Genomic DNA, 72,089 nt, shown 5'->3' with positions numbered 1-72,089 from the left:
AGAACAAGGTCAAGCGCCCTGGTCTTCGGATCCGTGGTAAGCTCCTTTGTTACCGGGTCGTCCTTGTACCGGGCCCTGACAAAGTTCCTGGTCTGCTTGTCACGTAATTTCTCGAAGCGGGGCTGTAGGCCTTGCTCGGCAAGCTCCGCGTCCTCCTTGTCCCATATAGGCTCCGCCACTCTGTAACCGTCGGGACCGAGTTGGTGGACCCCTAAGTTCAACTCCCGCATTTCTTCCCCCCACTGACTTGATTCGGAGGTTGCGCTGCTCTCGCACTTGATCTTGAACTCCTTGTAGTCATCTTCGCTCATCAAAGGATATTTTGCCTTGATCTTCTCATAACTATCACCTTTTTCAATCATTGCCTTCACCGTGCTTCTCCATGTAGACAGGGCCGTGCTCATCCTCGTGAGGGCGGCACTGTTCACTTTATTCCCTGAGAGGCGTGTGTTTGCAAACTCAGCGGGGAACTTGTATCGTTCGTGCAGCTTCGTGAAGAGGAGGCTGCGCAAATTCCCTCGGTCCTTATGCCTTAGGTTCTCGGTGTTGATCGAGACGGTGCTCCGGAGAATGCACCCGAGCTGAACCGAGTACCCCTTGACTACATGTTTGGGCGCCGTTGGATGCCCGTCGGAGTTCACTTCAGTAAATTCCTCCTTGACGGTGCCGAGCACGTTCGGGCGCCGGTCCTTCCGTTGCCTCTTCGGTTGGCTGCCATCTGTGCGTGCGCCGCCATCATCAGTGGTGGCATCCTCGGCGGCACCATCAGTGGTGTCATCCCCGACGCCACTAGGGGTTGTGTAGTCAGGATCGGTGTCTTCCGCGGCGGCGTCCTCATAGCGGTGAGGTTCTTCCTCCATCTCCTGGGATAGCTCCCAGAATTGCTTGCCGCCCGAACCGCCGGCCTCATCGTTGTGGGCCATGTTTCGCTCTAAATAGGAAAAAAGTTTGGTCAAAAAGTTGGTTATTGTCAAGGAACAAGATCATGGTCTCATCATTTAGGGTTTGTCGACACCGAGGCATCCTAAAAGCTAAGCTTTTATCATTTAGGGTTTGTCGACGCCGAGGCACCCTAAAAGCCTAAGCGTACATCATTTAGGTTCTCATCGACACCGAGGCACCCTAAAAGCTAAGCTGGGAAGGAGAATTCTAAGTTGGGCCTAATCACTTGGCTCTATTGCCACCTATGGTTTAATGCAGCAAGAATAAAGGGGCAGTTGATCCTACTTAATTAAGTACTAAGATACCCCGGCCCATGCATTAGTCGCAAGTACCCCATATGTCCTATTTTTAGCAAAGTCATGCTAAAATTCACGGAAAATTTCAGCATGACCTTTGCTGAAAATAGGACATATGGAGTACCCGAATTTGCCGGAACGGAAGTTAATCGACATTCCGGCAAACTCAAGGGCCTCTCGGGGTACAGCAGCAGCATCACAAGTCCTAGATTATGATGATACAGCAGCAAGTTGAAAAAGCTGAAGTTCTCAGCATGAAGAATCACACAACACAGCACCTACATTATGATGATACATTTGGAGATTGCACATACAGTTTTCACATAAGCATAATTGTTCTGGAGATTGCACATACAGTTTTTGACAGCACAACACCTATGACAGCACATACAGTTTTTCACATTTGGAGATTGCACATACAGTTTTCACATAAGCATGAAGAATCACACAACACAGCACCTATGGCAGTTTTCACATACATGAAGTTCTCAGCATAAGCATAATTGTTCTGGAGATTGCACATACAGTTTTTGACAGCAAAAATTCACAAAATGCATTTTTGTCAGTAACACAAAAAACAAAAACGATCAAAAAATTTGGGTACATATTTGGATACCTCTATACAATTTGGGTACCTCTATACAAGGTGGTGTATACAAGGTGGTACATATTTGGGTACACAGAAAACAAATACAATTTGGGTCCATAAGTGTTATACATTTCTCTGAATAGTATACAAGGTGGTGTAGATCTCTAAGGAGCTGCATTAAAAGGGAAGGGCGTGCGGCAAGATGCCATCAAGCTCCCAGTAGCAATGGTCACAAGTGACAGGAGCTGTGCCTGCCACTAGAATGAGCACTTTTAATTTTTGCTTCTTCTTTTTTTGAGATAGAAGCACTTTCAGTATCAGAAACAAAGATCACACATCTTTATAAAATCAACTTTACAGGAAGTATTCATGTTAGGAAACATTAATAAGTATCTAAGTGTTTTCAGTTTGTTTTATACAAAAGACAAACAACAGCCCTTTTCTTTTGCACCGGAAGAAAATGCTAGTACTATGTGATAAGCTTTAGAAAATGGAGTACTTACAGCAACTGTGTAGGCAATCAATCCAGGCTTCTCTTGGTGATCCAAAGCAACAAAGAATAGAAGAAAAGCACCAATATACCAGGGAATTGCAGCCAAGAAGAAACCTAGTAAGAACCTTCAAAACAAAACCAACCTAAAGTCTTTAATATGGATTGATTGTGCTTTCATTTTAAATTTGCAGGTAAGAACAATGAACTTATAGAAACTCCTTAATATGAATATTATACCGATGATAAAAGAAGTGAGACAAGAAGTGTCTGCAGCCTTGAGTAGATTCCCGGGACCTGAAGGTTGTTCACCCTCCTCATATCAAATATTATGTTGTATTAGCAGCAAGTAGACAAGCCTCCATACATCAAGCCCTAGTTATCTTATGCCAGTAAATATAAAATAAACAAACTTAATAGGTGGTTTATTTTTACTCTGCTCTCACCCTTCCTATTGCGTAGTTACTGTGTTCCCAATGTCAGTGAATTTGCAGTCTTCAAAGATCAGAAAGTTGTGCTCTTCAGCAATCTTCAGAAAACAATTTAAGAATCATCAAATAAAAAACAAGCAATATAACAGTAGTTCTTGTGCTCATCCAGTAGCAACATCTTTCATACATGATCAGTAGTCATGTACCAAATTTTTATTTAAACTGAATTTGCAAATCACCAAGAGCTCTACTAGTTTCAGACTAGATTTACAGAAACTAGCTGCCTTAAGATTGATAACAACAGAACCCACTAGCTGCCTTAAGCATCTCATCAAAAAAATAATAGGAGGGATCCCTAACTACAAGTATGCTGATAACTAAAATCAAGCAGAAAACCTTGGATGGCTGCGGCGGCGGTTGCGGTCTGGCGGCAGGTGGGAGGAGACGGGGCGACAGCGGCGAGGCTTTCTGGGCTCTGGGGGAGAGGGCGAGGGGAAGCGAAGGCGAGGGAGGGGGTGGGTGGGTGCGGCGAAGGTGAGGGAGGGGTGGGTGGGGGCGGCGGAGCCCGGGAGCTAGGTCGGCGTCGGTGCAGCGTCGTGCTCGCCGGAGGTAGCCATGGTGGGAGGAGGCAAGAAAACCTAGGGGGAAGGGGGAGGGGAGGGAGAGGGGAGGAATCACCTGTGGGAGAACGGCAGGCTGCCGTAGGAGAACACCGACGTCGAGGAGGCTGCGGGCAGCGGCGCGTTGAGGAGGCAGGCGCGTCGAGGAGCGGCGCAGTGGGTCGGGGGATGGGGGAAGGGAGGGAGGGGACGTACGTGCTGGGGCGGGGCGGCGAAGGAGCGGCGGGGCGCGGGGGCGGCGGCGCGGGTGGATCTTGGCGAGGGAGAGGGACGAAGGGGAACTGGCGAGGGAGAGGGAGGAATTAGCTATAGGGGGGAAACATTCTAATGGCACACCACGAAGCGGTGCGCCATTAGAATGTTTTTTTTATATAGCAATGGCGCACCCACGATCGGTGCGCCATTAGTAAACTTTTTTTATGTAGCAATGGCGCACCAGCCAGAGATGCGCCATTAGTAAACTTTTATTATTATTATTTTTTGTTGCATGTAATAATTTTTAGAAAATGAATATGAATATGAAACAGTAATAATTTTTTATAAAAACAGTAATAATATTTATGAATATGAAAAAATCATCAAATTTATTATTTGAAAATATAATCAAATTTGTTTTTTTTGCAATTTTAGTTGCATTCATTTGTGACGGTGGAGCGGGCCGGGGAGGGTGCGGGGGGTCGGCGCGGGCGGGTGGAGCGGGGGAGGGTGGGGGGTGCTCGGCGGCGAGGGGGATCTGGCGAGGGGGGATAGCGATCGAGATGGAGGGGGATCGAGATCGAGTGTCGACCTCATGAATATTCAATATTTTTTCATATTGAATATGAAAAAATATCATCAAATTTAAAAAATATTCATGAATTCAAAAAGTGCCCATGAAATTTAAAAATATTCATGAGTTCAAAAAATATTAATAATAAACATAAATAAATATTCATGAGGACACTAGAACAGAAGAAATATCATTTCAATATGTCGAAATACAATCGAGAAATGGAGTTCTTAGCTAGCTATCTGTTCACAATCTTCTTGCCCTTATTTTTCGTAAATGGAGTTCTTCTCTTGAACGGACGTCCTTTAGGTAGGGTGGTCCTGCTTCTTCTTGTGGTGTATGCTGATACTTCATCGTCGTCGTCATGTTCCATCTTCGGGTCGCCGTACTTGTCGAAGTCTTGCTCATTGGCAACTCCATCCATTCCGATGATCTTCCTTTTGCCTCTCCTCACGACAACACGACTGGGCTTTGACGGGTCGGTAATGAAGAAGCATTGGTCCACTTGGGAAGCCAGTACCCATGGCTCATTTTTCGCGGTGACGTTCGCGCCTGCGGTCTTGGATTTGGCTTCGGGTATAACCATGGTGGTGACATACCGGTCTTCTTTTATGACGCTCTTGGCCCATCTGACACGGAACATCGGGACCTTCTCTCCAGCGTAGCTCAGCTCCCAGATCTCCTCGATCCTTCCGTAGTATCTGTCCTTGTCGTTACCGGTGTAGGATTCCATCGTTACCCCGGAGTTCTGATAACCATCGCTCTTCATGTCCTTGTCCTCGGTGTAGAATGTGTAGCCGTTGATATCGTACGCCTCATACGTCATCAGGTTGTGCTCGGCGCCCTGTGACAAGGCGAATATGAGTTGTTCTTCCGCGGAAGAATCCTCATGTAAAGGGTACGACAGAAGCTTCTGCTTGAACCAACGCGTGAAACATGAGTTGTGCTCTTTGATTATATCTCCGTCCGTCCTCTGTTGGCCTCGGTCATTGTACGTCTTCTCAATAAACGTTTTGTGCTGTACCACCCAAGGATCGACCATGTCTATGTGTTGTAGCGCGACTAGGTTTGCTCTTTCAAAGTCGGCGAGTCGACCATCGAAGTCGACATGCATTTCGCGGCGACCCTCACGGTGACCCCATCCAGCGAGCCTGCCGAGGTGCCTGTTGACGGGCAGACCAACGGGGTTCTCGATGCCTAGATAATTCGTGCAGTAGGAGATGCACTCTTCGGTCAGAAAGCCCCTGGCTATGCTTCCCTCTGGACGTGACATGTTGCGAACGTATCCTTTGATGACACCATTCATCCTTTCGAACGGCATCATGCTGTGCAGGAACGTCGGCCCGAGTTGGATGATATCCTCCACGATATGGACCAGCAGATGCACCATAACGTCGAAGAATGCGGGAGGGAAGTACATCTCAAGCTCGCATAGTATCACCACGATCTCTTCCTGTAGCCTTCTGAGTTGCCTCACGCCAACCGACTTCCGAGAGATGACGTCGAAAAAGTTGCATAGGCCAAATAGCGTTTCACGGACGTGCGCGTCCATGATCCCACGGATTGCAACTGGAAGTATCTGCGTCATCAGCACGTGACAGTCGTGAGACTTCATCCCGCTGAACTTCTGCTTCGCTAAGTCTAGGTATCTGCTTATCTTCCCCGCGTAACCGTAAGGAAGTTTTACTCCTACGAGGCAGGTGAAAAACTGATCGATCTCCTCCTGACTTAGAGTGAAGCACGCGGGAGGGAAGTCATTTCCGGTCTTCTTGGCCTTTTTGCCTTTGCGACGACTTTCCGTGTCCTGCTTCGCCTCATCATCATCATCATCATTAGCATGAAGCTCCTCCCTGATGCCCATTGATTTCAAGTCTGCCCTTGCTTTCGGCCCATCTTTGGTCCTCTCTGGCATGTTGAGCAGGGTACCAAGCAGACTCTCGCACACGTTCTTCGTGATATGCATGACATCAAGGCTGTGAGGCACACGGTGGATCTTCCAGTACGGCAAGTCCCAGAAAACAGACCTCGTTTTCCATACCTTCAGCAGTGGCTCTGGCGCCTTTCACTTCTTTCTCGGCTCTGGCGCCTTTTGCTTCTTTCCCGGCAGTGGGCAATCTTTCCAATTTTTCAACAGCTCGTCTATTTCCTCGCCGCTCCTCGTACGCGGGCGTCTTCGGGGTTCGGTTTCACCATCGAACAGATCCTTGCGTTTCCTCCACGGGTCATCGTCGCGAAGCCACCTTCGATGTCCCATGAACACGGTTTTCGAAGACCCGAGATCTCTATCTAGCTGGCGATACATTGTGTCATCCATGCACCTGACGCATCCAGAAAATCCGTGGACCACCTGCCCCGCGAGATATCCGTAACCGAGATAGTCGTGCACCGTCGTGAGCAGTGCGGCTCTCATAGGGAAATATTCTTTCTCTGCGGCGTCCCACGTATTGGCTGGCGTTTTCCACAGCGTGTCTAGCTCCTCTTTCAGCAGCCCCAGATACAGATTGATGTCGTTCCCTGGTTGTTTCGGCCCTTCAATTAGCATACTCATGTGAATGTACTTCCTCTTCATGCACAACCAGGGGGAAGGTTGTACATCCACACAAACACAGGCCAGGTGCTATGTGTGCTTCTCTGGCTGCCAAACGGATTGACTCCATCGGTGCTCGCGCCCAGCACGATGTTCCTTGGATCCTTCCCAAATTCTGGTTGTTCGAAGTTCAACGCTTGCCACTGGCTCCCATCCTTAGGGTGACTCAGCATCTTGTCTTTTTTATTTATCTCCGGATCATTTGCGTCATCTTCTCGCTTCTTCTCCTCCCTATCCGCGTGCCAACGCAGGAGCTTTGCTACCTTAGGGTCCGCGAAATACCGCTGCAGACGAGGAGTGATCGGAAAGTACCACACCACTTTTCGAGGAGCTTTCTTCCTCTTCTTGTATCGAGTGACGCCGCACACCGGACATATGGTAGACTCCGCGTGCTCGTCCCGATAAATGATGCAATTGTTCATGCACACATGGTATTTCACGTGCGGTAAATCCAGAGGACACACGATTTTCTTCGCCTCCTCGAAACTGGTCGGGCACTTGTTCCCCTTGGGAAGACGTTCGTGCCAGAATGACATGTTCTCGTCGAAGCATGCGTCGGTCATTTTGTGTTTTACCTTCATCTCCAGAGCCATGAGCGTTACTTTCAGGCGGGTATCCTCGGGCCTGCATCCTTCATACAATGGAGTAACCGCGTCTATCTCCAGTTGATCCAGCTTGGCTTTCTCTCGGGCGGCAGCTCTTGCGTTATCCGTCTGCTTGAGAAGCAGCTCTTGAATATGAGGGTCCTGCACCCAGCCCATCGATGGTCCATCGTCGTCTGCTCCGCCGGCATCTTCATCTTCATGATCATGCCCTTCGTCTGCTCCCGCATCTTCCTCATCATCATGTCCGGCATCTTCTACATGATGACTGTGTACAGCATCACCGTCGTGATCATGTCCTGGAGATTCTTCGTCTTCTCGCCCGCCCGAGCCGCGGTGGTTGTCTTGCTGCCCATCCTCATTTCTTGCCCGACCCCCATGGACGACTTCATAGTCATCTTCATCACCTTGCCACCGATAGCCATCCATGAAACCACGCAAGAGCAGGTGGTCCCGCACCTGCCCGGAATCCGGGTCCGCAATAAGGCTCTTCAGCTTGCATCTTCGACACGGACATCTTATCTCCGTCTCGTTCTTTTCAAGCATCTCGGCCTTCGCGGAGCTCAAAAACCTATTCACGATGCCTTCGGTCATCGTGCGGACCATGGTCGCCTGCGGGGTAGAGCAAAACGATATTTTAGAACCAAGAAAAAATTTGGCATGACTTTCCCTAAAAATAGGACCAAAAAGAATGCATAGTGCCAAAATTCTCGCCGAAACGGAAATGAATCAACATTCCGGCAAAATATTGGCAACTATCGCATTTCAAATACCGGTACCTGCAAACACAAACATATATGCAACACCACAAACATATGCAACACCACAAACATACATAGATCTAGCTAGGCCATAAAAAGTGCATGTGCACGTTGTTCGAGAGGGAGAACAACATAAAGATAGCTTCCCCCTTACTTACCTATCAGAAAAAGGTAATTTAACCACTTAATTTGGATGAATTTATGGTGCAAATGAGGTGAGGAGGAGGTAGCCGAGACAAGCTTGGAGTAGGAGGTGGAGAGAATGAAGTGGGGAAAGTGAGTGGGTAGGTGTGGCTGTCCAAAATATCTAGCTCGTCCCAGGTTACTAATGGCGCACCACCACTTAATGCGCCAGTAGTACTTTTGCAAAAAACACACTAATGGCGCACCAGGGAACAGTGCGCCATTACTAGTTTAAACTAGTAATGGCGCACTGTTCCCTGGTGCGCCATTAGTAGTTTTGCAAAAGAATAAAAAAAATTAGTAGTGGCGCACTATCTGGCTGGTGCGCCATTACTAGAACTAGTAATGGCGCACTGTGCCTTGGTGCGCCATTAGTATGTTTGGAAAAAAAATAAAAAAAATTGTTACTAATGGCGCACCGTGTGGCTGGTGCGCCATTAGTGTCTTTCACACTAATGGCGCACCAGCACATGGCGCGCCACTGCTATATAGCAATGGCGCACCACATGTCTGGTGCACCATTAGTGGTCATTCCATCTATAGCCCTTTTCCTAGTAGTGATACGAGGGAGAGTTCTTTCAAGAAGCAGACACTGACGAAGACGAAGATGATGCAAAGGAAGATGATGGCGTGAATCACAAACATGATGCTATGGAACATGAGGCCATGGATGACATGGAAGTAGATAATGCAGAGGACGAATACGAGGATGTTTCTGACCCTCGAGATTTGGCATTACTTATGCGATGGCACATGGGGCTAGATGAGGATGAGGGCCCCCTTGAAGACTTCGAGGATGAATGTATGAACGGGCGTGATAGCGATGATGAAAGCCCTGATCGAAATGTTGCACCTAATATTGACCCTTATTTCTAACAACTCCATGTAATCGTGTGAGAACTCTATGTATGTGTGTCACAACTCTATGTATTCGATCGTGTGTGTAACAACTATATGTATTCGTGTGTGCAACAACTCTATGTATTCGTGTGTGCAACAACTCTATGTATTTGTGTGTGTAACAACTATATGTATTATTGTGACAATTCCATTTATTCTTCATATGTGATATATTTATTGTATTTACATCAAGTTGTATCATATGTACTAACTGGTTTGTTCTTCTTCGTATCAGGTGATTGAAACATGACAGGTAGCAAGAAGATTCCAAAGGAAAGCTTTAAAAAAGTGAATGATCTGTACAATGATCAACCTGCTTGACCGGTGAAAGCGGTGGCCGCTCCTTCATCGGTTGCCACAACCGCCAAGAAGGCCAAAGGATTGGCGGGTCTAGACACCCGTCCGGCAAAACATGCGAAACAAGGTCGAGTACCACGCGGGGGAGGAGTAGGAGGCGGACAAGGAGGGGGAGTAGGTGAGGCAGGAGGAGGAGGCGGACGAGGAGGCGGACGAGGAGGGGGAGTAGGTGAGACAGGAGGAGGAGGAGGACGAGGAGGCGGACGAGGAGGGGGAGTAGGTGAGGCAGGAGGAGGAGGCGGACGAGGAGGCGGACGAGGAGGGTGAGTAGGTGAGGCAGGAGGAGGAGGCGGACGAGGAGGGGGAGTAGGTGAGGCAGGAGGAGGAGGCAGACGAGGAGGGGGAGTAGGTGAGGCAGGAGGAGGAGGCGGACGAGGAGGGGGAGTATGTGAGGCAGGAGGAGGAGTACGTAAAGCAGCCTGGAGTAGAGCACCTCTTTCTTCTCCTCGACCCTCTGATGCAGTGCTTCACCGTGCTTAGGAGGAGGAAACAGAGGATGGGGATGAGGCATGTGAGGAGGAGGACAAGGAGGATTTTGCGGAGGAGGTGGTGGAGGATGAGGAGGAGGAGGTGGTGGAGGACGACGCCGCCGAGAGGAGGCTGGTTGTTCGTCAGGTTTCTGAGGGTGGGGATGGACCCTCACGGTGACAGAGCACCACGAGGTGAGCGGTTCGCAACAGAGCGGTTCGACTATCAGCACTACTTCCGGAGGGAAAGTGTGGCTGCGTGGTCCTTCAAAGCTTCCAAGACGTCCATATGTGCATAGAGACGTGTTGATTAAACCAATGGGAGAGAAGTAAGTGGTTATCTCGACTCATCCCATATAAATTGTACCTTTTGTCATTTCCTCACATATAATATGACTTCACTCTTCGAAATGCATAAGCTTAGTAAAAGGTGGTGAGAGGCGTCTGCCACGGTCGCCGAGTGGCATCGTTGGGGGTCTTTGTAGGTTAAGTTATCCTGGACTGGTCACTTTGCCAAACGGTATCATTGAGCCAGCTTGGTCATGGGATCACTACAAACTTGCACCGGATTTCCTGGATATGCGTCAGAGGGTTTATGATAACAGATCCATGCGAGTGGTCAACGATTTCTGGGTAAGTCCTTTCAAACACCTAAATGTCAATTCCAAAAGGTTTAAATTTTCCATAGTCATGATTTAACCCTTCTCACATGTATGCATGTTTGTAGGATTTTTATACATGCGTTGAGGGTCAGAAGATTCGTGCAAATGTGGTGGTCGAGAATATTGCCAAGAAACTAGTCCACGACATGCACTATGAGGAGCGCGTCCGGTTAGTGGTCAAGTATCACGCGGACTATCTCAACCATAAGATTTCCAAACAGGAGGCTCGAGGGACGCATCTTTCACGGGACAATTACTTCAAGGCAAGTGACGATGGATGCTTTCTATTCCCTACATTACCGCAAAATTAGAATCCTTACTAAGATGTATTTGTTTAATTTACAGGTGATTCCTCGGTGCTGCGCCGACAAACGTCCGTGCTGGGAGAAGATCGTCGAATGGTGGATAGATCCAGGGTGGCAGGATGAACACAAAGTAATATCTGAACGGCGTAAGTTTATGGGGGGTCGAGGACACTGTCAAGGCAACCTCACCATCCCAGGTGTCGTCTCAAAACATGTAGGCAACCACATCCTTTTCATAATGTTCTCTTTCATTTGTGAGCATTCCCTTGATTGTTTGGATCGCTTTCTTTTGCAGAAAGAGGACACTGGCAAGGATATCACTTACTTCGAGGCATGGACCATCAAACGTACCAAAGACGACAAGGACAAGGACCCTCTCCACCCGGAGAGGGACTGGATTAGCTCTAAAGCCCGGTCAGATGGAGAGAACTACACCAAAAAATTGAAGGAGACGTACGGGCCTGATGCTGATCCTCACGTGCTACCGTTTGACCCTCTTATGGCCATTGCCGCGGCAGGCGGTAGACCGAATGGCCGGATGGCGGTTCACCACAATTCTGTCATAACCTCCTCCCTTCCGAGAGTCAACACGCTCCGTGCTATGAGTACTGGCTCTACTCCTACCGTAGAGCGTCACGTACCACATTCCGTGAGCATTATTGAGGATATTCAGGTCAGTGCTTCTTCATTGATCCTTCATGGTCCTGCATATTTGCATTTCAACATGAATGACATTTGCATTGCCATATTGTAGACTCGACTGATTGAAACAGAGAAAGAACAAGATGAAAACCGGGCCAAGCTGAAGGCACAAGATGATCTAGTGAAGTCTTTACAACATATGGTGGCCAATCTTTATTCCATGCAAGGCCAACCAGTGCCAGAGATGCCACCGACGCCAGAGTGGAACATTGTGAGTTTCGTTCAAACTATTTCTATCACCATTTTCGGCATTACCATGTGCATTCATCTCACTATTGGGTCAATCCATCACAGCTCAACCCATCACAAGGGTCGAACAATGTTCCGGTAGTTCCACCTCAAGTTGGTGGAGTTGGGGCAGCAAAGGGAATGATGCCTTCTAATGTTGATGTTATCACTCCGATTGATGGAGTTGGGGCAGCAAACGGAATGATGCCTTCTAATGTTGATGTTATCACTCCGATCTCCAAAATCGCGTGAACTTCATGTTATGTTATGTTTGAAACTGTTCCTTGTATGTTGAGAACTCTTGCATCTTGAGACTTGTAAACTTGTGGTAGTCGAGTGTCTTCACTACTATTTCACCTTTTATGCACTATTGCTTTTATGTGGAATGTTTTTCAGAATCATTGCTTCTTTTGTTCAATGATGCCTATATGTGACATTTCTATGTGTGATGAACTATATGCTGCTGCTGTATATGTTTCGCTGCAGGAAAGAAACAGAAACAGGAAAAAGGCTCCTGGGCACACCATTACTGAGGGTGGCTCTCGGTAATGACTGTGAAACTGGACCAGAATGCACCCTTTACCGAGAGGCCTCTCGGTAAACATGTACCAACCAGTAGAACCCGACACCTTTACCGAGAGGCCTCTCGGTCTGACAACTTTACCGAGAGGCCTCTCGGTAAAGGGAAAAGGATTGCCGAGGGTGGCTCTCGGCAAAGTTGGCCCTCGGCCTACTCTCGTGGTCCCACATGTCAGGAGCTGACACGTGTCAGCCACCTACTGGGTGGCTTTGCCGAGAGTGGCTCTCGGCAAAGATGGCCCTCGGCCTATTCGCCTGGTCCCACATGTCAGGAGCTGACACGTGTCAGCCACCTACTGGGTGGCTTTACCGAGAATGGCTCTCGGCAAAGTTGGCCCTCGGCCTGTTCGCCTGGTCCCACATGTCAGGAGCTGACACATGTCAGCCACCTACTGGGTGGCTTTGCCGAGAGTGGCTCTCGGCAAAGAAGGCCCTCGGCCTGTTCGCCTGGTCCCACATGTCAGGAGCTGACACATGTCAGCCACCTACTGGGTGGCTTTGCCAAGAGTGGCTCTCGGCAAAGTTTGCCCTCGGCCTGTTCGCCTGGTCCCACATGTCAGGAGCTGACACATGTCAGCCACCTACTAGGTGGCTTTACGGAGAGTGGCTCTCGGCAAAGTTGGCCCTCGGCCTGTTCGCCTGGTCCCACATGTCAGGAGCTGACACGTGTCAGCCACCTACTGGCTCTCTTTGCCGAGAGTGGCACTCGGCAAAGAAGGCCCTCGGCCTGTTCCTCTGGTCCCACGTGTCAGGAACCGCTGGCACCGTCTGCTATCCGTTAGCTACTTTATTTTGCCGAGTGATACTGTTTGGCTCTCGGCAAAGACTTTGCCGAGTGCCCGTGTTCTGGCTCTCGGCAAACTCCTGTTTGCCGAAGAGGTGTACGCCGGGTGGCTTTCGCCGAGGGTGAAACTCGGCAAAGGCTTTGCCGGCGGTTTTCGGCCCTTTGCCGAGTGTCCGTGGCACTCGGCGTAGCCCAGAATTCCAGTTGTGTTTCTTTTGCCCAGTTTATGCAAACTGCTCCACTTTTTACCCGTAAAAAATGTTTTTTTCCTGCGTTCTGATTAGCCCGCTTCTCGGCTCGACGCAAGTTCATCCAACGTGAGTCAGCCATACTTCCACGCTAGCTTTCTTCCACGCTAGCGGTTAGCTCCTTCCTGGTCACTCGCTCGTCTCAGCTCGCATGCGGTATTGGAGGAAAAAAAACGGGCACAAGGCATGGTCCAGCCCTCTCGCTCACGATCTCATTTGGACCATCCCATGGAGTCTTGATCGGGAGCACGAGAGCCACGCATCAAAGCCATCGAGGATGCGCACGGCAAGGTGGACCACGCTGTTGCAGGGGCCGCCATGCAATGGTGGCAGCGCGCGTAGCAACTAGCTGAGCTTTGGGAGCGCCTGACGGGCAGAGGTTGTCGAAGACGTGCCACCGACGAGCCGCACGGAGCCCGACTGCGGCCGAGAGCAGCACCACACGCACGTCGCCACGGCGCCCTCCAGGTACCTCGCGCCGATGGGCACTACGAGGCGCGTGACGCCGCCGTCCACCCACAACCATAACTGCGCAAGTTGTCGCCCGCGTCGGGCGACGACGGTGCTGCATCGGCTGGAGAACGACGACAACGCCACTCAGCATGCAACCTATGCGGCAAGAAGGACGGCAGAGCTGCTGCTCCCATGTCTACCGACAACTTGATCGAAAAAAAAAACATTCTAGCCAGAGCCTCGGTAACAGCACTCCAAAGACTCACCGGATTACTATCGCTGATCCACGACCACCACATGTTTCCACCACAGAAACAACTCTCTAATCCCATCAACTCTTATGGAGCCAAGTGGTTCGTAATTTAGAAGGTAAGTTCAACTGATTACATCATCGATTGTCCACTATTGCATTTTCTTCATTACTAAAAAAAATCATTGCATTTTCTTGAGTGATCCGACCAAGAGACTATCTTTCCTTCTATTAACTGTACAAATATCACTTTGAATGCCCTCACATTAATTATTTATAGTATGTTGTTAGCAGCTCAAGTGGCACATTCGCTTCCATTCAGATCTTGTACTCATTATATTATATAGGAAGTACATACGAAATTTGTTGCATGTGTTTTACATCTTGCTCATTATATTTGTTATTTTTAGCCAGGGTATGCAATGCTCTAAGTAATGATATTATTTTAACCTTCATGTGGAATCTATGATACCTACATTATGTTATCCTTTGGAAAAAGTACAATCTATAGTCTTGTTTTGGAGAAATAAAATACATTCTATTGTCTCTTGCACTTGGGAAAACACTACATGTTTGAAGGGTCACAAGGCACGAATTTGTCATTATCCTTCATATTTTGTTAATTTAATTTAAATATCATTGGTCTTATGTTCTTCTTTTCAGCAGTTTCCTGTAAAAAAGATTGTTCACATTCATCCATCCTTTGTATTTGTGCATTTGTGAAGTGATTTTGAACTTTTGTTTACTATGTTTTGCCATCCATAGTTTGGCCACCTTCAAATCAGAATCATCTCATTTGCATAATTTGACGGTAAATGTTAACGAAAACCAATGATGTTTTTACTTTGCGTCCATCCTTCCTTTCTGACAATAATTAATACAAGAATGCTTCATATGAAACACATAGGGTTTTCCCTTCAAGCTATCTAAATATAAGAACAAAATCTCGCATTGTACATTTCCACATGGTGTCCCGTGGTTGCTCATCACTTGCTCTTACCCCAACCTATATTGCATTTGATAAGGAACCTTTTGGTGCCATTTATATTACCTTATTTTGTTTCCTATTGCAATGAACTAATGACCAAGTAACCAGATGGAGTTTATTTGTTTTGTTTGACGATTTTACATTGGAGCAAACAAGTCTTTTTTTGCTAAATGCTTATTAACATGGAGCCATATAATGCGGATCAACACGTCCTCTAGACTATACCCGCCGAATCAACTGAAACTCTCATGGTATACCGTAGCAATGCGTGGGGAATTCTCTAGTTTTTAAAAGTTGATGAACCCCGAAAAGGTACACATTGGCTAGATATAAGTTTATCATAAAATGAAAAGAGAAATAAGAAAGGAAAAAGGAAACAAATAAATAAAAAATAAAAACAAAACAAATTAAAATATACCTTTACCGATCTTGGTTGTAATGAGTTCGTGAAAACCTATGCAGAATGTATAAAACTGATCATGATTAGCCGTGTCCTCGGTTACGAACAACTTTTGAGAAACTCTACTGAGAATTGTCAACTTGATCTCATCACCTCTTCTTAATTAAATTTTGACAGGTTGAACCAAGGGAGCAATTAACCAACCCAGGTGCCAGGTGTAAGATCGGGGGAATTACCTATGGAGATCGGTCATGGCAGTCGTGTGACACGGTGTCCCATTTATTCATATGTATTATGGTTAATCATGTGAAACGATTGTGCAGGCTTACTGTGTGAGACGGTATGTCCATTTATTAGAGTAGACCACCAATTAAAAGATGGATAAAACTATTTTCTACAAAGAGCCTTGAACACCACATACCCAAATGCATAACCGAGTTTGGCCTACTACCTCGTGAAGCTTGCTAATACATTCCATGTATGACCCTCATAGCTACAATGTATCTTGTTGCATGATTTCCATATCGCAGGAGAGATACAAAGTAGGTTTATGACGGTATAGTCAACTCTTGCCTATTGGTGGACGGACGACACAAGACTAGGATATTTGTCGGAGTAATGAGCCACGGGTAGGCTAACCCGAGATCCAGAACCTTTCAAGACATCGGGGCTGGCTGCGCCCCTCAAGGCACCAAGATGAAGTGCCGCCTTCTGGTGGCCGGCTGGAGGAATAGTCGGCTGCCCCTAGACGGCCGAGTCTCACAGACCGACTTGAAGACAAGCCTACTCCTAGTTGGCGGCTTCTAGAGAAGCCGACCCCTAGCAGTCGGCCCGTGGCGCCAACGAAGCCCGCGCCCTCATCAAGAAAGACAAGGCAGGGAGTGGCTACAGCGTAGCCCATCCCCCCCTCCCCCGACCCAGGGACAGGGGTGGCCACAGTGCACAGTACCGGCGGACATCTCCGCCCGGCGCGGCACTGTTGCCAGTCCGCCCCTGGCGTCAGCACAAGTAGGCGGGGCCCTGCTCCCACGACGGCCTGTCGGTACGGCCTGGGGACGACGGGTCCCACCAATCAGCGAGAGCCCGGAAGACGGCTGGAGCCCCACCAGTCGGATCTGAGGGATGTCGGCCTCCAGCAGTCGGCCGGCCCCTTCCTCGGACCCCACGCGCCATTAATCAGACGAGACGCAGAGTGGCTACAGTAATCGCCCGCCAGGTGGCAGGGGTTGTTGCCACGCTCTCCTGACCAAGCCTGCGTCATTAAATTCACGGCTACAGTGATCAGCAGCCGCCAAGACCCGAGAGCGGCGGAGACGGCCTGTCGACCCCGTACCGGACCAGTCGGCGGGGCCCACCAGGCGGCGGAGAAGCCGGCGGCAAGAGAGACTGACAGCCTGGTCCTACACCCGGCCAGATTACTATTGTACCCTTGGGGGGTAGGCCTATATAAACCCCCCAGGGCACCCATGCAAAGGGTTCCCAACCTGTTAGAACTAGACCAACCCATAGAGAAAGGAGGAAGCTAGCCTTGCCTTCTCCTACCTCTAGCATACAGCTCGAGGAGCACCATTGTATTCATTTGTTCCTTAGTGACCATGCGGAGACCCCGCACAGCAGGACTAGGGGTGTTATCTCCTAGGAGAACCCCGAATCTGGGTAAAGTGCGCCGGCGTTCGTGTCTACGCCTCATCCCGCTTCCAGGCACCGGCGACATTCTACTCGCTCCCACCATGATAAGCCATACATTGGCATATGTCGCACACAACCCCCGACATTTGGCGCCCACCGTGGGGCGAGGTGCACCATCGTCCGGAGACTTGTTCTGGACGGGAACCCTTTTCCTCCCTGGCGAGCGCAGCCAGCCCGGCACGCCAGACGGAGTCTGCGCCGACGCGCTGCATGGCGCAGAGATCACCTGCGCGGAGAGCTGCCTCGCCGACCTTGTTGGTGAGGTTCGCCTCTCTGACGAGCCCGCGTCTGATGCGGGCACCGACGGACCTGAGAGCCGCCTCGTCAGCCTCCTCGATCAGCTCCACGTCACAAACGAGCCTGCTGCGGACTTGGAATCTGTTGGCTCCACCGACCCGATGCTTGTCGACTCCGACCCTGCGTCGCTTGACGCGTTCCCCACCAACGTGGTGGCCTACGACGAGTCGCCTCCTTGCGCGGAGAGCGGCGAAAGCGTCATCACGGAGGTGCTAGTCATCGGCCACAGCGAGCACTCCGGCGGAGGTGCTCATGACCCGCTCGATGCTGCACTTCAAGACCTAACGGCGCCCATCCCAGAAGACGCCGACGCCGAGATGCTGGAAGCACGCCGCATCCAGCTCGTCGAGGGCGCCAAGAAGCTGGCCAGCATGATACGCCTATCGGAGGCCTACCAGCGCGAGATGGATCGTGCTGTGGGCGGCACGCCGGCTCCCGATGGGCCCAGCCGCCTTGGCATGGTCCGGCAGCGTGGCGTGGCCATCGCCAACCTGTTCGGGGCAGATCGCCCCGTCTATGCCACGCCTGCGAAAATATCCGAGCTGCCCAGGCGGCAGCAGAAGAGCTGGACAAGTTTGAGGGCGAAGAACGTCGCCAGATAGCGGAGCGCGTCCAGCGGCTCCTCGACGCGGCTGCCGAGCAGCACGAGGCCGGCTGCCGCACTGAGGCGCCACACCGGCAAAACGACAATCTGTATCCCCGCCGAGATCAAGGCGCGACATCCCGGACGCCGACTGGTGGCGTCCGCGGAAGAAGAGACAGGGAGCCGGCTGCCAGCCGCAGCCGGACTCGCATCACCATTGAGCGCGACCAAGACAGCCGCCCGAGAGTAGTGGAACGACGGGATGACTGTCCGCCTCCTCCCCCTCGCAAGGAAAGGCGCGTCTCCCCGCCGCCTGTTGAACACCCGACACTCGGCGACCGACTTGGCCGCCGAGAAGCAGTCGGAGAGAATGATGCCCGCCACCGGATCGACCGTCTCCACCGATCCCTGGCGCTAGAAGAGGAAGATGAGTTGGGTCCGCCTTGTTTCGGCCCCCGCATTCGAGACGAGCCCTTCCCCAAAGGGTTCACGCTCCTAAGAGACACGCCAAAATACACCGGCTCCGTGAAGCCGGAGGACTGGCTGGTCGACTACTCCACAGACGTTAGCATAGCAAACGGCAACAAGCGCGTTGCTGTGAAGTACGTTCCGCTCATGCTCCAAGGCATGGCCCGGACATGGCTGAACAGCCTGAAGCCCGCAGCATCAACAGCTGGGTCGACTTCACCGAAGCCTTCATCCGCAACTTCACCAGCATGTACAAGCGGCCGCCCAAACCTCGCCAGCTCTCCTTGTGCGTACAAGGCCCCAACGAGTCGACTCGCGACTACCACACGTGCTGGGCCGAGCTTCGCAACTCTTGCGAGGGCGTGCACGAGGTGCAGGCCATCGAATACTTCACCGCTGGGTGCCGAGAGGGCACCCTCCTCAAGCACCGACTCCTCTGCGACGAGCCGACGATCCTCGATGAGCTACTGATCATGGCAGACGAATACGCCACGGCCGACTCCTCCATGAAGGCAGAGATCCAAGTTGATGCGTCTGGCAAAGTGGCCCCTCAAGCTCCTCGAATCCCGGCTGGCGACACCAGTCGGCGCCAGCAACCAAGCGACAACAAGCGCAAGGCCATGCAGCCGGCTTCCGCAAGCCGGCAGGTGGCGACAGTCGAAGACCAGCAGCCGGAAGGGCAGCCTCCATCCAAGCGCCAGAAGGGCGACAAGCCCAATTGGCTGCCTGCTTTCTCGTATGAGCAGACTCTCGACGCACCCTGCAAGTTCCACAGTGGTGCGAAGCCGTCCAACCATACCACTCGGAAATGCCATTGGCTCACCAGGATCGCCAAGGGAGACGGCCTTCTGCCTCCTCCGCCTGCTGGGCAGCCGCCTCCTCCTCCCCCCAGCAGCCGGCGGTTCGACCAGTCAGAGCCATACAAGACGAGTACCCTGAAGAGCACGGAGCTTATGTCGTGTTCACCAGTGTGGCCGACGATAAGCACAGCAGACGGCAACGACAGCAAGAAGTAAATGCAGTAGCATCAGAGACCGCCGAGTTCATGCATTGGTCCGAGAAGCCCATCAGCTGGAGCAGAGCCGACCACCCGGAAGTGATGCCCAATCCCGGCTCCTACGCCTTGGTTCTGGATGCCACCTTTTCCACTGATAGGCGAGCTGCTCGGTTTTCCGGAGTTCTAATAGATGGCGGCAGCACCATCAACATCCTGTACAAAGATACCATGGAGAAGTTAGGAATCAAACAAAGGCAGCTTCAGTCCAGCCGGACTGTATTCCATGGCATAGTTCCTGGCCTTTCCTGCTCACCAATCGGCAAGATCCAGATAGACGTCCTCTTTGGAGACAAGGATCACTTCCGCCGAGAGCCAGTCTGGTTTGAGGTGGTGGACCTCGAGAGCCCATACCATGCACTACTTGGCCGGCCTGCTCTGGCCAAGTTCATGGCGGTCCCCCACTATGCTTACCTCAAGATGAAGATGCCGAGTTCCAAGGGAATTCTGACCATAGCAGGAGATTACAAGAAGTCGTCCGCCTGCGCAGCAGATAGCAGTCGGCTGGCCGAGTCCCTTGTGATCGCGGCCGAGAAGCGGCTCCTTGACCGAGTTGTGGCGATGGCAGGCAAGCAGCCGGAGATGTCACCCAACCCCAAGGAGTCGGAAGCCGAGGGCTCATTCAAGCCGGCCAAAGAGACAAAGAAGATACCCTTGGACCCGGAGCACCCGGAGAGGTACGCTGTCATAGGTGCAAACCTCGACAGCAAATAGGAAGGCGAGCTCGTCGATTTCCTCCGTGAGAATCGGGACATCTTTGCATGGTCACCTAAAGACATGCCGGGTGTTCCGACGGATTTCGCCGAGCACAAGTTACATGTCCGGTCTGATGCCAAGCCAGTCAGGCAGCCCTTGCGCCGCCTGTCAGAAGAGAAGAGAAGAGTCGTTGGAGAAGAGATAGCCCGGCTGCTGGCAGCCGGCTTCATCATGGAAGTGTTCTTTCCAGAGTGGCTGGCCAACCCAGTCCTTGTGCTGAAGAAAAACAAGCAGTGGCGCATGTGTATTGATTACACCAGCCTCAACAAAGCCTGCCCCCAAAGACCCGTTTGCTTTGCCGAGAAATGACCAAGTGGTAGACTCCACAGCCGGATGCGAGCTGTTGAGTTTCTTGGATGCATACTCAGGGTATCACCAGATCAAGCTAAACCCGGCCGACAGACTGAAGACCGCCTTCATCACACCATTTGGAGCCTTCTGCTACTTGACTATGACGTTCGGCTTGAGGAATGTCGGCGCCACGTTTCAACGTTGCGTGCAGAAGTGCCTCCTCAAACAAGTTGGCAGGAATGCCCACGTTTATGTGGACGATGTTGTGGTGAAGACGGAGAAGCGTGGAACGCTGCTAGAAGACCTCAAGGAGACCTTTGAGAACTTGCGCCGATTTCAAATCAAGCTCAACCCGGAGAAATGCGTCTTTGGAGTACCAGCCGGCCAGCTTCTTGGATTCCTGGTCTCAGAGCGCGGCATAGAGTGCAACCCCGTGAAGATCAAGGCCATCGAGAGGATGGAAGTACCCACCCGACTGCTGGATGTGCAGAAGTTCACCGGCTGTTTGGCGTCCATCAGCCGTTTCATCAGTCGGCTGGGAGAGAAGGCTCTTCCCCTGTACCAGCTCATGAAGAAGACCACTTTTTTCGAGTGGAACGACAAGGCGGATGAAGCTTTTCTCCAGCTCAAAAAGATGTTGACTACTCCACCTGTCCTGGCGGCTCCGACTCCTAAGGAGCCCATGCTCCTCTACATCGCCGCCACCAGCCGAGTGGTCAGCACAGTCATAGTGGTAGAGCGCAAGGAGGAAGGCAAGGCACTACCAGTCCAGAGACCGGTGTATTACCTGAGTGAAGTGCTGTCAGCTTCCAAGCAAAACTACCCCCACTACCAGTAGATGTGCTACGGCGTGCACTTTGCCGCCAAGAAATTGAAGCCGTATTTTCAAGAGCACCCCATCACTATGGTCTGCACAGCTCCGCTGGCCGAGATCATTGGAAGCCGGGATGCTTCAGGCCGAGTGGCCAAATGGGCCCTCGATTTGGCCCCCTACACCATCTACTACCAGCCTCGCACCGCCATCAAGTCACAAGCGCTGGCCGACTTCCTCGTCGACTGGGCCGAGATTCAGTACCTGCCGCCAGCGCCCGACTCCACCCATTGGCGGATGCATTTTGATGGTTCCAAATGCGCACCGGTTTGGGAGCCGGCATCGTCCTCACCTCTCCCAAAGGCGACAAGCTCAGATATGTGCTGCAAATCCATTTTGCCGCCTCCAACAACGTCGCGGAATATGAGGCACTCATTCATGGGCTCGGGCTTGCCAAAGAGCTCGGCATTCGCCGGATCCTGTGCTATGGTGACTCTAACTTGGTGGTCCAGCAGTCGTCAGGCGACTAGGACGCCAAAGATGCAAACATGGCGAGCTACCGCTTCCTCGTACGGCAACTCAGTGGATATTTTGAAGGGTGCGAATTTCTCCATGTGCCAAGAAATGACAATGAGCAAGCAGATGCCTTGGCACGAATCGGCTCCACCCGTCAAGCAATACCGACCGGCGTCGCCCTACAACGCCTCCTCAAGCCGTCTGTCAAGCCATCGCCAGAGTCAGATTCTATCTTCGTGCCAGCTCCTCCTGAAGCAGTCGGATCCGACTTGAGAGCTCCAGCAGCCGGCACGGGAATTCCGGCAGGCGGCCCGGGGGCCGCGGCAGTCGCACCCGGCCCGGGGACTTCACAACCCGGCCCGGGGACTGCAGCGACCAGCCCGGGGACTTCAAAGCCCGGCCCGGGGACTCCGGTAGTTGGCCCGGGGACTTCATCGACACAGCAAGCGGCAGCCGACTCCAACCCGCCGCCTCCCGGCCCAACCGCCCTTGTACAAGTAGCAGTCCTAGCAGTCGAAGAAATCGCAGCACCTTCATGGGCCCAGCCCATCCTCAACTTCCTGGTGCACAAAGAGCTGCCGAGTGATGAGATCTCGGCCCGGCAAATGCAACGCCAGGCAGTAGCATAAACCATAGTCAACAGAGAGCTGGTGAGGCGCAGTATCACTGGTGTCTACCAGCGCTGCGTGGAGACGGAGCAAGGCCAAGCAATCCTCAAAGACATCCATCAAGGCGAATGTGGCCACCATGCGGCTTCAAGAGCACTTGTCGCCAAAGCTTTTCGCCATGGTTTTTTCTAGCCGACTGCTCTAGAAGATGCCAAAGACATGGTCCAGAAATGCAAAGGGTGCCAGAAGTTCCGTTCCAAGCCACATCAGCCGGCTTCTGCACTCAAGACTATTCCCATTGCCTGGCCCTTTGCTGTCTGGGGCCTGGACATGGTGGGACCATTCAAAACAGCGCGAGGTGGCATGACTCATCTGCTTGTCGCGGTGGACAAGTTCACCAAGTGGATAGAAGCAAAACCAATCAAGAAGCTGAATGGTCCGACTGCTGTGACTTTCATCTCCGACATCACCATCCGGTATGGCATACCACACAGCATCATCACCGACAATGGCACGAACTTTGCCAAAGGCGCCTTGGCCCGTTTCTGCGCGACGCAGGGCATCCGATTGGACCTAGCGTCCGTTGCCCATCCACAGTCAAACGGCAAAGTAAAGCGAGCAAACGGCCTCGTCTTGTCCGGCATCAAGCCCCGACTGGTCGAGCCTCTGGAGCGTTCGGCCGGCTGCTGGCTCGACGAGCTGCCAGCTGTCCTCTGGAGCCTGCGCACAACTCCGAACAAGTCAACCGGCTTCACGCCTTTCTTCCTCGTCTACGGTGCCGAAGCCGTCATCCCAACGGACATAGAATTCGACTCCCCTCGAGTCACCATGTACACCGAAGAAGAGGCAGAAGAAGCACGTCAAGACGACGTCGATCTGCTGGAGGAGGGCCGGCTGTTGGCACTCAGCCGGTCCAGCATCTACCAGCAGAGCCTGCGCCGATACTACAATCGGAAGGTCAAGCCAAGATCTTTCCAAGAGGGAGACCTTGTGCTCTGGCTGATCCAGCGAATAGCCGGCCAGCACAAGCTTTCAACGCCTTGGGAAGGCCCCTTCATCATCAGCAAAGTGTTAGGCAACGACTCCTACTACCTGATCGACGCTCAGAAGCCTCGAGCGCGCAAGAGGGACGACTCCGGCAAGGAGACGGAGCGGCCATGGAATGCAAATCTACTCCGAAGATTTTTACAGTTAATGTAGTATGTACCACGCTACCTTTTGTATTAAAGTACGAAGACTCCGGGTCCCCCGAGAAGAGCTCGGGGACTGCCTTCTTTTATCTGTATGATAAGAATTATGCCTATGAATATGTCATTTTCTTTATGCCGCTTGGTACCGGGTCCGACTAGTCGGCCCGGGGACATGACACCTTGTACTATGAAATGCTTCCTGCAGCCGGACAAGTAATGTGTTGGCACTTAAGACGTCTCCTGCCAGAAGCCACAGCTCGCAGAGCGACTGTCTGGTGGGCAGGAGCAAGGTAGAAAGGGTGCCCACGTGAAAAATGGCTAGGGGCACAAATCATGTGCATAGTTTAAGCCGGCTTCCCGCCTTCTATAACCGGCTGTTGAGCAACCGGTCGGCCGGCTTCTACTTAACTTGCTAAAAAACTCTAAAAACGGCTAAGTACTTGCCTTCCCGGAAGTAGCTAAGTACTTGACCCAGCCACAGTCCATAGACCGGCTGTTCGGCTGGCAAGACGGCAACCAAGGGAAGACGGCAAAGGAAAGAAGCCAAAGAGCAGCAAGCAAGAAAAGATAGAACTCAGAAAAATATTTTACATAGCAAAGGCCCTAGGCCGATATTCAACAGAAGTTTGAGATACACCCCGCGGGTGGAATTGTGCAAAATTAACAAGTTCGTCGAGACTGATAGACAGGTAAAACAAAAGATAAACTGGCAGCCTAGGGAGCGGCAGACGGGTTCGGTGGATCGGAGGAGTCGGCGGCGCCAGTTGGTGGAGCGGCTGGCTGGTCAGTCTCCGCTTGGTCGCCTCCAGTGGTAGCCGGCTCGGTTGGGCGTGCCTCGTTGCTGGAGGCGTGGTCGAGCTGAGGCTGGCAGTCCGCTTCGACCTCTGGCGCCTCCTCTTCGCCTTCCTCCTCCGCCTCGCCTTCTTCCTCGCCGCTGGAGTCGATCACCTCCGCCGAGTCCTCGCCGTCTTCCGGGTTCAGCCCGAACCATTCTGGTGGCGCCTCGGCGCCGTTCTCAACCCGCTGCGGGACGAAGATGCTGGTGTCGGTGTACTCGGTGATTGACGCCACACGCTTGACGAGGTCATCTTCCACGACCGCCAACTCCTCCTGAGCTTCCAGCCGGAACGTGGCTAGCTGGGCTAGACTCAGCCCAGGGTAACACGCCTTGATGAATTCCAAGGCCCGGCGCGCTCCAGCCCGGGCTGAGGAGCCCTTCCAGGCCTCAAGACGGCCGGCCGCCACCTCCAGCCAGTCGGCAGTCCGACTAGGAGTGCGCGGTGCCGGCATGTCCGGCCACAGGGCGACGATTGCCTGGGCGCTGACACACTGAAGCCGGCGCAGCATCCGCGGAGCTGGCCAAAGACGGGCCTCGATGCTCAGGATCTGCTCGCTAAGGGTTCGGGGGGCGTCGGCGGCGATCTGTGCGCCGTCGGCCCTCCGTCCTTCACGATCGGCTTCAATGGCCTGATTGGCGGCGTCCGAGTGACCAGGGAAGAAGTCTGCCAAGATAGAAAACAAAGAGCCAAAGTTAGAGACGAGAAGCCGGCACGGCCAACAGCCGGCAGCTCAAAGAAGGAAAAAGAGGGAAGCTCACCATCGACTATGTCCTCGATCTCGTGAAAGCCGGAAGTCAGCATCACTTCCTGGTCGGTCCAGGCGGAGCGTTCGATGGCAAACTCAGCAAGGAGGATGGTCTCCTTGTCCTCTGTGTCCTTCTGGGCTTTCTTGAGGAGCTCCTTCTGTTGCGCCAGTTGCGCCACAAGCCGGTCGCGCTCTTCAGCCAGCTTGCTGCGCTCCTCCTCCTTAGCGCGCAGCACGGTGTTGGCTTCACCCAGCTGGTGCTGCAAGGTGGCGTTGGCCTCTGCGCAAGAAAAGAAGAAAGGAAGGCGTCAATTGCCAACAAACAAGAACATTCGCCGGGGAGATCCGGCCCGACTGCTCAGCAGTCGGCCCGAATCTCGGGGACTACAGCCCGCGGGTGCGCCAGCGCGCCCCCGCGGAGAAAGGAGTCATCAAAAGAAAGAAGAATAGTCGCCGAGGAGATCCGGCCCGACTGCTCAGCAGTCGGCCCGAATCTCGGGGACTACAGCCCGCGGGTGCGCCAGCGCGCCCCCGTGGAAAGGGAAGAAGACTTACTCCGGCTCTCTGTCAAGTCGGCAGCACGTTGATCCAACTCCAGGACCTTGGATTTGAAGGCGGCAGCACGAAGGTTATGATAATCTTGCAGCAAGGATATCAGCACTTAGAGCCTGCTAATTAAAGTTCCGAGCCGCCTGCTCAGCAGCCGGCCCGGAACTCGGGGACTACACCCAGTGGGTGCGCTGGCGCGCTGGCACGAAGCAATACAAGAGTTAAAAACGAAAAAGCAAGAAGCATACCCGAATGGCCTCTCGCGATGCCAGATACGCCTGTGTTGCAGTCCTTGATGGCGTCGGCTTCAGCGCGGAGTTTGGTTTGAACATCCAGCATCGCCTTGTTTGGAGGGCCCATCCCGCCGACCCGCACCCACCCAGTGGGCGCGGCGCTGGTCGCCTTGGTGTCCGGTATCGAGGAGCTCGCGGCGCCAGTCTCTAGCGGGCATGGCGCCGAGGCCGCCTTCGCAAGTCGGCGACGCGTCGATGTGCTGACCTCAAGAGTCAGGCCCGTCGCCACCTCGTTTGCAGTTGGCGGCACCGGCGGGTCCGCCGGCTGCTCGCCTTGCGCGCTCCCGGATGGCGGCGGTGGAGGCACAATCACGTCCAGCATAGCGACATCGCCGTCGTCCCTCTTCATGACTGGGTGCTCGTCGCCGGCCTCCCCAGTCTGCACCACGAACTCCGGAGGTGGCAGCGCGGAGTTCAGGGGAGTGATGAAAATCGCCGACTGGCGGTGTGCAGCTTCTTCAGCCAGTTTCTTCAGGGCGGCGGCCTCCGCCTTCTCTAGGCGGGAGGCTTCCGCCTCGCGCGCTTCCCGCGCGTTTCGCTCCCTCGCCTCCCGGAGGTCGGCGGCCAGATCGATCCGCCGACCCCACGATGGAGGCGGCGGCCGATTTCTCGAGAGAGAGTGGAGCCCTAGATCAAGGGAAACAAAGTAAAGACACTCAGACAAAACCAACAAGGAAAAAATGAAGGCGCAAGAGGAAGGTAGTACTTATGCGGAAACCAGCTGCGGCTTCTTCACCTCCTTGTGGAAGCGGATGGCCTTTGCGGCCGCCTCGTCCTGCTTGGTCACTGCGGCCGAGCCCTTGGGTTTCTTCGGCCGGCTGCTGAACAAGCTCGGCGCGTCCCTGTGCTTCTTCGCGCCGCCTTGGGCATCCGATGCGGCAGAAGAACTCGCGCCCGGCTGGCCGGCTCCTGGCTGGTGGCGCAGGGCGACTTCCCCCACGTCGTCATCAGGCCAGTCCTCGAGGCTGGCTCCGAGCCTCGAGCCGCCTGCTTTGCCGCCTCCTCCCTCGGCGTCGTCCTCCAAGGCCGCCGCCCCCAAGTCAGGGTCGTCGACATTGCTCTCCGCCCGGTCGGGGAGGAATTGGCGCTCCGGCCCCGCGGCGCCGGCTGCCGGCTGGAGGAGTGGGGTTCTGTTCAAAGGCCGATTCGTCAGGCTGGACAAGACGAACTCGGCAACAAAGAGACAGAGAAAAAGACAGATGACTTACCATAGGCGGGGGGTTGGCGCGTGAGTACGGCTCCTTGCCAAACCGCCACTCCTCCGTGAGCTCGCAGTTCGCAAGATAGTTCACCATGACAGCTGCCTCTGAGTGAGGCATCTCCTTGGTGCACAGCCGGCTTGGGTCCCGGTGCCCGCTCATATGGCAGATCATGTGAGGGCGGCTCTGGAGCGGGAGCACTCAGCGCGCCACGAAGGCGGACAGCAAATCAGGCCCGGTCAAGCCCTCCGTCTGCGTCAACACTTGGAGCCGCGCGATGGCGGCGGCTCCAGAATGCGACAGCGTCCTGGTCCGGTACGACCAGTTGGGCCGCCTCCCAGCTGGTGGGCCGGCTTCGTAAGCCGGCAAGTTGACCCAGTCGCCCTCCATGAAGACGCTCTTCACGTAGAAGTACGACCGCTCTTCACCGACTTGATCAGCGTGATGGGAGGAAACGGATTGTCGGCCGCCGACCTCCGCACCGTGATGAACGCGCCGCATTGGGCCGGCACGCTCGCGACGAGGGTGCCGAGCTTGATGTAGAAGAACTCCCCCCAAAGCTCAATGGTGGGGAGGACGCCGAGGAAGCCTTCGCACAAGGTGACGAAGGCGGACAGCAGCACCACCGTGTTCGGCGTGAGGTGGTGCGGCTGGAGACTGTAGAACTCGACGAAGGACCGGAACAAGCTGCTCACCGGCAAGCCAAGGTCGCGCAGGCAGTGCGAGCGGAAGACGACCCGCTCGCCCTCCTCCGACGCCGGCGAGATCTCCCCCCTCGGCGCGAGGCGGACCCTCACGTAATCCTTGCCGGGCAGCCGCCGTGTCTGGCGGACGAAATCAACGTGGTCGTCGTGAACTTCGGAGCCGTCCCATGCTCCGGAGCGCGCCGTGGGGGCGTGGGTTGGAAGATGAGCTCATCGGAAACGAACCACCGCAGCGCTCAGGCGTTGCTTGGAGCCGCAGCGGCGAGAGGAAGAAGAAGGAGGAAAGAATTGGGAGGAGGGACGCGCGTGCTCCGCCGCTCCCCCCTCCTCCCCCTACTTATAGGCCTATGGGCTGCGAAGCCGAGGGGGCGGTCGTGGGATTTACTGTGCCCACGACCCCACACACCCACATTTATCGCGCGAGTTACTGCACGCAGTAACTCCGCGGGAAACTCAACCGCCCACCTCAGCCACAGCGGATCCGCTCGTGTGCCGAGGCGTGGTAGTGGCGGGCCCCACCAGCAGGCATGTCCCATCACGAGCGTGGGTTGGCAGACTGGCCCGGCCGCTCGCCGCCACGTGACAAGCCCATAACGGGCGGCGGCCTGGAGGCTTAGGTAGCACGCTACTTGGTTCCCGCCGATGCGTTCGAAGTTTGGATAAGTCAGATTGGGCGAGTCCGACTCCTACCAGTCGGCCCGGGAGAAGCTGGACGAGGCTCCACCTCAAGCACTCGGAGAAAGAAACTGCTGAGGCTCCTCGGCTGCTCAGCCACGGCACCTCACCAGCTTCGGGGACTACTGTCGGAGTAATGAGTCACGGGTAGGCTAACCCGAGGCCCAGAACCTTTCAAAACATCGGGGCTGGTTGCGCCCCTCAAGGCACCAAGATGAAGTGCCGCCTTCTGGTGGCCAGCTGGAGGAATAGCCGGCTGCCCGTAGACGGCCAAGTCTCAGAGACCGACTTGAAGACAAGCCGACTCCTAGTTGGCGGCTTCTAGAGAAGCCGGCCCCTAGCAGTCGGCCCGTGGCGCCAACGAAGCCCGCGCCCTCATGAAGAAAGACAAGGCAGGGAGTGGCTACAGCGTAGCCCATCCCCCCCCCCCCCCGACCCAGGGACAGGCGTGGCCACAGTGCACAGTACTGGCGGAGATCTCCGCCTGGCGCGGCACTGTTGCCACTCCGCCCCTGGCGTCAGCACAAGTAGGCGGGGCCCTGCTCCCACGATGGCCTGTCGGTACGGCCCGGGGACGACGGGTCCCACCAATCAGCGAGAGCCCGGAAGACGGTTGGAGCCCCACCAGTCGGATCCGAGGGAGGTTGGCCTCCAGCAGTCGGCCGGCCCCTTCCCCGGACCCCACGCGCCATTAACCAGATGAGACGCAGAGTGGCTACAGTAATCGCCCGCCAGGCGGCAGGGGCTGTAGCCACTCTCTCCTGACCAAGCCTGCGTCATTAACATCACGGCTAGAGTGATCAGCAGCCGACAAGACCCGAGAGCGGCGGAGATGGCCTTTCGACCCCGTACCGGACCAGTCAGCGGGGCCCACCAGGCGGCGGGCCCCAGCAGTCGGCGAAGAAGCCGGCGGCAAGAGAGACTGACAGCCGAGTCCTTCACCCGGCCAGATTACTATTGTACCCCTGGGGGTTGGCCTATATAAACCCCCGAGGGCACCCATGCAAAGGGTTCCCAACCTGTTAGAACTAGACCAACCCATAGAGAAAGGAGGAAGCTAGCCTTGCCTTCTCCTACCTCTAGCATACATCGCGAGCAGCACCATTGTATTCACTTGTGCCTTAGTGACCATGCGGAGACCCCGCAGAGCAGGACTAGGGGTGTGATCTCCTAGGAGAGCCCCGAACCTGGGTAAAGTGCGCCGGCGTTCGTGTCTACGCCTCATCCCGCTTCCAGGCACCGGCGACGTTCTACTCGCTCCCACCATGATAAGCCATCAATTGGCATATGTCACACCCAACCCCCGACAATATTATATCCAATGCATGCTTGTATTGCAAGCTAGCACATGATCTAAGCACGTGTCTATTGTAAAACACTAGAACTGCAATGTAATACTATGATATGTGATATAGTCTTGGTATTTAATCGTCAATTGTGTGTGTCAGCTATTGATCCCGGGACTGACACAGAAAGCGTAAAGATCCGGGACCCCTCTCGGGACCGCGTGGTGAGACTTACAGATTAAGTAAAGGAAGAGGAGAGTTTTGCATACCTAGGAATGACGATATTGCATCATTACCGAGGGAGCCTGGGTAATGTAACAACAGATCATTGCGTGAGTTTGGCAATCGAGAAGTTGGTTAGCTGTCGATGATTGCGAAGGCTCATAGCATTCATGGGTGATGTAAAGGTAAGAAGAGGGGCTATGTAGAGGCCGAAAACAGCAGAGGAATTTCTGGCTAGGAGTTTAGATGATTACACTATAGAGAAATTACTTTTTTTCTCACATAGAGGAGGTTGAATCAGGATAGATGAAGGAGCAGCTAGAAAGAACGAAGGGTTATGGGTAAAATTAATCTTAGGGTATTGGAGGGTATTTTTTGGGACTCTCGTGTCAATAAACCATTTGGGAGATCCATCAACTTTAATTTCCTAATTAGATTTAACTAATTTTTAAAGAATGAAATGACTGTAGGAGAGATTCCTATAGTCATTTTTTGTAAAAAGAGAATGTGCCACATGTTATAGTATTTACACCAAGATGTTTCAAAGTGAAGTAGGGAGCTATGGGAGGCCTTGTACCAAGGAAGAAACGAAATCAGTCAGCCTAGGCCTGGATCTATGCCTAAGAAGTCTGAAATCCTCCTTAAACCTCTTTAGCTAGTATGTATGGAGTATGGGATCCTCTAAAATAAAATTTTGTTCTGCTCCATTATCCAAATCGACCATGCCATGACAACGAAGGTTTCCATGAACATGGGTTGGGCCTAGTCTCTCTAAGCATTCGATAACCATTCAAACATGTTGATCCCCGCACTCCAAGATATATTGTGTAACCCGATAGTTTTGGAGAACGGCAAGTGAAGAAGACATATTTTGTGAAAGAAGGTAAGAATAAGCTAGACATGTTCAAGCGTATCCTCCCAGTGCTGCTGACATATAATAAAATCGCCAGGACGTTGAGTGTCGGGGGCCACCACATAGTGCGTATGGCACACCATGTTCTTTGTGTTCAGCATGTGTGACAGAAGTAGCCAAGCGAACACCATCAAGTTCATCGTGAATTTAGACTCCCAAATCCATTTCAAAAATTTGTCGGTCACCACATCCCTGAGGTAAAACTGATAGAATTTCGCCGAGGTGTATTTGTGTCACCAATCGTAGGTCTAGACATATCTATTCGACATGTCAACCTGATAATTCATAGCAATGGCCTGCAACTATGAGGCCTCTTCATGCGCTTGGACTAACAGTGGAATGAAAGCCATCACGCAAAGAATCAAACTAGAGGAAATCTCTAACCATGATGTCTTCGGTTGAAGCATATGAGAATGCTCGCGGGTGGATTTCTGCTAGGATTTGACCGCACCAAAGATCTTTACCGAAGAGAGTTGACATCTCATCACCAATGATAACAGAATAATTCCCCAATAGATAGGAATGAGGTGCAATATCTCTCCACGCTAGAATGACCCGCATGTCCCAGATGCGTGAGGGACGGAGCTAGTGTAGTATGTGGACCAGACAAGCTCTACCCATGGCACGTCGTGGTGATTGTAGAACTTGTCAAGAAACTTCATTAGGAAGGCAATATTGGAAGTATTGGTATCAAAAATTCTGAACCTCCCTTTTATTTTAGGTTTGCATACCATTTACCAGGAGGCTAGCGAGTTAGAAGTCTCACCTTTCTCATTTTTCTTCCACCAAAGACAAAGCCTGCACAGTTTACCTAGGTGTGCCAAGATCTTAGGTAGGATTCTGATCGAGCACATAACATAAACCGCAATTGATGTCATCACACAGTCGACCAACGCCATTTTAGCTCCATAAGAGGCAATGTAGAGAGTAGAGGAGAGCTTTGGTTCCACTTTGCCAATCAGAGGCATTAGATCATTCACAGTGGATTTGGTGGTGCCCATCGGCAACCCAAGGTATCTGAATGGTATGGTCCCTATCACGCACAAAAAGATCTCCGCCATTTCTTAAAATTCATGTTGATCAAGGTTGATAGGAACTAGTGTTGATTTCTGGAAGTTTATCCTCAACCCAACCGAGTCTGCATAATCCAGCAAAATCTGCGTCATGCACATGGTTAACTTCCTATGGGGCCGCACTATGATGGTGTCATCCGCATATTGTATTACCGGGATTTTTTTGTTTGCCAACATGAGGAATAGTTCATTTGATCATATCCCGGTTTGTCGCATCATTGGAGTTTAACTAATGGTTGGATGTTTTAGATTTTTGTGGGATTTTCTAGCATATTGTTTAATTTTTTCTGGTTACCCATTAAGTACTTCTAGCTAGCATATAATAGATTCACACCTTTGTGAAATGACATTTTGTGATGAAATGGCACTTTTGTATGAAATAGCACTCTGTTTCGCACTTTGTGTGAAATGATATTGTGTGGACTTCTGTATGAGATGGAATTTTTGTTAGTAGCCATCTAAATTGAATAGCATATTTAACTGGTACAAATTACATAGTAATAGAGGCTAATTTGGTGATCAAAACAGCAAAGCACCTCCCTTCAAATTTCAAATAGATGATGAGTGGGAGACAAAGGTTGGCAGTGGAGCATAGATGTTACTCGCGCTAGTAAAGTTAGTAGGGGAGGGAGAAAGACGGGGTACAATTTATTTCTCGAATTCACAATTGGAATGAAAAATCATTATGCAGGATAGACCCGAAAGCAAATGGACACCAATGATAGCAAATGGACCCGAAAGCAAATGGCCTCTATTTTAGTCTTTGTTTGACCTATCTTTCCACACTAAAAGAACACAATAGGGTTTGAAATTATTTGCGTGTACTAAATTTTGTAATTATGAACTATTGATGGAATATTATTCATGTTTGCTATATATGATGAATTGATAGACTTAATTTTTCAGTACATATTTCATGTTCCGAAAAATGCAAGTACAATTTTTTTTGAACTTTGTACCAGGCCGACCAGTGCAAATGCACATGTTGACGAATGGTAAAAAATATATTAAATCATACTATAAAAATCAAATCTTACGGTAATCTTACCATCGTCTCTAGTGGGATAAAGATTAGATGCAAAGTGATCCGATCTAATACCCAGCAGAAACCATACAACACTACAAAAGTGCAGTTGAAAATGAAAGTGGGAACTAGATCAATCCAGGTAGAACATACATAAAACACTCATTCGCAATGTGTTATAGAGAATTCTAATGCATGTTTTCTAAAGGAAGAGTTCTCTGAAAGAGCCTCCAAGCAAAAGATTTCCAGAGTATTCATGGTACCATCTTGTTTTCAAGCCTCGTGAATTATGGTCTTCTCCTCAGTAGAAAATAGATTGCGTTGATGCTTGTGAACTAAGCTATGACCAACATTAGTTATAGGGATTTGAATAAATTCATTCTTGAAGACTCACCAAAGTGATATGAAAATTTATGGGTTTATAACTATACAACCACATATGTGTATTAAGGACAAAAGTGTTGATGTATGATTTGGCCTGAATAAGTTTAAACACTTACATTTTTAATTGGATTATGAGTTTTTTGATCTTAGGCAAGGGTTGCAACCCCAATACCTCTAGGCCTCTGTCCGCCCCTATTTATGTTCCTTTTCAAGACTCACACAATTTCTTGATGAAGTGGGGGGCCAAATAAAACATGATCTTAGTCATAGAAATATTTCCTGAATACTTCTAACTTAGAATAAGTTAAATATGTTTGTATATTTGACCATTTTCTTGTTGGTTTGTTTTCATTTGCCTTGTTTTAGATTGCGATGTGGTCCCATGTGATAGCCTATCGCTCATTCGCTGAACTTTTATTAGGAGTATTTTTTTGTAATTACCAGAAACAAGATTGTGTTCCACTTGTTTAAAAAGGTGATTATAAACCACTCCCTCACAAGAAAAGTGATGCAATTTTCTTACATTATAGTTTGTCAATGGGTTGTTGTTCTGTATCTAAAAGTACTTGTCATTCAATTTATGAGGGATAATACACATAGTGGATGTCTTCTATTTGCACAAAAACCAAAATAACCAAAGTATGACCTTTAGCGGGAATATGTTTCTTGGTTAGGAAGATGGAAATTGACATTTTTGTATTGGACTACTCAAAGAAAATACAACATGGAGTTTGAGAAAATGTTTTGGCCCAGCTCTCTAATAGGCGGAGAAAAAATGTTGGGGAACATAGTAATTTCAAAAAAATTCCTACCCACACACAGGATCATGGTGATGCATAGCAACGAGAGGGGAGAGTGTTGTCCACGTACCCTCGTAGACCGAAAGCAGAAGCGTTATCACAACGCGGTTGATGTAGTCGTACGTCTTCACGATCCGACCGATCAAGTACCGAACGCACGGCACCTCCGAGTTCAGCACACGTTCAGCTCAATGACGTCCCTCGAACTCTGATCCAGCAGAGTGTTGAGGGAGAGTTTTGCCAGCACGACGGTGTGGTGACGATGATGATGTTCTACCGACGCAGAGCTTCGCCTAAGCACCGCTACGATATTATCGGGGTGGACTATGGTGGAGGGAGGCACCGCACACGGCTAAAAGATCAATGATCAATTGTTGTGTCTCCAAGGGGTGCCCCCCTCCCCGTATATAAAGGACTGGAGGAGGGGGAGGGTCGGCCCTCTCTATGGCGCGCCCTAGGAGGAGTCCTACTCCCACCGGGAGTAGGATTCCCCCCCCCCCCTTCCAAGTAGTAGGAGTAGGAGTCAAGGAAACGGGAGAGAGAAGAGAAGGAAGGAGGGGGCGCAGCCCCTCCCCCTAGTCCAATTCGGACTAGGCCTTGGGGGCGCGCCCAGCCTCTCCTCTCTCTTTCCCCTAAAGCCCAATAAGGCCCATATACTCCCCGGCGAATTCCCGTAACTCTCCGGTACTCCGAAAAATACCCGAATCACTCGGAACCTTTCCGATGTCCGAATATAGTCGTTCAATATATCGATCTTTACATCTCGACCATTTCGAGACTCCTCGTCATGTCCCCGATCTCATCCGGTACTCCGAACTACCTTCGGTACATCAAAACACATAAACTCATAATATAACCGTCATCGAACTTTAAGCGTGCGGACCCTACGGGTTCGAGCACAATGTAGACATGACCGAGACACGTCTCCGGTCAATAACCAATAGCGGAACCTGGATGCTCATATTGGCTCCCACATATTCTACGAAGATCTTTATCGGTCAAACCGCATAACAACATACGTTGTTCCCTTTGTCATCGGTATGTTTCTTGCCCGAGATTCGATCGTCAGTATCTCAATACCCAGTTCAATCTCGTTACCGGCAAGTCTCTTTACTCGTTCCGTAATACATCATCCCGAAACTAACTCATTAGTTACAATGCATGCAAGGCTTATAGTGATGTGCATTACTGAGTGGGCCTAGAGATACCTCTCCGACAATCGGAGTGACAAATCCTAATCTCGAAATACGCCAACGCAACAAGTACCTTCGGAGACACCTGTAGAGCACCTTTATAATCATCCAGTTACATTGTGACGTTTGGTAGCACACGAAGTGTTCCTCCGGTAAACGGGAGTTGCATAATCTCATAGTCATAGGAACATGTATAAGTCATGAAGAAAGCAATAGCAGAATACTAAACGATCAAGTGCTAAGCTAACGGAATGGGTCAAGCCAATCACATCATTCTCCTAATGATGTCATCCCGTTAATCAAATGACAAGTCATGTCTATGGCTAGGAAACATAACCATCTTTGATCAACGAGCTAGTCAAGTAGAGGCATACTAGTGACACTCTGTTTGTCTATGTATTCACACAAGTATTATGTTTTCGGTTAATACAATTCTAGCATGAATAATAAACATTTATCATGAAATAAGGAAATAAATAATAACTTTATTATTGCCTCTAGGGCATATTTCCTTCATTCTCCCACTTGCACTAGAGTCAATAATCTAGATCACATCGCCATGTGATTTAACATCAATAGTTCACATCACCGTGTGATTAACACCCATAGTTCACATCGTCATGTGAACAACACCCAAAGGGTTTACTAGAGTCAATAATCTAGTTAACATCGCTATGTGATTAACACCCAAAGAGTACTAAGGTGTGATCATGTTTTGCTTGTGAGAGAAGTTTAGTCAACGGGTCCACCATATTCAGATCTGTATGTATTTTGCAAATTTCTATGTCTACAATGCTTTGCATGCAGCTACTTTAGCTAATTGCTCCTACTTTCAATATGTATCCAGATGAAGACTTAGTGTCATCTGGATCAGTGCCAAAACTTGTATCGACGTAACCCTTTTACGACGAACCTTTTGTCACCTCCATAATCGAGAAACATATCCTTATTCCACTAAGGATAATTTTGACCGCTGTCCAGTGATCTACTCCTAGATCACTATTGTACTCCCTTGCCAAAATCAGTGCAGGGTATACAATAGATCTGGTACATAGCATGGCATAATTTATAGAACCTATGCCTGAGGCATAGGGAATGACTTTCATTATCTTTCTATCTTCTGCCGTAGTCGGGCTTTGAGTCTTACTCAATTTCACACCTTGTAACACAGGCAAGAACTCTTTCTCTGACTGTTCCATTTTGAACTATTTCAAAATCTTGTCAAGGTATGTACTCATTGAAAAAAAACTTATCAAGTGTCTTGATCTATCTCTATAGATCTTGATGCTCAATATGTAAGCAGCTTCACCGAGGTCTTTCTTTGAAAAACTCCTTTCAAACACTCCTTTATGCTTTGCAGAATAATTCTACATTATTTCTGATCAACAATATGTCATTCACATATACTTATCAGAAATGTTGTAGTGCTCCCACTCACTTTCTTGTAAATACAGGCTTCACCGCAAGTCTGTATAAAACTATATGCTTTGATCAACTCATCAAAGCGTATATTCCAACTCCGAGATGTTTGCACCAGTCCATAGATGGATCGCTGGAGCTTGCACATTTTGTTAGCACCTTTAGGATCGACAAAACCTTCTGGTTGCATCATATACAACTCTTCTTTAAGAAATCCATTAAGGAACGTAGTTTTGACATCCATTTGCCAGATTTCATTAAATTTGGCAATTTGCTAACATGATTCGGACAGACTCAAGCATCGCTACGACTGAGAAAATCTTTGTAGTCAACACCTTGAACTTTGTCAAAAACCTTTTTTCGACAAGTCTAGCTTTGTAGATAGTAATACTACTATCAGCATCCTTCTTCCTCTTGAAGATCCATTTATTTTCTATGGCTTGCCGAGCATCGGGCAAGTCAACAAAAGTCCACACTTTGTTCTCATACATGGATCCCATCTCAGATTTCATGGCCTCAAGCCATTTTTGCAGAATCTGGGCTCATCATCGCTTCCTCATAGTTCGTAGGTTTGTCATGGTCAAGTAACATGACCTCCAGAACAAGATTACCGTACCACTCTGGTGCGGATCTCACTCTGGTTTACCTACGAGGTTCGGTAGTAACTTGATCTGAAGTTACATGATCATCATCATTAGCTTCCTCACTAGTTGGTGTAGTAGTCACAGGAACAGATTTCTGTGATGAACTATTTTCCAATAAGGGAGCAGGTACAGTTACCTCATCAAGTTCTACTTTCCTCCCACTCACTTCTTTCGAGAGAAACTCCTTCTCTAGAAAGGATCCATTCTTAGCAACGAATATCTTGCCTTCGGATCTGTGATAGAAGGTGTACCCAACTGTCTCCTTTGGGTATCCTATGAAGACACATTTCTCCGATTTGGGTTTTAGCTTATCAGGATGAAACTTTTTCTTATAAGCATCGCAACCCCAAACTTTAAGAAACGACAACTTTGGTTTCTTGCCAAACCACAGTTCATACGGTGTCGTCTCAACGGATTTAGATGGTGCCCTTTTTAACGTGAATGCAGCTGTCTCTAATGCATAACCCCAAAACTATAGTGGTAAATCAGTAAGAAACATCATAGATTGCACTATATCCAATAAAGTACGGTTATGACGTTCGGACACACCATTACGCTGTGGTGTTCCAGATGGCGTGAGTTGCGAATCTATTCCGCATTGTTTCAAATGAAGACCAAACTCGTAACTCAAATATTCTCCTCCACGATCAGATCGTAGAAACTTTATTTTCTTGTTACGATGATTTTCCACTTCACTCTGAAATTATATGAACTTTTCAAATGTTTCAGACTTTATGTTTCATCAAGTAGATATACCCATATCTGCTCAAAACATCTGTGAAGGTCTGAAAAATAACGATACCTGCCGCGAGCCTCAATATTCATTGGACCACATACATCAGTATGTATGATTTCCAACAAATCTGTTGCTCGCTCCATTGTTCCGGAGAACGGAGTCTTAGTCATCTTGCCCATGAGGCATGGTTCGCAAGCATCAAGTGATTCATAATCAAGTGATTCCAAAACCCATCAGCATGGAGTTTCTTCATGCGCTTTACACCAATATGACCTAAACGGCAGTGCCACAAATAAATTGCACTATCATTATTAACTTTGCATCTTTTGGCTTCAATATTATGAATATGTGTATCACTACGATCGAGATCCAACAAACCATTTTCGTTGGTGTGTATGACCATAGAAGGTTTTATTCATGTAAACAGAACAACAATTGTTCTCTAACTTAAATGAATAACCGTATTGCAATAAACATGATCAAATCATATTCATGCTCAACGCAAACACCAAATAACACTTATTTAGGTTCAACACTAATCCCGAAAGTATAGGGAGTGTGCGATGATGATCATATCAATCTTGGAACCACTTCCAACACACATCGTCACTTCACCCTTAACTAGTCTCTGTTTATTCTGCAACTCCCGTTTCAAGTTACTAATCTTAGCAATTGAACTAGTATCAAATACTGAGGGGTTGCTATAAACACTAGTAAAGTACACATCAATAACATGTATATCAAATATACCTTTGTTCACTTTGCCATCCTTCTTATCCGCCAAATACTTGGGGCAGTTCCGCTTCCAGTGACCAGTCCCTTTGCAGTAGAAGCACTTAGTCTCAGGCTTAGGTCCAGACTTGGGTTTCTTCACTTGAGCAGCAACTTGCTTGCCGTTCTTCTTTGAAGTTCCCCTTCTTCCCTTTGCCCTTTTCTTGAAACTAGTGGTCTTGTCAACCATCAACACTTGATGCTTTTCTTGATTTCTACCTTCGTCGATTTCAGCATCACGAAGAGCTTGGGAATCGTTTCCGTTATCCCTTGCATATTATAGTTCATCACGAAGTTCTAGTAACTTGGTGATAGTGACTAGAGAACTCTGTCAATCACTATCTTATCTGGAAGATTAACTCCCACTTGATTCAAGTGATTGTAGTACTCAGACATTCTGAGCACATGCTCACTAGCTGAGAAATTCTCCTCCATCTTGTAGGCAAAGTACTGTCAGAGGTCAAATACCTCTCGACACGGGCATGAGTATGAAATACCAATTTCAACTCTTGGAACATCTTATATGCTCCGTGGCGTTTCAAAACATTTTTGAAGTCCCGGTTCTAAGCCGTAGAGCATGGTGCACTAAACTATCAAGTAGTCATCATACCGAGCTTTTGTCAAACGTTCATAACGTGTGCATATGCTCCTGCAATAGGTCTGTCACTTAGCGGTGCATTAAGGACATAATTCTTCTGTGCAGCAATGAGGATAATCCTCAGATCACGGACCAAGTCCGCATCATTGCTACTAACATTTTTCAACATAGTTTTCTCTAGGAACATATCAAAAATAAAACAGGGGAGCTAAACGCGAGCTATTGATCTACAACATAGATATGCTAATACTACCAGGACTAAGTTCATGATAAATTAAAGTTCAATTAATCATATTACTTAAGAACTCCCACTTAGATAGATATCCCCCTAATCATCTAAGTGATCACGTGATCCAAATCAACTAAACCATGTCCGATCATCACGTGAGATGGAGTAGTTTCAATGGTGAACATCACTATGTTGATCATATCTACTATATGATTCACGCTCGACCTTTCGGTCTCAGTGTTCCGAGGCCATATCTGTTATATGCTAGGCTCGTCAAGTTTAACCTGAGTATTCCGCGTGTGCAACTGTTTTGCACCCGTTGTATTTGAACGTAGAGCCTATCACACCCGATCATCACGTGGTGTCTCAGCACGAAGAACTTTCGCAACGGTGCATACTCAGGGAGAACACTTATACCTTGATAATTTAGTGAGAGATCATCTTATAATGCTACCGTCGATCTAAGCAGAATAAGATGCATAAAAGATAAACATCACATGCAATCAATATAAGTGATATGATATGGCCATCATCATCTTGTGCTTGTGATCTCCATCTCTGAAGCACCGTCATGATCACCATCGTCACCGGCGCGACACCTTGATCTCCATCGTAGCATCGTTGTCGTCTCGCCAACTATTGCTTCTACGACTATCGCTACCGCTTAGTGATAAAGTAAAGCAATTACAGGGCGATTGCATTGCATACAATAAAGCGACAACCATATGGCTCCTGCCAGTTGCCGATAACTCGGTTACAAAACATGATCATCTCATACAATAAAATATAGTATCATGCCTTGACCATATCACATCACAACATGCCCTGCAAAAACAAGTTAGACGTCCTCTACTTTGTTGTTGCAAGTTTTACGTGGCTGCTACGGGCTGAGCAAGAACCGTTCTTACCTACGCATCAAAACCACAACGATAGTTTGTCAAGTTGGTGCTGTTTTAACCATCGCAAAGACCGGGCGTAGCCACACTCAGTTCAACTAAAGTTGGAGAAACTGACACCCGCTAGTCACCTGTGTGCATAGCACGATGGTAAAACCAGTCTCGCGTAAGCGTACGCGTAATGTCGGTCCGGGCCGCTTCATCCAACAATACCGCCGAACCAAAGTGTGATATGCTGGTAAGCAGTATGACTTATATCGCCCACAACTCACTTGTGTTCTACTCGTGCATATGACATCTACGCATAAAACCAGGCTCGGATGCCACTGTTGGGGAACGTAGTAATTTTAAAAAAATTCCTACGCACACATAGGATCATGGTGATGCATAGCAACGAGAGGGGAGAGTGTTGTCCACGTACCCTCGTAGACCGAAAGCGGAAGCGTTAGCACAACGCAGTTGATGTAGTCGTACGTCTTCACGATCCGACCGATCAAGTACCGAACGCACGGCACCTCCGAGTTCAGCACACGTTCAGCTCGATGACGTCCCTCGAACTCTGATCCAGCCGAGTGTTGAGGGAGAGTTTTGCCAGCACGACGGCGTGGTGACGATGATGATGTTCTACCCACGCAGAGCTTCGCCTAAGCACCGCTACGATATTATCGAGGTGGACTATGGTGGAGGGAGGCACCGCACACGGCTAAAAGATCAATGATCAATGGTTGTGTCTCCAAGGGGTGCCCCCTTCCCGTATATAAAGGAGTGGAGGAGGGGGAGGGCTGGCCCTCTCTATGGCACGCCCTAGGAGGAGTCCTACTCCCACCGGGAGTAGGATTCCCCCCTTCCAAGTAGTAGGAGTAGGAGTCAAGGAAAGGGGAGAGAGAAGAGAAGGAAGGAGGGGGCGCAGCCCCTCCCCCTAGTCCAATTCGGACTAGGCCTTGGGGGGGCGCCCAGCTTCTCTTCTCTCTTTCCCCTAAAGCCCAATAAGGCCCATATACTCCCCGGCGAATTTCCGTAACTCTCCGGTACTTCGAAAAATACCCGAATCACTCGGAACCTTTCCGATGTCCGAATATAGTTGTCCAATATATCGATCTTTACGTCTCGACCATTTCGAGACTCCTCGTCATGTCCCCGATCTCATCCGGGACTCCGAAATACCTTCGGTACATAGAAACACATAAACTCATAATATAACCGTCATCGAACTTTAAGCGTGCGGACCCTACGGGTTCGAGAACAATGTAGACATGACCGAGACACGTCTCCGGTCAATAACCAATAGCGGAACCTGGATGCTCATATTGGCTCCCACATATTCTACGAAGATCTTTATCGGTCAAACCGCATAACAACATACGTTGTTCCCTTTGTCATCGGTATGTTACTTGTCCGAGATTCGATCGTCGGTATCTCAATACCTAGTTCAATCTCGTTACCGGCAAGTCTCTTTACTCGTTCCGTAATACATCATCCAGCAACTAACTCATTAGTTACAATGCTTGCAAGGCTTATAGTGATGTGCATTACTGAGTGGGCCCAGAGATACCTCTCCGACAATCGGAGTGACAAATCCTAATCTCGAAATACGCCAACCTAACAAGTACCTTCGGAGACACCTGTAGAGCACCTTTATAATCACCCAGTTACATTGTGACGTTTGGTAGCACACAAAGTGTTCCTCCGGTAAACGGGAGTTGCATAATCTCATAGTCATAGGAACATGTATAAGTCATGAAGAAAGCAATAGCAGAATACTAAACGATCAAGTGCTAAGCTAATGGAATGGGTCAAGTCAATCACATCATTCTCCTCATGATGTGATCCCGTTAATCCAATGACAAGTCATGTCTATGGCTAGGAAACATAACCATCTTTGATCAACGAGCTAGTCAAGTAGAGGCATACTAGTGACACTATGTTCGTCTATGTATTCACACAAGTATTATGTTTCTGGTCAATACAATTCTAGCATGAATAATAAACATTTATCATGAAATAAGGAAATAAATAATAACTTTATTATTGCCTCTAGGGCATATTTCCTTCAAAAAACACGTACGGGAATTTTACAAAGACCATTGCCCTAAAATATAAAGAGCTCCGTAGCAAATTTCCTCCAAGATCCCAGCATTATGAAATTTATGCATAAATAATTTGTTTCATTGAAGACCTCAATGTTAGGGTTAACAAAAGTTGGAGAATACCTCCCAAGTGGGTAACATAACACTTGCTTATGTTATCTCATTATTACGACATAAATTTAAGATCTAAGGATATTACCCTAGGAGTTTAATGCCACAAATTACTGAATATCAAATGAAACAAAACAACGAGGATTGCTTATAATTCATGTTGTTGTGTACGCAAAAATGGAGGAAATTTCTGATGAGATTTTTTGGACTATTTTCTAAAAAGGGGGTTGAAAACAGAGATGTTATGTGTTGCACCCAACACCAAAAGGGTTCTTTTAAATTATTTAACAAAACACACAATACTGAAAGAAACATAGAACTGTATTCCCTCCATACAAAAAATAGTTAATGTTCTCGAATCTCCCTTTGTCAGAAATTTATTACTTTGACTCAGAATACCACTTAAAATATTTATATTTTAATGTTGAAAAAAATGTATATAGCTTTGTCTCAAAAAGTATTTCAGTAATATGAATAGTTTATTAGTTTTTATAGATGTATTAGGATATAAATTAGTTGTAGAAGTTACGTCTTGAACACTTTGCCTATATCTGATATGGAGGGCGTAATTGCATGGCTTTCTGGACCTTAGAAGAAACAAGACCACATGAATTGCCTACAATACTTATTCAGATTCGCGTGTGTGTATGCGCGCACACACACACGTGTGGTATTCACAAATAAATATGTCCCATATAAATTACGGTGCAACCCTATGATCCAAAACACAACAAGTAGTATTTCCTTTGGATAGAGATAGATTATGTCATATATCTCATTTACGATATTTAACTAATAAGTCTTGGTTGGACAAATCAAGATGAAATAACATCACTTGCTATGTTGTGTTGAAGGCTTGAAGCTATAACTTGTACAGAAAATACAAGTGACATAGAAAATGTGGATTGTACTATTCGGTGCACTCAATTTTCTTCGCCAATCCAGAAAGTTGTGCAAAATAATTTAGTTGCTGGCTTGTCCATGGTTTTCATTTTTTGCCTTTTTCGCACGCATACAGAGGTGTGTTTATTTGGTGAGTATAATTTGCTGACAATATGAATTTGAGTCAGATTCTAGCAAGGATTCTCTGAATCCGGTTCAGATTCTCATATGATAAAGTATCACTTTACCAAATTGGAAATTAAAATGACCAAGATTTCTGAAATATCAATGATTTTTTAAAAAGGAATATAGTAATATCAAGAAGATGCCAATTACACCGGATATCAGCACCAACACCATATCAAAAGCTAGTCAAGATATCACGGATACACACAACCAAATTATTACAAAAAAAGAACTAGAAAAGCATGACGACAAACACAACTAGAATAGAGCATAAACAAGCAACAACACCAACCACTCTCTTGGCACTACATAAAATTGTGTGATATTTTCTTCAATACCGAAGCCTCGGAAGGGAATAACACATTCATGTCACTAGTAGAAAAAGAGGCTTCCATACGCCCCCATTAGTCCCTAAAATAATCGAACCGCGACGAAAGGGGTCTTTAGTCGCGGTTCGGGAGGAGACCCGCGACCAACTATCTGGGCCCAGCGTGCTCGGTCGACAGCTGGCGGACGGGAGGGGCTTTAGTCCCGGTTGGCCTGGCCAACCGGGACTAAAGGTCCTCAGGCTGGCCCGAAGGCCTTTAGTCGCGGTTGGCCAGGCCAACCGGGACTAAAGGCCCATCCCTATATATAGGACTCAGCTCACTTCACTTAGCCACAATTGAGAAGGGGGGTGGTGGGTTTGCTTTTGGTTCCTCCTATGCACACAAGGTGTTCGATGAAATGCCCGAGAGCATGAAACAAACATGATATGAAGTGTCCGAGCCACACTTGAGCTTTCTCATTTATTTTTCCTCCGCGATCGCGGTTAGCAACTTGAAACTTTCATGTGTCATTGATAAAATATGCATGTGTGTAGTTCATTGTTTAATTTGTATTATTTCTAGCTAGTTAGTTTAACAAATGCATGATGGTTAATTATATACTTTATATAATAATAATGCAGATGAATCGGCAATGGATGTACGGTCCCCGACTCTCCGGCGAGTTCACTACGGGTTTGAAAGATTTCTTCGTAGTGGCAAATGCGAACAAGCAGCGAGGTTTTATTATCTATCCATGTGCTGTCTGTAAGAATCAGAAGGGTTACTCCTCCTCAAGAGACGTTCACATGCACCTGCTTCGGCACGGTTTCATGCGAAGCTATAATTGTTGGACCAAGCATGGAGAAAGAGGGGTTAGAATGGAAGAAGATGAAGAAGGGGATGATATCGATGACAACTATCATGATCATTTCGGTGATACTTTCATGGAGGATGATGCTGAAGGTGGGGAAGGGTTAGGTGAAGGTGAAGAAGAGGCACATGATGAGCCCGCTGATGATCTTGGTCGGACCATTGCTGATGCACGGAGACGCTGCGAAACTGACAAGGAGAGGGAGAATTTGGATCGCACGTTAGAGGATCACAAAAAGTCGTTGTATCCAGGATGCGATAATAGTCTGAAAAAGCTGGGCTGCACACTGGATTTGCTAAAATGGAAGGCACAGGAAGGTGTAGCTGACTCATCATTTGAAAATTTGCTGAAAATGTTGAAGAATATGTTTCCGAAGAATAACGAGTTGCCCGCCAGTACGTATGAAGCAAAGAAGGTTGTCTGCCCTCTAGGTTTAGAGGTTCTGAAGATACATGCATGCATTAACGACTGCATCCTCTACCGCGGTGAATACGAGAATTTGAATGAATGCCCTGTATGCACTGCATTGCGTTATAAGATCAGAGGCGATGACCCTGGTGACGATGTTGAGGGCGAGAAACCCAGGAAGAGGGTTCCCGCCAGGGTGATGTGGTATGCTCCTATAATACCACGGTTGAAACGTCTGTTCAGGAACAAAAAGCATGCCAAGTCGTTGCGATGGCACAAAGAGGACCGTAAGTCCGACGGGGAGTTGAGACACACCGTTGATGGAACGCAATGGAGAAAGATCGACAGAGTGTTCAAATATTTTGCAGCTGACGCGAGGAACATAAGATTTGGTCTAAGTACTGATGGCATGAATCCTTTTGCCGAGCAGAGCTCCAGCCATAGCACCTGGCCCGTGACTCTATGCATCTACAACCTTCCTCCTTGGTTGTGCATGAAGCGGAAGTTCATTATGATGCCAGTGCTCATCCAAGGTCCAAAGCAACCCGGGAACGACATCGATGTGTACCTAAGGCCATTAGTTGATGAACTTTTACAGTTGTGGGGCAGACCTGGTGTACGTGTCTGGGATGAGCACAAAGAAGAGGAATTTGACCTACAAGCGTTGCTTTTTGTAACCATCAATGATTGGCCTGCTCTCAGTAACCTTTCGGGACAGACAAATAAGGGATACAATGCATGCACGCACTGCTTACATGAGACTGAAAGTGTACGTTTGGGTAATTGTAAGAAGAACGTGTACCTGGGTCATCGTCGATTTCTTCCCCGAAATCATAACGTAAGAAAGAAAGGCAAGCATTTCAACGGCAAGGCAGATCACCGGCCGAAGCCTGCGGAACGTACTGGTGCTGAGATATTTGATATGGTCAAGGATTTGAAAGTCATCTTTGGAAAGGGTCCTGGCGGACAATCAGTTCCGCGGGGAGTTGACGGGCACGCACCCATGTGGAAGAAGAAATCTATATTTTGGGAGCTAGAATATTGGAAAGTCCTAGATGTCCGCTCTGCAATCGACGTGATGCATGTTACGAAGAATATTTGCGTGAACCTGCTAAGCTTCTTGGGCGTGTATGGGAAGACAAATGATACAAAGGAAGCACGGCAGGACCAGCAACTTTTGAAAGACCCAGATGACCGGCATCTGGAATGGTTTCAAGGTCGTGCCAGCTACGCTCTTACCAAAGAAGAGAAGGTCATTTTTTTGAATGCCTGAGCAGTATGAAGGTCCCGTCTAGCTTCTCGTCGAATATAAAGGGAATAATAAACATGGCGGACAAAAAGTTCCTAAACCTGAAGTCTCACGACTGCCACGTGATTATGACGCAATTGCTTCCGATTGCTTTGAGGGGGCTCCTACCGGAAAATGTTCGAGTAGCCATTGTGAAGCTATGTGCATTCCTCAATGCAATCTCTCAGAAGGTAATCAATCCAGAAGATCTACCATGGTTACCGAACGATTTGGTCCAATGCCTTGTCAGTTTCGAGTTGGTGTTCCCACCATCCTTCTTCGATATTATTACGCACCTCCTGCTCCACCTAGTCGAAGAGATTTCCATTCTCGGTCCTGTATTTATACACAATATGTTCCCCTTTGAGAGGTTCATGGGAGTATTAAAGAAATATGTTCGTAACCGTGCTAGGCCAGAAGGAAGCATCGTCAAGGGCTATGGAAATGAGGAGGTAATTGAGTTCTCTATTGACTATGTTCCTGACCTTAAGCCGATTGGTATTCCTCAATCGCGGCATGAGGGGAGACTACGTGGAAAAGGCACGATCGGAAGGAAATCAACGATATGTATGGACGGTCATTCTATGACTGAAGCACACCACACAGTTCTACAAAATTCAAGCTTGGTGGCTCCGTACTTGGAGCAACACAAGAATATTTTACGCTCGGACAACCCGGGGAAGCCTGAATCCTGGATTAGAAAGGCCCACATGGAGACTTTTCGCAGTTGGTTGCGAAAACATTTAATGAATGACAATGATGTTGGAGATCAGCTGTACATGTTGGTCAAGACACCATCTTCGACTATAACGACTTTCCAAGGGTACGAGGTAAATGGGAATACATTTTACACCATCGCCCAAGATAAAAAGAGCACCAACCAAAACAGTGGTGTCCGCTTTGATGCAGCAACCGAGAATGGGCAAAAGGTCACATATTATGGTTACATAGAGGAGATATGGGAACTTGACTATGGACCCTCCTTTAAGGTCCCTTTGTTCCGGTGCAAATGGTTCAAGCTAACAGGAGGTGGGGTAAAGGTGGACGAGCAATACGGAATGACAATGGTGGATCTCAACAATCTTGGTTACCTTGACGAACCATTCGTCCTTGCCAAAGATGTCGCTCAGGTTTTTTATTTGAAGGACATGAGTAGCAAACCGAGGAAACGAAAAGATAAGAAAACGATCAGTACATCATGCGATGATCCAAAGCGCCACATTGTTCTTTCAGGGAATAGAAACATCGTGGGAGTGGAGGACAAGACAGACATGTCAGAAGATTATAATATGTTTGGTGAAATTCCGCCCTTCAAAGTGAACACTGACCCAAGCATTAAGTTAAATGATGAGGATGCTCCATGGATACGGCACAATCGTAAGAAAGTACGGACACAAGGGAAGAATTGATGTGTAATAATTTATTGTACCAAACTTTGTTGAATGGATCATGTGAATTAAAACGTACGATGGCGAATCCGGATGATTTGTATTTGGTCGATGAACTGAATGATGTATCAAACCTTTTGTCAAACCTTCAAGGGATCGATGAACTAAATTTTTTGATATATTATTTGTATTTTTAAGATTTTAAAATGAATTAGTTTTATTTTTCTGAATTTTTTGATATATTATTTGTATTTTTAAGATTTTAAAATGAATTAGTTTTATTTTATTGAATTTTTTGATATATTATTTCTATTTTTAAGATTTTAAAATGAATTATTTTTATTTTTCTGAATTTTTTGATATATTATTTGTATTTTTAAGATTTTAAAATGAATTAGTTTTATTTTTCTGAATTTTTTGCTATATTATTTGTATTTTTAAGATTTTAAAATGAATTAGTTTTATTTTTCTGAATTTTTTGATATATTATTTGTATTTTTAAGATTTTAAAATGAATTATTTTTATTTTATTGAATTTTTTGATATATTATTTGTATTTTTAAGATTTTAAAATGAATTAGTTTTATTTTTCTGAATTTTTTGATATATTATTTGTATTTTTAAGATTTTAAAATGAATTAGTTTTACTTTTCTGAATTTTTTGATATATTATTTGTATTTTTAAGATTTTAAAATGAATTAGTTTTATTTTATTGAATTTTTTGATATATTATTTGTATTTTTAAGATTTTAAAATGAATTAGTTTTATTTTTCTGAATTTTTTGATATATTATTTGTATTTTTAAGATTTTAAAATGAATTAGTTTTATTTTATATGAAAAAGGACCTTTAGTCGCGGTTCGTGACACGAACCGCAACTAAAGGCTCTTTCCGCGCGGGAACGAAAGCGGCGCGAAAGAACCTTTAGTCGCGGTTGGTGTCCCCAACCGGGACTAATGCTCTGTCTATATATACAACACTTAGTAAATTTTCCCCCACCTCCCATTCTCCTTTCGACGCCGACGCCTGCCCCGACGCCGATCGACGCCGACGCCGCCAGGCTACTGCCCCGACGCCGCCAGGCTACTGCCCCGACGCCGATCGACGCCGACGCCCTGCCCCCCAGTGAGCTCCGACGACCTGCACTGCCGCCGCCGCCCCTGCCCTGCCCTGCGCGCCGCCGCCACCGCTGCCCCTGCCCCTGCGCGCCGCCGCCGCCGCCCTTGCCCTGCACTGCCGCAGCCGCCACCGCTGCCCCTGCCCCTGCGCGCTGCCGCCGCCGCCACCGCTGCCCCTGCCCCTGCCCCTGCCGCCGCCGCCGACGCCGCCTGCCTGCCATCCTCCGCCTCCCGCCGACGCCTGCCGTCCGCCGCCGCCTGCCGTCCTCCTCAAACAAAGAAAAGGAAGAAGAAAAGGAAAAAGAAAAGGAAGAAGAAAAGGAAAAACAAAATAAGAAAAGGAAAAAGAAAAGGAAGAAGAAAAGGAAAAAGAAAAGGAAGAAGAAAAGGAAAAAGAAAAGGAAGAAGAAAAGGAAAAACAAAATAAGAAAAGGAAAAAGAAAAGGAAGAAGAAAAGGAAAAAGAAAAGGAAAAAGAAAATAAGAAAAGGAAAAAGAAAATAAGAAAAGGAAAAAGAAAAGGAAGAAGAAAAGGAAAAACAAAATAAGAAAAGGAAGAAGAAAAGGAAGAAGAAAAGGAAAAAGAAAAGGAAGAAGAAAAGGAAAAACAAAATAAGAAAAGGAAAAAGAAAAGGAAGAAGAAAAGGAAAAAGAAAAGGAAGAAGAAAAGGAAGAAGAAAAGGAAGAAAAACAAAATAAGAAAAGGAAGAAGAAAAGGAAGAAGAAAAGGAAAATGAAAAGGAAGAAGAAAAGGAAAAACAAAATAAGAAAAGGAAAAAGAAAGGAAGAAGAAAAGGAAAAACAAAATAAGAAAAGGAAAAGAAAAGGAAGAAGAAAGGAAGAAGAAAGGAAAAAGAAAAGGAAGAAGAAAAGGAAAAAAGAAAAGGAAGAACAAAAGGAGTGACATATGGCGGACGATAGAGCCGAGCCGCTCAGGGATCCGGAGGCTGAACGTTATTTAATGGGCATCATAAACAACGAGATTCCTTATGTGCCGGGCTCAGAATATGAGCAAGAAGAGGATGTAGTCTCTTCTTTTCTGAACCTTGACGGTGGAACAGACATTGTCGATGATCAAGAAGGTGAAGGAACGGACATTGTCGACGGAGGTCAACCGTCAACAAACGACGATCTCGAATTGCAAGTAGCAACCACCTCCGGCGAGGTATATATATACATTGAGCCTCTCGTGATACAAACTTACTGAAATGTGAATACATATGTATTAACGCGCGCGACTCTCTTTCTTTTTTTAGTCCTCGGCCGGATCGAGTACGACAAAGCGTGGCAAATCCAAGGCGATGAAAACAGGAGAAACATATGCCATTGATTTTGTCAGTGAAACCGGCAAGCCCCAACAGCACACCTCAAAGTTTATCAACCAATATGGAGTCGTTGTTAGAGACAACGTCCCGATCACCGTCCAGGAATGGAAGGAGCCAAAGAAGGCACGTCTTGGTTTCAGTTTTGTCGACAAGAGAACGAAAAAGGATTGCTGGAGAAAGCTTATGGAACCCGTGACTATGTCAACAAGGGCAAGACTCCGGATTTCAATGGACAACATGAGAAACTGAAAGATGATTGGCCAGAATTTGTGAGGCAAAAGAAATCGGAGCATTTCAAGGAAATATCAAAAAAAAATAAGGATAATGCGAGTAAGAAAAAGTTCCATCATATTATGGGGCCAGGAGGATACCGCCTTTCGGAGCCTAAGTGGCAGAAGATGGAGGAGGACCTGAGGGTGCGAGGAATCCCTCTAGGTACAGAGGGATGGGACCCAAGGGCCAAAAGCTGGTGGTACGGGCATGGGGGATCGCTAGACCCGGAGACAGGGGTGTGTGTTCACCGGAAGAAAAAGTTTGCTCCCACCGAAGCCCTTATTGACGCAATGACCCAAGCTCAAGAGGGCTTGATCAAGTTCAACAGAGAGAAAGACGCACTGACAACAGTCCTCGGGAATGATGAACACGGAGGACGTGTACGAGGCAAAGGCAGAATTCCATGGAAAGTAGGGTTTTCCCAGGACAATGACCCGTACTGTTAGAGAAGCCGTAAGAGAAAGACGGACCGGGATGCAGATCTTTTGGCGAAGTTTGCATCGGAACTCCATGAGTTGAAGCAGACCATGCATGAACTAGTAAAAGAAAAATCGGCTGCAGGGCCGCATGAAGATCATGAAGCGGATCGCGGAAGCCAGCAGCGGAGAAGCAGCGTGGCTTCCACGGATGCCCCGCCTGGTGCTAATGCACCGATGATCGAGATTCGTGCACCGGAGCCTCAGTACCCCGTGGATGATGTAAAGGAGATGAAAGAATGTGATCTGCATTATCCCATGGGGAACGTTTCCACGAAGGTAGCTACCGGCAGTGCTTTACCCTGTACACCTGGAGCACTCCACCACAACAACCCCATTGCATATGGCTATGCTCGTGTCACGGTGGAAGACATAGTCCAAGAGTTTGAGGACCTGGAGATTGACAAAGCTACACCCAAAGGGGAGAGAAGACTTGGAGATGTCAAGCGCCAGATCATTCTTTGGAAAAAGAAGTACATAGTGTTTCCAGGCGAGGCGCCAAGGCTAACAAGTCCACCCCCCTCCGATGGTGGTGGTGGTGGTGGTGGTGGCGGTGGTGGTGGTCGTGGTGGTTCACCTACACCTCCTTCACGCCATTCGACGCCGTCCCCCGATCCACAATCTCCGGCGGGTAAGCAGCCGCCGCCCCCCAATCCTCCTCCGGCGGGTACGACGCCCCCCAATCCTTCTCCGGCGGGTACGACGCCCCCCAATCCACCTCCGGCGAAGAAGCAGTAGCAGGCAGACAGCAAGGAAACCCGCTCCTGGACTATTAACCCGGACCCTTATGTACCTAAGACCACAAGGGGTACCGGAGCCATCACTGAAGCCTCTCCTCCCAAGGCCTTGGGAACTTAGTGAAGCTGAAACCAAATTGGCCGCGTCTGCTCATTATGAGAAATGGAAGGCGGATACGAAGGCGATAAAAGAGCCTGAGCCCAAGCAAGTATTCACTGAGAAGCAAAAGAAGTGGGCTAAGGATTTTTTGACGACACCGTCCCAAGCCGAGCTGAATATGCCTGACGACTATGGACATGAACTTCGTAGGCAAGCAAAAATATTAAAGGAGGAGAAAGAAGAAAGTAAAAAAAGCGGGAAACAAGTTGACCAGCTCGGGATGCAGAATAAACAATCGATCCCCCCGCTCATAGTGAAAGCCGGTCCGGAAGAGGACCCCGAGATCATAGCAGCTGCGGCAGCACTTGGATTGACTGTAGCGAGTGCCATGAAACAAGCATCCGAGATGGGTTTGACTCTTCGTGCCTTCTTAGGCCTTGAGGATGCGCCAGTATGTGAGATAGCATTACAATATGTGCGGAATGGGCCTCTCATCGAGCCTGCGCGGGAAAAGAGTCTACCACCACATATGCGAAATCTGCTACGTTGGTACAAGCAATTCATAACATGGGCCGACAAAGAATATGTTTATGCGGATGTTACAGAGGAGCATCACACCAAACGGTACTCTGTACAAGTTCATATGAGTGAATTGTTCCAGCTGTTCAATCTGCGCGACCTCGACAAATCTATGCTGAGTTGCTACGTTCTGTAAGTGATTTATTTCTACCTCATCTCGTTCTTCATTGCCTGCACTATATATATATATATATATTGTCCTAACTATATTGTTGCGTACGCTATTATGCAGATTAAAGATTTGGGAATGCAAAATAAGAAACATCCATGATGTTGGGTTCATTGACCCACATATCGTTAATGCACATGTGTTACAAAATCACCCCGAAGACGTGGAGAAAGACTTGTACAAGTTTCTTAGAAAGCATCAACTCAAAAGTCATATTCTATTTCCTTACCATTTTGGGTGAGTGTTTCTCTCTTGTGCCCATTCTCTTTTGTTTACTCCATGCATGGTATGTCTAATCGATGAGTTATGCATGACTGTGCATGTAACGTGTCCGCAGGTTCCACTGGATTCTGCTAAATATTGAACTTCACACCTCCAGAGTTCTAATCATGGACTATATGGATTCGGATCCAAAGCGTTGGGCCGACGTGAGAAAAATGCTGCAAAAGTAATTATTTTCAATCATTTGAGCTCTATATCGATCGGTCTCTTTCGTTCATTTCCTAATATCAAGTAACTAATAACTCCCTTGTTCATTTAATTTTCTTTGCCCTGTAAGGTTTGGAGACGGTTCTCAGAAGAAATTGTCGGTGAATTCAAACATGAGCTAGATTTTAGAAGGTGAGTTAATGTGGATAAGCAGCCACCGGGGACCAATCTATGTGGATACTATGTTTGTGAGAACATCCGGAGACACACCTCTGAGCGGAAGGCATCGGATAGCGTGCGGAAAGCGACGGATAACTTGCGGAGGAGGCTTAGTTCAGAAGCTCGCTTCCGACCAATTCAAGATGAATTAGCAGGATTTTTCATGAGGGAAGTCATCAATCCTAAAGGAGAACACTATACCGAGTACGAAGAAATTTATATGCATACCCGAGATTGAAACTTGTTCGAAGTTGTATATGGTCATCCATCCTAATTGTGCATGGAAACTTGTTCGAAGTTGTATATGGTCACCCGAGATTGAATATATATTATATATTCCTCTTGAATTTTTCTTGTTTAAAATTTCTTATGCATGTATATAGTAGCGTAGAATATGTGTACTGAAACTTCATCAAAATTAAAATAAAACACAAAATAAAATATAAAAGAAATAAAACACTATAAATTAAAAAAAAAACCAGGTTTAGGGGGGCTAAAACCCTAAACCTGCGGAGGAGGCCTTTAGTCCCGGTTAGCCACGAGAACCGGGACTAAAGGTCCTCCGCCCCGACGGACTCCTGGCGCCCACGTGGACGGGCCTTTAGTCGCGGTTCGTAAGAGGCGCGACTAGGGGGGCCTTTAGTCGCGCATATTTAGTCCCGGTTGCACAGCCGGGATTAATGGCCTTTGCGAACCGGGACTAAAGGCCTATTCTCTACCAGTGGTCGTCGTTGCACAGATCCAACCACTGAAGGCTAGATATTTGGTCTTCACACCAAAGGACAAGTCTGACTGTCTGAGCAAACTCAAAGCAATTCAAGAAAGAAGGGAACGAGTTGTAAGAACCTCCATCGCTAGTTACCTCGTTTCATTCATAGGATATGAATATCGATCATATGAAAGTCATAGAAAATAAGGTGATATGTATCTCTGTTTTTATAGGAAAAGAAATGGCATTTGGTTCATAGGATATTATTTTCTTCACTACGCAGATCAAGATACTACGCATTACTCCCTCTATTCCAAAATATAGTGCGCCCGTGCTTCCTGAGGTCGAACTTTGACCATAAATTTAACGAACGAGACCGACTGCGGCGGGTGAAAAAATTACATAATTAAAAACTTCTTTCGAATACGAATTCACTGATATAATTTTTGCTCCAGCCGCAATCGGTCTTGATAGTTAAATTTACGGTCAAAGTTGAAGCACGGAGATAGAGGAAGCACTACATTGTGAAATGGAGGGAGTACATGAGCCCGTACAAGGACAAGCAGTCAAGTATCATCATAGCTTAATCGCCGGCCTCGTCGTTGAGGTACATCAAATATATCCGGTGAAAACTTCCGATGTGACACTCCCGTGTTGCATCTGTACGATTCGCAATATACTGGCCTCGACCTCAGCGCCAGGGCCGGACCTGGAGCTAATGTCACCCTGATGCACCATTTTAACATGGCGTAATTCAAGCAACGGTATATTGAATAAATATGACTTCTAACACAGATTATCGGACATATATAACAGAAGGCGATGTATAAAAATAAAATATAGCAGTTAAAATACATAGGATTCACTACAATTTAGGGGTTTAATCGGCTAGTTACAACTTACAAGACTTTTTTTTTTCACAAACAGTTACAACTCACAACTTCATTACATAATAAAGCGGGTTCATAGTTCATATATGTTTACAAAAAGCAAGCACAGACTGCTGACGGGAAAAATAGGATCAACAATAGTCTGTGGAAATTGTTTACCGCGTGTGGCGTGCCTGCGCGGGCCGTTGGCATCTTCGTGAAAGATCCGTGCTTGGGTGTGGTCGACTGGGCGTCAGGGCTTGGGTGCTGCCGTGCTGGCCGGCGTCCGGCGTGTCTGATGGGCAATAAGCCACGGCGACTACGTCCAGAGCGTGTGCGTGCACGAGCTGGGCGTGTCGGGTGTAGTCTGTGGTGGCGTGAGTCATAGACTAGGCATAGTCTGACCATTGTATGGCCATGGTCCGACTTGTGTGTAGTCTGGCCATGGTTTGGGGTGTGTCTGACTAATGTCCAGGTTGTGTGCGTCTGTGCGTACGTAGCTCGGGGGTGTGCGTGCGTGTGCGCATCCATCGGGCTGTAGTAGGACTAGGTCCAGGTGGTTAAGGGATCACGAGGCGGGCGTGATCGCTGCGGGCTCGCCGCGAGCCGTGCGCATCCGTGCGCGAGGTGGCCGCGAGCAGAGCGGGCCCATCGGGGCGCCAGCAAGGGTGGGAGCGCGTGGGTCGTGCCCAGCGCAGGCCCGGTTATAAAAGCCTCGAGTCGATCGTTGTAACCGTGGCCTATGGAGTGGAGTATGAGCTCGGGGAAATTTCGCCGTTCGTGCGGCGGGGCGTACGTGCGCCGGAAACTCCACCGTGTCCTCTATGTATTCCTTTTCTTCTTCTTCTTCTGTCATGTGAGTGCAGCAAGAGAGAGGGAGTGCCAAGTGAGAGACAGAGAGAGAGCTAGGGCAAGGGGTAGACAGCAACAATTGGCATCAGAGCCGTTTAGTTTTCGGAGGCCTATGGCGGTGCGACGCCGCTGGGAAGTGGAGGCATTGACGGCAGCGAGCACGGCGGGCGTGGAAGGCCGGGCTGCGCGGCTGCGGTTCGCGGCGAGCGCGTGGCCACGGCGACGCGCGGCGAGTCCAGGCGTGATGGTGGCATGCAACTTCGGCGTCGAGGGATGCGGCAACCGCGGCCCGGGCACGGTGAGCAGACGACGCGTGGTGGCGTTGGATGAAGGCGATCAAGACGACGGTGACGACGACGAGCCAGGGCTCCTAGGCAGGTCGTGCGGTGACGCCGTGGCTTAGGGGGTGAATGATGGGCAATAAGCCACGGCGACTACGTCCAGAGCGTGTGCGTGCACGAGCTGGGCGTGTCGGGTGTAGTCTGTGGTGGCGTGAGTCATAGACTAGGCATAGTCTGACCATTGTATGGCCATGGTCCGACTTGTGTGTAGTCTGGCCATGGTTTGGGGTGTGTCTGACTAGTGTCCAGGTTGCGTGCGTCTGTGCGTGCATAGCTCGGTGGTGTGCGTGCGTGTGCGCATCCATCGGGCTGGAGTAGGACTAGGTCCAGGTGGTTAAGGGATCGCGAGGCGAGCGTGATCGCTGCGGGCTCGCCGCGAGCCGTGCGCATTCGTGCGCGAGGTGGCCGCGAGCGGAGCGGGCCCATCGGGGCGCCAGCAAGGGTGGGAGCGCGTGGGTCGTGCCCAACGCAAGCCCGGTTATAAAAGCCTCGAGTCGATCGTTGTAACCGTGGCCTATAGAGTCGAGTATGAGCTCGTGGAAATTTCGCCGTTCGTGCGGCGGGGGGTACGTGCGCCGGAAACTCCACCGTGTCCTCTGTGTATTCCTTTTCTTCTTTTTCTTCTGTCATGTGAGTGCAGCAAGAGAGAGGGAGAGCCAAGTGAGAGACAGAGAGAGAGCCAGGGCAAAGGGTAGACACCAATAGTGTCCTTGTCGTCGCCGTCGATGTGGCTGCCGCGCTGTGCGCGACCGAGCTAGGAGTCGGCTGGGAATGAAAGAAGCTGCGTCGTAGGATTCTATGAAGCGTACGCATCTAAGGAGCTCAGGAGCTGAGATCGATCGATCAAAACGATCGCTAGGATCGCTAAAGCATGGAAGCGGCCTAATAAGGGTCACATGTGCGTTCAGCCCGTTCAAGTGGCCTGGCTGGGGACCCTGACGCACCCCCCTCGCCGAACGCTGGTGCCCATGGGCTTTTTAGATGGTCTCGCACGGTCGCACCCTTCGCGTCTGTGTTATTGATGGAAAAATAGACCCGCACGATTCATAGCGCAGCACTCGAAATGGTCGCTGCCTGTGACCATTGCGAGCCACACCTATATATACATACTGCCAGGCAGCTAGCCATCCACATCCTGGCAAGAAAACTAGCTAGCCACAGCGTTGTCGCGCTCGCCAAAAGCCCAAAACCCTCGCACGAGATGACCTCCGGCGGCGCACCAAACCCATGGCGGGTGCCTCCTCCTCCTCCTCCGCCGCCGCCGCCGCGGCAGGACGGCCACCCCTGCCCTTTCTACGGTAAGTGGTGGCCAACAGTCCAAGCCCTTGGCGGCCACATGTCGTCCCGTGGCTGCGACAAAAAGCGCAAGCGCCGCCAGGAGAACGCGCCGGTAAGCCAGCCTCTGCCCATCTCTACTCCCCCCGTCTCGACTATGTCTGCTCTAATCGAAACTGTCTGTATCTTGCGCAGGTCAAGTGGGTATTTGCTCCTCCCGTCTGTGCTCTGCCGGGGCCGTGGCTGTGGGCTCCTAACAGCTTCTTCTGGGAGGAGTACCGCCATGGATGGCGCCCTCCGATGGAGATAAACTTCCTCGGGCTGCCGGGGGCGCCAGCGCCACAGCCGGTCATGGAGCACGAGGACGCGGAGCCGCAGGTTAACGACGGCGGAGACGGCGAGGAGGTCGACCTGACCTTGAGGCTCTGATCGATCCGTGCAAGGCGCGTGATGCTGGCAAGGGAATAAAAACTATTTCGACGACGGATGGCATCATATTTGAGATTCATGTCAGCGTTTGTTGTGCTTAAGCTATATCTTACTGTGTTCTTTGCTATTCAGATGAATATCGTGCATGTTTAAGATTCAATCTCCTTTATTTTGTTTATTAATACTATATTGTAAAAGTGTGTTCCTTGCTATGATCTTCTGATCTTTGGTGTTCGATAGATCTCAAAGGGAAGAAATATAAGCCATTATTTGTTGCGTTTGCATCCAACTTTTTTTAGCACGTGTGTGACATTCAAACTTGGTTCAGATTTTTTGTTCTACAGCAAAACTTGGTGTACATTGTCTGTCGTAGATCATTACTTTCTTAAAAAAGTGGTAAATTTTGGGCTCCATATCTTGTTTTCACAATAAGTTTCTTTGATCGATGTAAAACGAATCTTTACTCATGCAAAAAGGCAAGTCGATCGACGTTGGGATCGATTGCATGCAAACATTAACGCGCGTTCACCTGTATCCTTCTTTTTAACCGTATATATCCCACTCTCAGCCATTAGCTACTTACCATTCTAGTTACTTATTACCATTCTATAGGAAGAAGGGTGGACATCCCTGGACTCTCTCTACCCTTCATTGAGCTGGCCTACACTAATGTCATTAACAACATGAGATGGTTTTTTTTTTTGCGAAATAGCATGAGCTGGTTAATTAATATCATATATACAGTTAATCCAAGGAGATCTCATTTTCTTCTATCAATCGATGGTACAGATTTCATCTACTGATCGGTATTTTACCCATGTTGAATATTTGTTCCTTCTAAATCAAAGTTTTGTCACGAGTTAATACCGCTTTTAGTACATAAACCCAACCGGTTTTTTCACGAGTTGATACCGCACGCGCTTGCTAACCAACCCAAGCGGTAACTACAGTTGTTCAACGTAAGATGAGCCTTTCATATGTCTGGTACTCCACAGTCTACACAGAGTGAGGCGGGTCACCGTTGTCTTCCCCTTAAGCATGCAACGAGGGGCACATGCCGGCCAGCATGCGCTCGTAGACTTAGCCGAAGCAGCAGTCCAGCGCTCGAGCTTACACCGTGCACCAGTCACTCACCGCCGACGTGGCCGACGTGCTTAAGCTCGCGGTGGGTCTCGCGCGCCGGCGTGGCCATGTACACGTCACGCCGCTGCTGAACTTCGCATGCGATCACGTCTTGTCGCTCATCCAGCCCACCCCAACGCTCTCTAATATGCTGGTCGCCATCAAAGTGGATCTCGACCAGCTCATCATTTTCATTCTTGACGACCCCAGCCAGCGTAAGCCGCGTGATGCAGGAGGCCGAGTTCTCCAACGCTACCGTCAGGAGCAACCTCGAGGAGGAGGGCGCGCTCACATGATGTCCTCTTACTCGGTGCACGACCGTAGAACCTGTTGGAAATATGAGCAATTTATTAAAGAATTTTATTAACAGAAATACTAAATAAAGCATGACTAATATAGCAGAGATAAAGCAAGTCATGCTATCTGACAGAGAGAAGGTAAATAGCATCTGCATATATGAATTTGACTAAACACATCTAGAACAGACACTAGATGAAATTGCATATATGAAGTAGAACCTAACATATGTAGGGAAGAAACTAGAGCAAAGAACTGTGGCATGACTTCTAACAGAAAGAGCAAGCACACGTACGGGACAGCAGCAGCAGAAGCACTGGACTTGGGGTCGACATCCTCTCCAGCCATGTCGTTGCTGAGGTAGTCGACGTCGGGGAAGAAGTCGTCGCCGGGGAAGTAGTCGTCGGAGTCCGTGATGAAGAAGCCAGTAGTTGCGCGGAGCGCTCCCCAAAAACCTTATCACCCTTCTCCCGTACAGGACTCAAAGAGGTGCAGTTTCGGAGGCCTACTGTCCCGACCTGCGGTGCACGCCGCAAGCCGGGATAGGGAAGAACGTAGCAGCAGCGCAGTGCTCGGAACTTTGTGGTGAGAGGAAGAGGAGCTTCTGGTGTGTCTCTCTGAGAGGAGCGACCTCCCTTTTATAGGCGCAAGAGAAGGAGGCGAGAGGCTGCGCCGGGAGCTGAAGGGCAAAAATTTAGATATCGGCTCGGCTCATTCCCGCAACTCGCGGCGCGGCGCGGCGCGTCGTGATGAGGCGGGCGGCGGAGGAGGAGCGCGCGTGAATATCCCTTTTGTTCTCATGCTCATACAAGTGAGGAAAGAACCTCCCTTATAAGGAGGTTCAACTCCCACTAAACTAGCAATGTGGGACTAAACTTTAGTAGTATCCCTTGCCTTGCACAAATGGGCTAAGTGGGCCTCTAGGATTTATTAGGAATTTCTGAAATAGTTATTGGGCTGCCCAAAATAGACTAAATTCCAGCAATCCCCCACCAGATCCCAAAGGCACACAAAATTTGCCTTTGCTTCCAAAACATTGTTTTATATACCGGTACTGCAGTGGACACTGTTAAGTTGAACTTCCACCTAAAACTCTATGCTACACTAGTAAGCAACTTGAACAGTGGACTGGGCCTTGAACTGCAAGTTTTCTGCGAATCTAGCTTCACATAAAGCCTTGACCGATACGTGGCTACCGTGGGTCTTCCCCGCGGGTGGACCTTATGCGTCATACTCCGAGACCATTCATGAGTTTACTAGAGAGAACCTACTCTCATAGATTGCGACGTTTGAAAATCAAACTCATATAGGTGTGTTCTTCAAAAGATGTTCTGCAGGACAACATCTTTGCTTAAATGAGCCACTTAGAACACATTAAGATATACATCAACCTGCCATGCAGTTTTAGGAGAATATTGCATCTTCATGGAGTGGTATTGTTAATAGTAAGGATACTCTCCTCTCAGTTGACCAACAGCTTGTCTTCCACATCTAATTCACGGGATCTCCGATCACAAAGAATAGGTTACCACTGTGAACAACTCATATTGTGGGTCTCATGCCCATCTCCCTCGATGCATTATCTATCATATTACGTGATAGACCCTTAGTAAAAGGATCTGCCAGATTTTTCGACGTTTGGATATAATCCAATGCAATAACTCCGGAGTTTTTCATTTTCCTGACAGACTTTAACCTTCTCTGAACGTGTCTTGATGACTTCATATTATCCTTTGAGCTGCTCACTTTCGTGATCACAGTTTGATTGTTGCAGTTCATAAGGACACCCGGTACAGGTTTCTCAACAACCGGCAAGTCATTCAAGAGCCGACGAAGCCAATCTGCTTCGACCGTAGCTGTATCTAGTGATGTGAGTTCTGCTTCCATTGTTCACCTCGTTAAGATGGTCTGCTTGCAAGACTTCCAAGAAACAGCGCCACCTCAATGAGTGAATACATATCCGCTCATGGCCTTTATCTCATCAGCATCTGAGATCTAGTTCGAGTCACTATACCCTTCAAGCACCTTTGGGTGTCCGGTGTAGTGAATTTCATAATTCGCAGTGCCTTTCAAATAACGCAAAACTCTCTCTAGAGCTTTCCAATGCACATCTCCTGGTTTTGAGACAAACCGACTCAGTTTGCTAACAGCAAAAGAGATGTCAGGTCTTGTAGCACTGGTTAAGTACATAAGCGAGCCAATAATCTAAGAATATTTCAATTGATCTCTAGCAATTCTTCGATTCTTTCGAAGTAACACACTCGCATCATATGGTGTTGGAGAGGGCTTCCAGTCACTATAGCCAAAGCGACTCAAGATCTTTTCCACATAGTGGGATTGAAGCAATGTAATCCCACCATCATCGTCTCTCAACAACTTGATGTTCAGAATGACATCAGCCACTCCTAAATCCTTTATCTCAAAACAGCGAGATAGGAAATCCTTGACCTCCTTAATAACATTCAGATTTGTTCCAAAAATCAGTATGTCATCAACATACAAGCAAAGGATAACTCCCACGCCCCCACCATGGCGATAGTACACACATTTGTCAGCTTCGTTTACAACAAAGCCTGCAGTTGTTAAAGTTCTTTCAAACTTCTCATGCCACTGTTTTGGTGCTTGCTTGAGTCCATACAAAGACTTCAACAACTTGCACACTTTTCCTTCCTGACCATCTAGTACAAACCCATCTGGTTGTTCCATATAAATTTCCTCGTCCAACTCTCCATTTAGGAAAGCAGTCTTAACATCCATTTGATGAACGAGAAGACCATGTGAGGCAGCTAGTGAAAGTAGAACTCGAATAGTGGTCAGTCGAGCCACGGGTGAGTAAGTATCAAAGAAGTCTTCACCTTCCTTTTGGGTATAACCCTTAGCCACGAGCCGAGCCTTGTACTTTTCAATAGTACCATCACGCCTAAACTTCTTCTTGAATACCCATTTGCATCCTATAGGTTTGCACCCATAAGGACGATCAGTTATCTCCCAAGTTTCATTCACCAAGATGGAATTCATCTCGCTACGAACCGCTTCCTTCCAGTAGTCAGCATCTTCAGATGCATAGGCCTCTGAAATAGAACTGGGAGTGTCATCTATGAGATACACAAGAAAATCATCACCAAAGGACTTTGCAGTCCTCTGTCTCTTGCTCCTAGTAGGAACTTCATTGTTCTCCTCCACAGGACTTTCAAAGTGTTCCATCGAAATGGCAGGTTCGGTAATTGTAACTGGTTCCTGATTCGATGAACTAGGCATCTCCTGATTAGATGAGGTAGCCATATCCTTCATGGGAAAGATATCTTCAAAGAAAGTCGCATCATTCGACTCCATGATCGTACCGACATGCATGTCAGGTACCTCAGATTTTTACAACCAAGAATCTATAGCCAATGCTATGAAAAGCATATCCCAGGAAAACACAATCCACAGTCTTTGGTCCAAACTTCCGCTTCTTTGGAATTGGAACATTGACTTTTGCCAAACAACCCCATGTTCGTAGATAAGAGAGTTTCAACCTTTTCTTCTCCCATTCCTCGAATGGAGTTATCTCTTTGTTCTTTGTGGGAACTCGGTTTAGGACATGACATGCCATCAATATTGCCTCCCCCACCATGCCTTGGAGAGACCCGATGTGTCTAACATGGCGTTAACCAAATCAGTTAGAGTACGGTTCTTTCTTTCGGCCACCCCATTTGACTGAGGTGAATAGGGAGGCGTCCTCTCATGGATTATACCATGTTCCGCACAAAAAGCATCAAATTCATTGGAAAAATACTCTCCACCATGGTCGGACCTAAGCCTCTTGATTTTTTGATCAAGTTGGTTTTTCACTTCAGCTTTATAGATCTCGAAAAAGTTCAAAGCCTCATTCTTAGATTTCAGAAGATACACACGGGAGTATCTAGTGGAGTCGTCAATTAACGTCATGAAATATTTCTTTCCACCTTTTGTCAAAACACCATTCATTTCACATAGATCTGAATGTATGAGCTCTAGTGGTGCAAGATTTCTCGTTTCCGCAGTCGTGTGAGACTTACGAGGTTGCTTAGCTTGCACACAAACTTGACACTTAGATCCCTTAACAGTGGTGAAACTAGGGATTAAGTTCAACTTCGCTAGTCGCGACATGCAAACAAAGTTAACACGACAAAGACGTGAATGCCACACATTTGATTTACTATTGTTGCAAACATGATTATCAATTTTATTGCAAACATCTGACAAGGATAAACGAAACAGGCCTCCTGACTCATAGCCTTTACCAACAAAGGTTCCATACTTGGATATTACAAATTTATTCGACTCAAAGACAAGCTTGTAGCCATCTCTACACAGAAGAGATCCACTAACAAGATTTTTATTGACGGAGGGGACATAATGCACGTTCTTCAGCCGCACGATCTTCCCCGAAGTAAACTTCAGATCGACCGTGCCAACACCACGAACAGAAGCACTTGAACCGTTGCCCATCAGCACAGTTGAAGTCCCTGCGGTCCGATAAGACGAAAACATGGATATATCACTGCATACATGCAAATTAGCACCCGTGTCAATCAACCAGTCAGGAGAATGACATACTGAAAGAATAGTGGGAAATATACCATACCCAGCATCCTTCATGGCAGTGTCTCCAATGACAACATTAGCGGTCTTGTCGCCTTTTCCAGGATGACGCTTGTCATAGCGATTAGGGCAACTAGGAGCCTAATGATCAGGATCCCCACACACATGACAAACACCTTTCTTCTTGTTATTCTTCTTTTTGAAGTTCGTGTGTTGCACAACCTTATTCTTCCCATCAAACTTTGCCTTACCATCAAACTTGCCCTTGTTCTTGAACTTGTGGGGCTGGAAGTTCTTCTTCTGTACCAGATTGGCACTAGATCCTCCCTCAATACCTCGAGCACGTGTGTCCTTTGCTCTCGCCTTTTCTTCCACATCAAGAGTACCAATGAGATCCGGAACGGAAAACTCCTGTCTCTTATGCTTCAGTAAGGTAGCAAAGTTCCTCCACGAAGCAGGAAGCTTAGTGATGATAACCCCGGCAACAAACTTGTCCGGTAGCATGCAGTTGAAGTGCTCAAGTTCTCTAGCAAATGACTGTATTTCATGAGCTTGCTCAACCACGGAGCGTTCTTCAGTCATCCTGTAATCATAGAATTGCTCGATGATGTACAGCTCAGTGCCGGCATCCGAGACCCCAAACTTGGCCTCGAGTGCGTCCCACATATCTTTTCCATTATCAATTGACGCATAAGCATCAACTATGTTCTCACCAAGAACACTCAAGAAAGCAGCCTTAAACAGAGTATCCATTTTCTGAAAAGCTTGTGCATGTTGAGCATCAAGTTCTCCTTCAGGTCTGCCAAGAGTGGCCTCATAGCAACTCATGGTTTTAAACCATAAGACTGCTCTCACGCGCCACCTCTTATAGTGGATACCCTCAAACATAGGAAGTCTCATGGAAGCAGCAAAAGCACTCGGGGTAAATTGCCTATAATAAGGTTTTTGGATTGTTGGAAATATGAACAATTTACCAAAGGATTTTATTAACGGAAATACTAAATAAAGCATGACTAATATAGCAGAGATAAAGCAAGTCATGCTATCTGACAGAGAGAAGGTAAATAGCATCTGCATATATGAACTTGAACTAAACACATCTAGAACAGACACTAGATGAAGTTGCATATATGAAGTAGAACCTAACATATGCAGGGAAGAAACTAGAGCAAAGAAGGGACAACAGCCATGTCGTTTGCTAAGGTAGTCGACGTCGGGGAAGAAGTCGTCGGAGTCCGTGATGAAGAAGCCAGTAGTCGCGCGGAGCGCTCCTGAGTGACTTCGTCGTGACGAGGCGTGGCGGCGGAGGAGGAGCGCGCGTGGATATCCCTGTTGTTCTCATGCTCATACAAGTGAGGTAAGAACATCCCTTATAAGGAGGTTCAACTCCCACTAAATTAGCAATGTGGGACTAAACTTTAGTAGTATCCCTTGCCTTGCACAAATGGGCTAAGTGGGCCTTTAGAATTTATTAAGAATTTCTGAAATAGTTATTAGGCTGCCCAAAATAGACTATATTCCAGATGAACCCTATCCCGTATGCCTCGCCAAACCCCATGTCGCCAACGCGTGCAAGCTCTGCTTGGCCATCGACGTTGGGCACCAATTAATGCGCCTAGGTCGCGTCCGTATATGGACGTGTCTCTCATGGGTCAGAGCTGTTCTGTGTTTCTCGCCAGCACACATCGGAAGCAACGTGCGTACATATATGCATCTCCAAGATGAATCAACATGTGTCCTTCACCTCCTCTCGTGCGTTTCGCTACGTGAACTTGTGCACCTACTTCGACGGAAAGTAGTACGGAGTAGCCTAAAGCAAACGTAACATGTCAGGAATGAGCGAGCAGCAGCTGTACAATACGAGAGGATGCATTAGTCATTAACATGTCTCGCCTCGGGCTACCAAGGCAGCGCTAGTAACGGCGTACTCGAGCTCGCAGCGTCCCGACTCGTTGACCTCGGTGTGGTGCAGCTCCCTCCGCAAACTCATTTTTACCGGTACCTACCTGTGGTCTTGCTACCAACGAGGTGCTGCCATATGTAAAGTTATGGGACCATATGCATGTGTTTATGAATGCACGTGCAAAGAATCTTTTGTATTTCTGATTGTAGTTTAAATCAATGTCAGGATAGCGCAGTAGTACTTTTTTAACTGAGTGGTACACATGCATGCATCACATCTCTTCTCTCCCTCAAACAAATCCATGTATTTTATCTTTGTTTGAAATTTTAGATGGTCAATATCTTTAGCAGTAATGTTCTATTATTCAATTTTTTATATATTAAAATTCTTGATCATATTATCTTTAGAACAAGAACAATTTTGAATATATTTAAACTACTTTAATTTTTGCTATTTCAATCTATCAAAATTTTAATTTCACTCATTTCAATTTTACTTATTTGAAATAATTGGAATCAGTTATTGAAATAATTGAAACCACTTTTTTGAATTTTTTTCATGCATATGAAACACATTTCAGTGTGAAATATGTGAAACTTGTTAATTCAAAAATGCGACACTAGTTATTTCAAACAGATGTAACTGATTATTTCAAAAAAATTTATAAAATGAGCAAAATCTGTTTTCTGAAGCGTGTGAAATAGTTTTTGGAAATACAGGCATCGGTAAAATTACTTATTCGCAGCTCCCTCCTCGAGCTGCTGGTGGACGTCGACAAGGAAACGAAGGAGAAGGCGCTGGCCTTTCCTTGACGGTTTACACCTTAAATGCAAGCTGCGCGACCAAGCATACGCGCAGCGCATGCGTTTTCTTGCCGGTGATCGTGAAGTAGATGCAGCACACGTTCACGTGCAGCCGTGCAGGTGATCAAATGTGGTAGAAATTTCTTTTCCCAGAGATAATCTATTAACTACACTATGCTTCTTAATTTTTAAGCTCTCACAGTTAATTGCAATGAAAAATTAGCATGCTACAAAATTTAGCGTCGGCCTTTTCAAAATGTTATACAAGTTATAGCGTGCCATAATTGAAATAATATTTTATAGAAAAATGTCAAATACATCAGAAAAAATAAGGCTTTTATAATTTGCAAGGAAAGGGAACACTCCTAATTAAACAGACAAGCATACAAAAGCTAGGATCAAAGCATGTACACTCCTAATTTGCAAGGAAAGAGAACACTCCTAATGAAACAGAGAAGCATCACTGGCTGACTTGTCAACGCCAGTGGCGTGGTGGACATTGGCGTAGTCTTGCTAGAGTTGGAGGCATGGCCAGGGGCGCTACTTGGAGAGGGATGAAGAGAAGTTGTTGCCACTTACAAACCGCTGCCGCTGCCTTCACCCACGAGTCAAAAATGCCGCCGCCCTCGGTCACGACCTAGTAGAAAATTGGGGAACTATTTGGCTAGGTTAGGTTGTATGCGTTGCGTTCAAGTATGAGAGGGAGAGAGAGAGTCAGTTGGGTCGAGGCCGTGCGGCGATGCCTGATGGGCTGTTGTGTAGTACATGAGAAAACACCACAACGCTGTTTCGTTTAGCGGCGAAATAGTGCGCTATAGCGCGAACAACGCTGTAGCGAATACATTTGCTAAAATGTAACTTGGCCATTCCAGATACGCCGCAGCAACACTATAACGTCGAAATATCACACTATTTTTTCATTGGTTCACTGAGGTCTTCAATTTAAAATTGGGTCATCCAATTTTGACCAGGTCAACAATTTCTCAAGGAGTTCTCTCATTTAATTCTTTGAATTCACTATGGTCCCGAATTTTTGAGTTCTCCCATTCGATTGAGGTATTCAAATTTTGAATTGGTTCACACTTTGGCCAGGTCAATGATGTTTTAAATTTGTCGGCAACAATGGGCCTATGAAAACATATCAACCTCTTGATGTTGTCCTAGATAGGGGTGTGTGTAACGCCCCGGACACACCCGTCGGTGGTCGTTACTCCTGGAGGGATCTAAACTGGCCCCACAGATCAATACTAGTCTTTTCTGCGCACTTTGTCCTCACTCGTGCGCACCCGGAAGCAACTTCCCGGTCGGTCACCCATCCTGAAACTACTCAAAGCTGAGCACGCTTAACTTTGAAGTTCTTTCCGAATGGGCTCCCGAAAAAGAAGGAATTCCTTATTGATATGAGTAGTCTATCATCCCTAATAAGCCAGGCTATCACATACACCCCCACTCAGAGGACCACAGGAACGTTCCCTCTTGGCACATATGTCTGTGTATCCAGTCCGGTACATGTGCCATGCTGTGTGCCACGACGGGTCACAAACTTCGTGAACAACATGACCGCGCACCTGTCCACAAACATCCATGTAACCGTGAGGGTCGGCTCTGATACTAACTTGTAACGCCCCGGACACACCCGCCCGTGGTCGTTACTCCCGGTGAGATCTAGACTGGGCCCACATATCAATACTAGTCTTTTCTGCGCGCTTTGTCCTCGCTCGTGCGCACCCGGGAGCAACTTCCCGGTCGGTCACCCATTCTGAAATTACTCCAAGCTGAGCACGCTTAACTTTAGAGTTCTTTTCGAATGGGCTCCCGGAAAAGAAGGAAATCCTTATTGATATGAGTAGTCTATCGTCCCAAATAAGCCAGGCTATCACAGGGTGCTAACCACGTCAGCTCTTAGACATTGGCTAGGCCAAGCACCCCAAACAACCAACCAGCGGTCCACATTCGTCAAGCCTCATGAAGTATTCGAGAGGGAATCTTCCAAAGACTTGGCGCATACTCCAAGGCATGAATGCACCCTTTGGCATGTTTATCTTAAAATGTAACTAACCTATGTGTAATCCTAGGTACCCCAGCATCTATATAAGATGAGGAGCATAGTCCGTAGAGAAGGATATACTCATACACATACGATCTCAAGGTAGATCAACATGTACTCTGTACCCCATCCATAATAAATACATACAAAACATGAAGGTTTTACCTCTTCGAGTGGGTCTGAACCTGGGTAAACATCACGTCCCCTCTCTGTCATGTTACCATCGTGCCAAGGCTACCAGCTTCGGACCCCCCACATGAGATCTCAAGATTCGACTCTGTCACCCGTGCATCCTCTAATCATCTAGAAAAAAGAAGAGGCAACATGTGATAGAGGTGAGGGTGTACCGTCTTTCGATAATTTGTTATATTAAGATAGAGAAAAAAGTGTTACAACAGAGTGAACATGTGCTGGCCATTGCCGCGGTAACACCACTCCAAAGACTCACAGGATTACTATCGTTGATCCACTACTACCACATGTTTCCACTACCGAAACAACTCTCTAATCCCATCAACTGTTATGGAGGCCAGGTGGTTCATAATTTAGAAGGTAAGTTCAATAGATTACATCATGGATTGTCAACTATTGCATTTTCTTCATTACCGAAAAAAATCATTGCATTTTCTTGAGAGACCCAGCCGAGAGACTATCTTTCCTTTTGTTAACTGTACCAATATCGCTTTGAGTGCCCTCACATTAATTATTTATAGTATGTTGTTAGCAGCCCAAGTGACACATTCGCCTCCTTCCAGATTGTGTACTCATTATATTATACAGAACTAAACATGAAATTTGTTGCCTGTGTTTTATATCTTGCTCATTATGTTTGTTATTTTTAGTCAGGGTATGCAATGCTCTAAGTAATGATATTATTTTAACCATCATGTGGAATCTACGATACCTACATTATGTTATCCTTTGGAAAAGTAAAATTATAGTCTTATTTTGGTGAAACAAATTACATTCTATTGTCTCTTACACTTGGGAAAACACTACATGTTTGAAGGATCACAAGGCACGAATTTGTCATTATCCTTCATATTTTGTTAATTTACTTTACATACAATTGATCTCATGTTCTTCTTTTCAGCACTTTCCTATAAAACATATTGTTAATATTCATTCATGCTTTGTATTTGTGCATTTGTGACGTAATTTTGAACTTTTGTTTATTATGTTTTGCCATCCATAGTTTGCCCACCTACAATTCAGAATCATCTCATTTGCATAATTTGAAGGTAAATGTTATAACAAAAAACGATGATTTTTTACTTTGTGTCCATCATTCCTTTCTGACATTAATTAATACAAGAAAGTTGCATATGAAACACTTAGGATTTTCCCTTCAAGCTATCTAAATATAAGAAAAAATCTCGCATTGTACATTTCAACATGGTATTCGGTGGTTGCTCACTACTTGCTCTTACCCCAACCTATATTGCATTTGATAGTGAACCTTTTGGTGCCATTTATATTACCTTATTTTGTTTCCTATTGCAATGTACTAATGACTGAATAACCAGATGGAGTTTATTTGTTTTGTTTGACGATGTTACATTGGAGCAAACAAGATATTTTTGCTAAATCCTTATTAACATGGATCCATATAATGTGGATCAACATGTCCTCTAGACTATACCCGTCGAATAAACTAAAACTCTCATGGTATCCCGCAGCAATGCGCGGGGAATTAACTAGTTTTTAAAAGTTGATGAACCCCGAAAAGGTACACATCAGCTAGTATAACATTGTCATAAAATAAAAAGAGAAATAAGAAAGGAAAAAATAAATAAGTAAATAACAAATAAAAACAAAATAAATTAAAATATATCTTTACTGATCTTGGTTGCAATGAGTTTGTGAAAACCTATGCAGTGTATAAAACAGATCATGATTAGTCGTGTCCTCGATTACGAACAACTTTCGAGCAACTCCACTGAGAACTGTCAGCTTGATCTCATCACCTCATCTTAATTGAAATTGGATGGGTTGTTGAACCAAGGGAGCAATTGACCAACCGAGGTGCCTGATGTGAGATCAGGGGAATTACCGATGGAGATTGGTCTATGGCAGCCGTGTGAGATGGTGGCCCATTTATTCATATGCATTATGGATAATCGTGTGAGATGGTTGTCCAACATGACTATTTTCTACCAGGTTTGGCTTACTACCCGGTTGAAGCTTGCGAATACATTCAATGTAGGACCCTCATTGGTATAATGTATACTGTTCCATGATTTCCATATCGAAGGAGAGATACGAAGTAGGTTTACGATGCTATACTCAAATCTTGCCTGTTGGTGGACGGATGACACAAGACTAGGATATAATATCCGTTGCATGCTTGTACTGTAAGCTAGGCCATGATCTAAGTAGATGTGTGTTGTAAAACATTGGAACTGCGATGTAATATTATGATATGTGATGTATTCTTGGTATTCGATCGTCAACTGTGTGTGTCAGCTATTGATCTTGGGACTAACACAGAAAGCACAGAGATCCGGGCCCCCTCTCGGGACCGCGCGTTGAGACTTACTGATTAAGTAAAGGAAGAGGTGAGTTTTACATACCTAGGAATGACGATATTACAACAACAGATTATGGCGTGAATTTGGCAATCGAGAAGTTGGTCAACTATCGGCGATCGCGAAGGCTCATAGTATTCATGGGCGATGTAAAGGTAAGAATAGGGGCTATGTAGAGGCTGGAATAGTAGTGGCAGCTCTGGCTAGAGGTTTAGAGATTACCCTACAGAGGAATTACTTTTTTCTCACATAGAGGAGGTTGAATCGGGAGAGATGAAGGAGCAGCTAGGAAGAACAAAGGTTATGGGGAAATTTAATCTTAGGGTATTGGTGGGTATTTTTTGGG

This window comes from Triticum aestivum, chromosome 6D, assembly GCF_018294505.1.
Source record: "Triticum aestivum cultivar Chinese Spring chromosome 6D, IWGSC CS RefSeq v2.1, whole genome shotgun sequence".
Taxonomy (NCBI): Eukaryota; Viridiplantae; Streptophyta; class Magnoliopsida; order Poales; family Poaceae; genus Triticum; species Triticum aestivum.
The sequence above is the reverse complement of the archived record's forward strand: the minus strand, read 5'-3'. Positions refer to the sequence as shown.